Source organism: Phoenix dactylifera, chromosome 11, assembly GCF_009389715.1.
Source record: "Phoenix dactylifera cultivar Barhee BC4 chromosome 11, palm_55x_up_171113_PBpolish2nd_filt_p, whole genome shotgun sequence".
In the NCBI taxonomy this organism is placed as follows: Eukaryota; Viridiplantae; Streptophyta; class Magnoliopsida; order Arecales; family Arecaceae; genus Phoenix; species Phoenix dactylifera.
In genome coordinates this window covers 24,610,289-24,667,384 of record NC_052402.1, presented here as the reverse complement: position 1 = coordinate 24,667,384, position 57,096 = coordinate 24,610,289, and the positions used below count along the sequence as shown (strand labels likewise).

At 41.2% G+C, this 57,096-nt stretch overlaps 2 protein-coding genes across 4 annotated transcripts; both read left to right on the top strand.

Annotated features, from left to right (window-relative positions):
- The first annotated feature begins 2,758 nt into the window (after window positions 1-2,758).
- LOC103710497 (CCR4-NOT transcription complex subunit 9-like) lies at window positions 2,759-22,140 on the top strand. Of its 3 annotated transcripts, none has more exons than XM_008796223.4 (9): window positions 2,761-3,066; window positions 3,631-3,702; window positions 5,546-5,635; window positions 6,870-6,912; window positions 7,776-7,882; window positions 8,761-8,856; window positions 20,673-20,863; window positions 20,967-21,036; window positions 21,755-22,140. In XM_008796223.4, the coding sequence occupies exons 1-9, from the start codon at window positions 2,872-2,874 to the stop codon at window positions 21,863-21,865; spliced, it is 975 nt and encodes a 324-aa protein (XP_008794445.1). In that variant the 5' UTR covers window positions 2,761-2,871; the 3' UTR covers window positions 21,866-22,140. The 3 variants fall into 3 exon arrangements, with proteins under 3 accessions (XP_008794446.1, XP_008794445.1, XP_008794447.1); XM_008796225.4 differs by having other exon boundaries at window positions 2,898-3,066; window positions 3,606-3,702; XM_008796224.4 differs by lacking the exon at window positions 3,631-3,702 and having other exon boundaries at window positions 2,759-3,066.
- A 17,841-nt stretch (window positions 22,141-39,981) lies between these two features.
- On the top strand, window positions 39,982-40,962 carry LOC103710530 (caffeoylshikimate esterase-like). Its single transcript, XM_008796286.3, has one exon. It carries the CDS (start codon window positions 39,982-39,984, stop codon window positions 40,960-40,962), a length of 981 nt encoding a protein of 326 aa, XP_008794508.1.
- Window positions 40,963-57,096: the final 16,134 nt, after the last annotated feature.

The window sequence follows — 57,096 nt, the reverse complement described above, 5'->3', positions numbered from 1 at the left end:
TGGTTACTGCAAAATTGTGGAGGGTAATACCAATGTTATTTGAGTAACTGATTCCTTTAATATCAAATCAACACTTAGATAACTTTTTTTCCTTCTTGATAGTGTCATCATTGCTCGGGGATCTTTCAGGCAAATGATATTTTGAGGCACCATGGAAGTCTAAATGATTGTTGTAGATGCTACTTTCTCTACATAAAAATTCGAGAATCTTTTCATCTAATTCTCCTTTGATCCCAAAACCTATTTATCGGTGTAAATATATCATAATAGGAAAAGCATGATTTAACAAATCAAAAGACTACAAACAAAAAATCAAGTCTACGCATTCAATTAAGATGTAAATTTGAGATAGTCCAAAAGATACTTTATAATGTCAAAAAAGTTTGATAAGTCATATAAGAATTTAGTAGACCAATTGATTAAAACTCTATCTATAAATAGAATCTTATAATTCTAAAGTAGGATGGGGCGTAAGCCATCGTGTGGCCTTTGACAGTAATGCTAAATAGCCGAAGGGGACAGCTACTGGCGCACTTGATGATTTTTCCCCATTAGTAAGTAGGGTTACAGAATAAGACAGAGTTTGGCTTGTACTCTCTGTTCTCCTCGTCTGAGAGGGCTATGGTGAAGGTTCTGATTTTTGCACCTTTCCCTCTCAGCTCTTTTTTTTTTTTTGTTGGCGAGTTCATCATACAATGCCTGTACGAATACATCTAATAAAATCAGAAAACACAAGTTTATGGAGTGCCCAAGGCAACTTTCCCTCTTTTGATCATAAGGTATGCCCTGGGTAGTTAGCTGCATAGGCAGCTACCCAGTTGGCAGCTCCGTTGGCCTCTCTAAATGCATGCTTAGCTTGAAAGACCACTTCATCTCTCGTCATCATCCGGATTTTTTGGAGCAAATGGTGATCCGTGCTCACATCCCTCGGATCCTCCCTAGTCCAATTGATCAATGTGGCTAAATTGAATTTTAATTGTTTCTTTCTTTTTCATTTTTAACCTTTGTCAACCGAGTTTATTTTTTGCTCCTCTCATCAAATCCTTTCTCAACCAAATGCAAAGAAGGATGGCACCATAATGGCAACACCTCACACATCCAGGAGAAGGACACGCATCACATCCTCGCGACCGCCAAACTTCCCTTTAATATAGAAGAATAAATTATGGTGGGAAAGAGGCGCGATATGGAAGTGAATGATTAAATTTTGAAAAGAATCTAATTAATTTGGAACAAATTTAAGTTTTCATTATTTTTTGTTCTAGTTAAAATTGAATCAAAATCTAAGTTTTGGCGGGGATTTGGGAATGAAGATAGGGCTCGTTTGGTTCGCGGAAGCATTTTCCTTCCTAGGAATATGATTCCTGGGAAACAAATTCCTAGGAAGAGAATGCCTAGGAAAGTAATTTTGGCAGTTTGGTTGACCATGGGAAAGTGACAAATTTCCAAGGTACTTATGTTTGGTTGGCCATCCACTTTCCTAGGAAAGTTATATATAATTCCTATTCTGCCCTTAATAAAAATTAGGTTTTTAATGCCTCTTTAATGCTTCTTTAATGCTGAAAGGACTTTTTGGGAAAAAGTAAAAATGGAGTGATTCCCACCTCATGGGAAAGTAACTTTCCCATGTTTCTCATGGGAAAGACTTTCCCATGAAATGTGGGAATCACATTCTCATGGGAATATAACTTTCCCTTCTCTCTCCTTTGAAAACTCCAACCAAACAAGAGGCATCTCATTACTTTTCCGTTGACCACACTTTCCCCCCTTCTTTTCCCGCGAACCAAACGAGCCCATAGTATGAGAAAGAATTATAGAGAGCATGGAGAAAAATTACAAATCCAAACATAGAGAAAAGGAAATAATGTAAGCTATCTAGCCAACCTTGCTATATTCCTATAGTTTTAAATACTGCATGGATAGTACGTGTGCATATGGGGTTTTCAGATCTGAATAATAATGCATGAGTTCAATTCAATAAGAATTAGATTCTAAATATAGAATCTGGCTTCGATTCAATAAGATTATCGAAAATTTACATCAGAGTTATCGAGTTTTTGAATAGTATTTACACCTCTAGAGCTAAGTGGTTTGGCATCCAATTTTGAAAACTAAGCACTTCTGCTACTTGTCGAGAGGAGATTGGCAGTTTATGCTAATGCTTATTGTATATTGCATGATCAAGCTAATCACTTAATGCCCCATGGCAAAGAGTTTTTTTTTTTTTTTCCTGATTACATTGTCGGGCATTGAAGCATTACTTTAAAGTTATTAACTCACAAATAAAATTAATTTCTCTGACATTTCAAATTGTAATTTTACACAATAAAAAAAAATAAAGATAATGATATGAGTCATACGTATTTTTCCATTGTTCTAGAGATGGACCCGGTCACTGTCATCAGTTGGATTCGGGGCCCTAGGGGCAACAGTTGCGTTCACCCTTTGCTGCGAGACACCTGGGCAATAATAAAGGATGGTGGGGCTTTTCAGACCAATCACGTGTGCCGTAAAGCTAATGGGATTGCGGATTGGATGGCTACTTATGTAGCCAGCCACTTCGGTAGCATCCTATGGGCTGGTGATGGAGAGTTATCTTGGGCACTTCGAGATATTTTGTTTTTTGATTTTATTGGATATATCCTACTCGTCAGGTATGATTTGCCGTCTTAATTATAAAAAATAAAATAAAAAAAACAGCCTCCCCATTTCCTTTTTCTTTTTATTTTTTTTAAAAGCTTTTGCGTCACGACAGGTTTCCATATCAGAACAAGAACGGGAATGAAGTGAAAGGCTCAGATGGCTTCAGATAGAAGGATGCCGGAGTAGCTCCCTCGGCCTCGCTCTCCGGTGTGATCGGTTCCATCACGTATGGCGAACCTGCCCCCTTCCCTCTCTATAAGCTCTTCCTTCGGGGGATCTGCCCCTTCCTCTCCGGCGGCCGCCGGCAGCGGCAGTGCCACCACCCAAGTCACCAAGGATCGGAAAATGGCCTCTGCGGAGCAGTTGGTTCTGGATCTCTGTGATCCCGAGCTAAGAGAGAATGCCCTCCTCGATCTCTCCAAGGTTAGCCTCGTTCCTCCCTCTCTCCTGTCGTCTTTTATATATTTAGTTTTTTTAGAAAAAATGGACTGTTTTTTTCTTTGTTGTGATCAGTAATCTATGACAAGGTCATTTCATTTCTTCTCCCTTCTCTGATTCTGTTACCTCTTATGCATCAAAGGATTTTGTAGAAAAAGTCGGTTTTTTTTTGTGATAGCTCACCTAATTAGGTTCCGGAACCCTTCTCTTCTCTTTTTGCATTTATTTCTTTTGTGCTTATGAATTTTGGGAAAAAAATGTTTCCTTTGGTGTTCACTTACAAAAAGCTGTTTCCTTTTGTGATCAGTAACTCTCCGTGCTTCTCCCTTTCTATCTCTTATAGAGTTAGGATTTTGAGAAAAATTTCTTCTTGTGGTCACTAGTAACGATTTTTCATGGAAATGATGGTAAGAGTAGTTGCTTTCTGATAGAATAATATATCTATTTCGAGAAGTTTTTTTTTAATGATTTGTCTCTTATTTTGATAAGTATATACACCACATTCTGATCTTTATTGAGAGCAGACAACTTGGTTTACTTGTATGGCAGAAGAGAGAGATATTTCAAGATCTAGCACCGCTATTGTGGAATTCCTATGGCACAATAGCGGCACTGCTTCAGGTATGTGCCCAATGGGAGTTGTGTAGTGTTGTTAATATGGATAATTATGGTGTGTATAATTTACCATTTTAGTTTTTTTACGTCCTCTTTCATCGTCTCTCTTTTCCTACTGTGATATGAATTACTGGAGATTTTTTCAATATGTTTATTGGGTTATGAGCTGCGCCTATGGTATTAGATAAATCTCGATAAAACTGGATCATATTTTGCCTGTGGGCTTATGATTGACGATCAACACTGAATAGAATCTTGTAGCCTATTTTTCTGGTTACCTTGGGTGATAAATCTTGTAGCCTATTTTTCTGGTTACCTAGGGTGATAAATTGTTTTGTTTGGTGGCTTCACTCTGGGGTTTCATCCATATCCTTCAGTAATGAGACGACTTTTTCTCTAGTACTAAAGGAAGCATTTTTTTTATTCATTCCAGTGGAAGTTAATTGTCAAATTATGATGAGGTTTACTTGACAAGTCATCATCTTGTTTGAAGAATGCATTAGCGAGTCCCAGAATGACATCAAAGCATGTATTATTCAATTAATCTCATGTGAATGAGCTGATTTTGTGGTTCACAAATTTCATTTCTTTTGGTAACTCCTTTGGAAATATAGATGTTGTCAGAATAGATTGAACAAGGTAATATGTGAAGCTAGTGCTGAATATCAGGGCGACTTCTTTACTTGTATTAGATGTTAGAGTGGAGATATCTGTTTTTTCCAAACATAAAGTCCAAAGCAAGAAATTATTTTATGTTCTTTTGGTCGAAGATAATTTGCTTTTATTTTTAGAAAGTACTAGAAAATAATGATTTTCGAACACTACGATGCAACACTTAAAGGAAGAGAGAGAGAAGGATAAAATGAGGTAGGTTAAAACAATGATGTCCTTGTAATAGCATCTGACCACCTTTATCGTAGATAATTGAAAATCATCACCTATATAAATCCTTAATTTTTCCTTTTTAACATTGGTAAGACATCACTTTATCCTTTAATGCTATAGCAATCCGCAATTCTGCTAATTCTTGCTTTCTTTTGTCCTACTCTTAGAAACAGGGATCATTGAATTGCACCATTCAACTCATTTTATAAGAAGCTCATGCTCGAGCTCCCTGTACATGACCACAAGCTAGTTATACGAGTCATCTTTTATGTCTAACCACATTGATTGTTAATTGTGGAAAATCTCTAGTTTGTAGGATGGCCTTCATTAAGCAAATTCTGTTGGAGTTTAACATAATAACTTAGGAGACTTGGATACAATTTGAAATCCCGAATGGAGCATATTTTATTATGAGTATGCTGCTTTGGACTAATAAGACTTTGCTATTCTTCTTAGCCCCTGTCAGAGATCAGGAAGGAGGAGGAGTCTTCCTCCTCCTTGGACTCGACCTATTTGGATTTGTGAAAGAGCCTTTGGTTCTTGCTTCTAGTAGTAGGCCAGACCAATGGCTTAGGCCAAACCACATACTAACTAGGCTGGTCGATGAACTAGGCCAAGTTGGATTAGGCGGCCAATGGGCCGGGCCTCACAGTGGACTTTGGCGCAAAAGTAAAGTTGGTTAATTATGACTTGGGTGTTATGAGTTCTAAATATAGGAACATCCTCTCCACACGTGGTGTTAAGCTGCATACATATGACCGTTCTCAGACTCTGTAGGGGTTAGATGCAGAGAAGATTTGTCTAAAACATCAATAATAATTGAAGATTTGCTGCTACAGTACAACACCATGCATCCACACACGTGCATGCATGCATGTATATATTTTTCAATATTTTCATTCTGTTACTACATCTCAATGCAAATGAGTTACTCATTCTTACATTTTGCCTTCATTATTTGCAGGAGATAGTTTCAATATACCCTGCTCTTTCGCCCCCAACCCTGTCACCGGCAGCATCTAACCGAGTTTGCAACGCGCTTGCTCTTCTTCAGGTCAAATGTTCAGTTAATCTATGTATACAACTACAGTAGATTTTCTAATCTCTGTTAAAGAAGCCAAAGTTCCACATCAATGCCTGTTTGTTTTGATCATAACTCCATATTCAGTTAGTCTGAGGTTAATGATGATATAAATATCAGGGACATCAATAATGCTAAATCTTGAAAGTCACAATGAGAATTATCAGAAGTAGCCTTTCCTGCTATCTCAAGAAGCTTTCTGGTGAAGTTCTAGTGCTACTCGAAGATGATAAGTTAATTTTAAAGAAACCGTAACTGCAATTTTTACTACCAGCCATTTTTCCTTCCGCTGGAGTCAGATCTATGGGTGAAAGCCTGATCATCAAAATTCGGAAACATTCCATGACTGATTGTCAAGCTGAGTCCAACTCGTATGATTGGTGCTGAACAGCTGGTCAATGGTACTTTATGCAAGAGAGAGGCCTTCCATGAAACTTAAGAACTATAATGTGTGTGATGAGAAGGATATGTTACTAATTACGTGGATTTTCCTAAACTTGGAAAATGTCTAGACAAAAGGAGGCAAGGTTTGACATACTGAGATGCATTCAAATCTCAAACAGATATACAGCTGCACATCATATTCATCATTTCTCTCTAGTACAGGAAAATGTACTGTGAAAAATCTATTTGAGGTCACATTTTTCCCTAGGTCTTTCCTTATGTTTCTTCTGCCTGTAAAGTTTACTTGTACATTATCCTATTGGTCGAAGTTCACGTATAGAACACTGATACTGAAAATGATTAGCAGTGATAAAAAGAATCAGTCACCTAAATTGACATTCAGAAAAAAAAATATTCCCACCTTTGTTAAAGTGCGTCAGCTAGGTATTGTAACATATTTTCCCTGATTATTCTTTGTGTTGCTATAATGATCATTCAAATTGCAAGATGGCCACTTTTGCCTTTGTCATCCTTGTGTTAGGCTTGGTAAACTTTTTGTTCTATTCTGCAGTGAGATATGCAATGCATATGCAGCACGCACTAAAAAAAGTCATGTGGTTTCCATGAGCATTTGTCTGCTTGCTTCTTGTTGAGTTAACTTCATAATTAATTCAGCTCTTTTTTTTTAAATACAATGGCTCATACATTATTCTGTTTTTTATTGCTGCGAAATTGCTTCTTGGAATTTTATATAATAACAAATTGACATTGCCAGTTTATGTATTTGGATATCTGAAACTATTTCTTTTTGGTTTCCATGCAGTGCGTTGCATCACATCCAGATACTAGGATTCTTTTCTTAAATGGTAATCTATACTTTTCTTAGTTCGTGTATGATGCACTCCTGTAGGAGCTCAATGTGGTTAAGTCTATCTCATATTTTGTTTATTATCAGAGCTTAAGTGTTTTTTAAAGCTTCATGCATTCTTATGCATAATAATGCATTCTTTGATTTTAGGAGGGAATCTCTGTGGCTCAAATGACTATTGATTTTACTTACGATAAAAGATCCCCTTAGATTTACAAGAATGCCTTATTATTGAGTAAATGTTGGTCCTAGAATTTTCGCCATATTTGAGATTAATAGCGTCATGATATTTTGCCATGCTCATTCTATATCTTTGTTTTTTATTTGATTATTATTGAATTCCAAAATAAAGGCATTCATGCAGGTATATGATTGAGTCTGCCATCATGATCATCATCTACTTCACTTATTTTAGATGTATGCAAGGTCCACATTTTTTTGTTAAAGATGCTTGATTAAGAACTGCCCTTAGTTTCAGCTTTGAATAGTGGTGGAGCATGTGATCTTATCTTTTTAGTGACTGCATGCTATCATTTGCCTCCTAACCTCTTGTCAAAGGGTTGTGCGAACATCCAACAGCTGGCCTCCCTCCCTTATTAGTGCAGCTATTGGATATCTTGCACTGTGAGCTTTAGCTCCTCTTTCATTTGCACTATTTAACTTCTTGGACCTATTTTTTGGTCAAATCCTGCTTGTTCTTCCAACATGTGTCTGCATTTAAATCTTCAAAAGTTTATTAAAGTCCACCAGAAAAAGAAAATAAAATTGTTCATTAATCTCTGTTTTAATATGATAGTTGTTACCATCAATGTTAAGATTATATTAATGATAATTTTTGTAGTTTCTTCTTTTTTTTTGCAGCTCACATACCTTTGTATCTGTACCCTTTTTTAAATACCACTAGCAAAACAAGGCCATTCGAGTATTTGAGACTTACCAGCTTGGGAGTTATTGGTGCTCTTGTGAAGGTACTTCTGCTCCTACACTTTATCAGTATACATGTTATAATAAGCAAAAAGATCGCTGTATTTCTGTCATCCACATGCAGAGTCAATTCCTGACATGTTGCTTTGTTATTTGTGTGTCTCACTTTCATATCCATATTTGGTTATAGCTCTTTTCCTCTCCAAAGTTTATGGCACACGCTGAAAATTTTTATTGGTCTAATCAGCATTGCTAATTAAAAGATGGCCCTTGTTCTTGCTTGAGCTGGCAAAGAATAGTTAGCCACCAGACAAACTCATGCCAATTTAGACAGTTTGTAGATCGAAAATTTGTATCCAACCCTGATAGTATTGGTCAATCTATTAGTGATTTTTCCTTTGTGGACGTTTTTATAGGTGAAATTGGTGAATGAATATAAGTTGGAAATGAAAGCAACAAAAAGAAGCAAGGATCTACAGAATTATGGGAAGCCTATTGGGCAAAAAATGTTTGGAATGTGAACAATGCAATAAAATCTTGCAAAAGTTTAGGCATATGAATAACAGAGGAAATGAGGAAATATGCTTTACTTTTATACCCATTTAGCAATAATCTCCTCATGCTTACGCCCATTTCCTAATATTTGCCCTCCTATGTCATGATGTGAAGAAAGGAAATTACGTTTTCATGCCATCTTTCCCTTCTTGACTTTTCTTTTAATGGCGCATTAACATGCTCAGGTAACTTTTAGCTTATGGTGACATGTCATCTGTTTATTTCTTCATATACTCTGATACTAACTAAATTTCTGGTAGCGTTAACCTTACTATTGTTGCTTGGCTCTGATTATCTCATATACTGCTATGTGTTTGACATATAAAGAACAAATCACAAGCATATATATGGCTTTTACTTTTTGTAGGTTGATGATACCGAGGTTATCAGTTTTCTTCTTCAGACAGAAATAATTCCCCTGTGTCTTCGTACCATGGAGATGGGCAGCGAACTATCAAAAACCGTGAGGGATTGAACTTGGATCTTTTTCACATATATGATTGCTTGCTATTGTGTGTTTTTCATTCAGTCCTGGCAGGTTTTTGTCATAGTCACAATAATATCTAACCTGTTTTATGTACTATCATATTACTTGTCTGCAGGAGATGCTTAATATATTGACTGTATTTTATGCTTATTTTTCTTATCTAAATGAATATGACACTTTGCCTCCATGATCCATATATTGCCCTGTCTTGTGGTTATCTACTCCTCTTGTCCTCTATAACTTTGGCATGCCAATTTCCATTTAATATACTATTTAGAATAGACTAGTTGCGTTTTGAGATCATGAAAAGGTGTGCATTAGGACTCTGTCTTTATCATTCATTTTTTATGTTCATCTTGTTTAATTGCTTGAAGACAGTAGTGGTTTAGGATTTAAAAAGTTTCAGATGTCTATCTACATGTTTTTTAGTCAATGAAGATCATCCTAGAATTAGTTAATCAAAACTTATCTGTCTCTTTCTAAACAAAAGTGTCTGTCAGTTTCCTACTTTCCATGTTCCCTTCAAGAATGGAGTTCTTGGTAATCCCAAATTCCAATTATGTTGCTCTCGAAGTTTGTTTCTTGGTTTGTGAATGCAAACTATAAAGAACAAGGACATGACTGGCCAAGCAAAATGACAAGCTTACTTTAGCTGTCTACAGAAATCAGATGAGGTTAGTGCTTTCCTGGATTCTTGATGCAGTTGCATGCCTAAGGACATTGCGACTGACCACCACTAGTCTAGGTGATCCATGCTTGGAAGCATTTGAGGTGGAAAACCTTGAAGCTTTGGGAGCTGTTGACAATGACCGATCGGAGAAAAAATGTCACTACTTAATTGTTGTGATGATGTTGTTGGTGAGAAATGAGAATTGCACACCATCCAAGATTTTAGAATGTAAAGATATGAATTAGGGCAAATTTTGTCATGAGAAGTCTAAATGGCCAACAAATTTAATGGGATTCTTTGTGCACCTAGATGAAAGACCTAAAGGTTAAGTCAGTCTTTGAAATTGTGTATTTGTTCAAGACGACAACCTGTAATTTTACAAGCTTGTCTTTGGCAGTTAGGTGGCTACTCTTGGAAATTCAGATCGGTCTAGGGTAGTCATTGGATTCTTCAGGGGTCAAGCTGCTATATTGTGACTCCTTGAGCTTGATGTATTGGAGAAGCATCTTCAAGCTTTGCAAAACCTTAAGCAAATGAAGCCAAGATAGCATGAACTTGTGAGAGGTGCATTATGGACCATTGAGTCAAATTTGATACCAACCCAAGTATGTTCATTTGTCGTGCATGATTACTCTAATAGCACCCCCAAGATCATCTCCCATAATGGCGATTATGCATGAGAGTTTGACCTTCATGAGCTAAAACTGTAGGCATACAAACAGAACATTACGTGCAATAGCATGATCACGAGAGACAATAGAATATGAATAGAGACAAAAAGTAGAGAAAACAAATTTAATGTTGTCTAACAATTATTGCAGATACCTCTTTTAGAAAAAAAGCCTTTCAAGTTGCCACTAAATCTCTGAGTTGTGCTTATGGAGGGATCCATTAATGCATGCTTGACAAATCAAGATTTGCCTCCACTTGGTGGACAAGAACCAACTCTTCCGGGTTGCTTGGAGCTCCCTTTTGTCTGCTTAATCTCCTACATGATCTGTTATGGGTGCAAATGGGTCGGGTCGGGTCGGGTCCTGAGTGACCCCAATCCGATCCGGTTTTTTGTTCGGGTCCTAATTTTGGACCCAGACCTGACCCGGTTGAAGATCGGGTCGGGTCGGGTCGGGTCCGAGTCGGGTTCGGGTCCGAATCGGATCCAATTTTTTTGTCCTTTTGGGAAAGAATTTGGGCAGATCTAATTTGGTCATATCATAATTATGAGGTGCTGGGTGACCCATGACTTGAAAGACTTGCAATTGACCTCCACTCAGAACAGAGGACCCATGACGTACTAACTAAGCCGGTCTGCAAGCCAAATTTCATATCACACTATTTTTTATCTGTATGACTGATTGGACGGAACTTGGTGTCTCCCAGCTCCCCTCTCACGACTCACGAGGGCAAAAAAAATCCCAGACCTTCTTCCAAAATCCAATTTCATTGCAGAAAACTGGCACATGACCCATATTCAGTTCAACGTTCCCTCACTTTCTCCCTTCAAAAGTTAAAAGAAACAAAAACCAAAAAACAGAAGGAAAAAAAAAACCAGCTACCGAGACACCAGAGGTATCAACAGTGTAATAGATCGAGAGAGAATCCTGACGGGCCAAGGTTCCTTTGGATTCTGTGAACCTATGCCTGTTGCTATCCTTCCAGGCTTCAACCCGGCTCCCCTTAGGCTTTTCCACTTCTTTTTTTCCTCTCTCTCTCTCTCTCTCTTCGGGTCCATTCGGGTCGGGTTGGGTCCGTTCGGTAAACCCAGACCCGACCCAGAAAATGATTCGGGTCCAATTTTTGGACCCGACTCGGACCCGCGGGTCCTAAAATTCGGGTTGGGTCGGGTCTACATGGGTCGGGTCGGGTCGGGTCACGGGTCGATCCGACCCATTTGCAGCCTTATGATCTGTTAGTGCTTGTGCATCGTGGACCTAGTGCTTGAAATCCTTTATCATGACCACATTTCGAGCATGTGTGTAAATGACTGCCTATAGACTAAGTGATTGCTCATTCATGCAATGAGAGAACTCATTCATTAGCACAAGCTATTGCTTCTCCTTGCTGGCTTTCTAAATCCATGATTTGGAGATTTGCCTCCTATTTATATGTCTGCATATGTATGAGTTCATCATCTCTATCAAGTTTCCGATGCAAGTTGATGAACAAGATCAGCTATTGGTGTCAAAGAGGAAGAGGTGGCACTCTTATTGTCCAAGTCACTAAGAAATGTAGTTGTTTCCTCTCACTAGACTTGAGCAATATGGGCCCAATGTCATTTTTGGCGGGCTTGGGCAGAGATATTTGGCCTGATGTACTGGACCAGGCTAGGCTGAAAATTTCAGCCCTGAATAAAAAATTGGGCTGTGCTTGGGCTTGCTAGATTTTATCTTGGTCCTGCCTGAAATTTATATAATATTTTTTTTGGTAGACTATAATATCTCTCTCTATATATATACCTATATAAAAAAACCAATAAATTTGTCTAGAGTTGATCTCAACCATTGAATCCAATCAAGGAAATCCTAACCGTGTAAACTGTTTGGAAAAAAAAGAGAGCAGGATAGCTTTCTATTTGCAGGCCATTTGATGGTGGATCTCATTCAAGAAGAGTTTAACCTTTTAACAAACTCTCAATTGAGAGAGTTCTATTGGAGTTATATTTGGATGAGAAAGCCATTCTTACACAACTTTTCTTCTCGTCCGAACTCCAAGGATAGCATGACCATAAGCAAGCTGTGATTCCTCTTGTATTTAGCACATAATCTTTCTTGAAAGTTAGTGTTTTATTTATACTTTTAGATAGAGTTTGGCTTCTATGTTAGATAGGTCCGAAGGCTATGAAAATAATGTTAGATTAATTTAGCTTTTACTCTTTTATTTTTTCTTCTATAAAAGACTGCTTGTGGAATGTCAGGGGGAGGTGTTATGATATTTTATGATTTTTTTCTTGAGTTAAGAAGGGAGTTTTCCATTATTTTCTCTTATCATGCTTGTGAATTCTATACCAAGCTCGTCATTAGGCTTTTTTGATTTAAAACTACTACTGGGTGCTCCTAATCATGAACCTCCTATTCACAAGTCATCTATGTATACACCTTTATGAATCAACATTATCTATATATTAAAAGTAAAGTATAAAACTTCGTGTTAGAAGATTGGTGATCTTAATATGAAATTGCTTGATCCAATGGTCACAACTCCTTTTGTTCAGAGGATCTTATATAAAAGTTTGAGATGTACCTCTCCAATATTTGGATATGGGAAATTTGCTTTACGTGGGTTGCCCCTCCCTCTCAGAAAAGGATGTCTTCAACCAATGAGCCAATACACATCTATGTTTCGATGCTTCATGACTTGTTTGTGAGTTTTAATGTAGAACTGAAGAAAAAAGCATCTGTCACTTGGTCCAAGCAAACTTTTCATAGAATATTCGTATTTTTCTATCATATTATCAAAGTAAAAATTGAAACTCGGACATGCTGCCTTTATGTTTGTATGATGATTCTATATTAACAAAATTTGGGTTATAGGATTGAATTGAAGATAATAACCTATTGTCCGCCAAGAAAAATTGTAAGCAAACTGTTGGTTACAAAGGCAAAGATCATGCATGGATTCATCATGTAATTCTATCGCAACACCACATGCGTTTTTTACTTTCCATGTGCATTTGCACATGCACTTATTCTAGGAAGGGAAAAATGAAAAGGGGAAAGGGGAACCTTAAATTCTAAATCTCTCCCGTTCTCTATCTAAAGAGGGAGTCCCACCCTCCCCACCTTGATTACTTGGCGGTTGGTTCTCCTCCCTCCTTTCCCTCCCTTTTCCCTCTACCCTTCCTTCTTGCCACCCCCTTATCTCCATTACTAGGTGTATGGCAGCTTTATCCACTCTAACTCTGGCCCCCCATGTGTAATCCTCTCTCTCTCCCTCTCTCCTCCCCCCTAGGCTTGGCTTTGAGGAGCCAAGATGGGCTTCGATCGGATATTTGAGGCTTGAAGCTCGGCTCGTCCTGGGCATAGGCTCTTGATCCCATGCTTAGGCCCAGCTTGGTCAATGCTTAGGTCTACCTAGTATGCTATTTTTTAGGTGCTCAACTGAGTACCAATGAGCAAAAAATGTATATATATGGTGGTTATAATGATATATTGATAATTGGATTAGGAAATATATTTTTGCCTACCATATAATTATAGTAAAAAGGTAGGGAAACTACACTCCTTGATTGACTATCCTCAATAGTCAGAAGTAGGTGTGGTGCAAGAATGCGCCAAGGTTTGAAAACTTTGAGAGTGGAAATGCTTAGAAAGTGTCTGCATAAATTTATATATTGAAAGTTATTAAATATTTACGATTATAATTTTAGCCTTTTCTTTTGTGTTTAGAATGATTAGCCTGTAGAGATTTCTAAAATACATTAGAAATTGATTCATCACATCTATCCTTTTTTTCTCAACTTGTGTCTAGTCCATAATTAAAGGTGATATGTACCACTCTATCTCTTCCCATGTAAACCCAATGATGGGGCTTACCCCTTTGAGAGAACATGGCCCGATAGCGAAGTCCCTCCTCCCCCACTTCTCTCTATCTCCTTTCTTAACCTCACTCACCCTTTCGCTTGGCCGAAGAGCTAAAATCATTCTCTTCCCCTGCCTGAACCACACACTGCTTGAGATAACTTGGCTCGAGCGCCAAACACCTCCGTGCCTCCTTCCTCTTCTTTCGCCGCTTCCCCCTTATATCTACCACCCCCACCTCCGCTAGTGCCTATGCTGCTTGGAACTAAACTCTAGAGATCCAAGCTGAGATCTGTCTCCCTTTCATTTTTTTCACTGTATCCTCCCCCTTCTTCCTCAACTTCTTTCTCCTCATCTTCACCACCTTGCTACCTCCTTCACTAGCGTCGAACCGCTGGCACCTCTTAGGAATCGGACTCCAGAAACCAAGCATAGATCTAGGCTCTAATCATTGTCCACCCCGGCCACCATGATCTTTTAGATGCGCTCACCATGTGGGACCTCTAGTTCATCGAGCTCCACCACCTCCATCTTTGCTAACTCCATCTCAGATCAGTGGACTCTCTTGCTCTTGTCCTACTCCCTTTTTTCTCATGATTCCACCCTTCTACTTGTGATTTGGGATAATTTGTTTGGACTCGCAATTTCTCAACAAATATGATCCAAAGTGTGATCTTGCAGTTTCGAGTTAGGTGCCATAGGTATGTGAGGAGTTTCCGGCTTCTAAGAACAAAAACCATTCAACTTGAAGCTTAATGATAAAGTAAGAGGTGGTGTCATTGTCCTAGCCATGTAGCATCTGAACAGTCACCTAAAACACTAATCCGAAGGTGCCTAGTTTAGGATCTACAAAGTAAAAATGTATTCATATGTCAGTTGCAAAGCTATAATGATAATTCGATCAAGTAAGATTTTTGGCATACTTTGCAATAATAGAAAGAGAGGAGCTACACTCTTTAGTGAGGAAGGGTACATCACCATCTATCAAGGACAATCATCCATCCAAAAGCTTAATCAAAGAGTAAACTGGGAAGAGTGACACTTAGTGAACAATGTTACATCAACACCTATCAACAACAACCACCAAAACTAAAAGAGTCAACCAACATTGGACAAACCATGACATGAAGAGTTATAATTAAATACAAGGCCTATTGATCTAGAGCTAGGATGTATCAATTGAAGGAGGGAACATCGTAGAAGTAAAAAAAGCTTTACAAAAGCTTTACAAGAGAATGTTATAGCAAGTCTCCAACAAGAAATGCTATGAATGGTCTAGGGTTGGAAATGGGCCTGGGTAGGCCCAAGGCCCATGGGCCATGCCTATTTTGGTTCGAGTCATGGGCTAGGTGCGAGATAGCTTCGGCTGGATTTGGGCCTAAAAATATAACCCGAAGAAATTTTGTGTTTGGGCTCTGGTCAATGTTCAGCCTAGCTTGGACTCGACCTAAAGCCCAAGTTCAGTGTAGGCTTGAAGACCAAGCCTAGAATCAAGTCTGAAGCTAACACAAAGCTAGGCCTAAACATAGCCCAATTCCTGTTAATTGATAAATCTTGCTTTATTTACTCAATTAATTAATAATTTACTTATTGCTCCTCTTGTCCTCCCTCCAATCATTAGAAAATGATGGCCTCCATCAAAGTCCCGAGCATTGCTGCCTCTCGTAAGCACTACATTGGCCACTAGTGCGACTGAGCTGTCACCCTCTCCCTCTCCACTGCTGCCATCAATCTCTTCTGCCCCCACTGCCACGACGTCAGTCCTAACCCTAGCATCCCTTTCACCTTCTCCCCCTTTGATTGAGCCCCTCTTCTGCTATGGCCCCCCATCCCCCACCTCCTCTTCGCCAACTTCGCCTTCTTCCCCTCCAACCCTCCCTCACCTCCTCTTCGCTACCTCCTTTTGGTCACCTTTGTCACCTTCAACTTCTGCAATGCTGGCGACCTCACCGGCTTCCTCGGCCTAGAGCATTTCTTCTTCACCCCCTCTATCGCTAGCCCTTAACCCTTCGACACCTTCTGCTTTCTCTTAGAGTACTTTGAGTCCCTCATGGACAGTGGTGCCAAGATCAAGGTCATCCTTGATGCTGTTGGTAGCAGTGGCAGCCCTGTCACCAAAAGCCTCGGCAAGTACTTCATAATCCTGGCTGGTATGGGTCAGGACTTGGGTCAGGCTCAGGTTGGGATTTTGAAAAAATTTCATGCCAAGCTTGGACTGAAGCCACAAAAAAAAATCCAAGTTGGGTTTTGGCAAGGGTGTGGCCCGGCCTGATTCCAAGAGTGGAACCAAGGTTTAAATTCTTGGTATTGATACTTGTACTGGTTAGATGTTGGTACTGTAGTTAGTGTCAACATAGCCAAGGTGTCACCAAATATCATGTGTTAGTACAGTAGGGTACCAAGGGGTGTACCAAATACTTGATCCGTCATAGGTATGATATGCTATCACCGATACCGACTGGTACATCCGACATGGACTAGTGTGGTAGGGTATTTAAATCCTTCAAGGGAACCATATGTTAATAGCATCACTACATTATCAGAAGGTGTGGTAATTAAATTATTTTGAGGACTTGGTTGCGCTAGATTATATTAGGGGAGGATCATCAACTTGTACTGCATCTGGAATTTTTGGCCCAACATCATCAACTATGAACATGTTTCGGAGGCTAGCGTTTGTAGAAATAGCCTTGCACAATGGGATGGCACTTTCATTGCCTTGTTCAAAAGGGAAGGACAAGTCCATTAAACTAATCAATCTTGCCATTCATGAGAATACTAGCTACTTCATCTTCAGAGCAGCCTCCTTGGTAGGATTGATCAAGAGTCTAAATTGACTATGACTTGCTTGTAGATAGGCTAGTCTCTTTCTTTAGGGATAAGTTAGGTCTATTATATCTTTTATCTTCCTCATCACTGGTTTCTTCTCTTTGTGGTTCTTTCTCAAAGAGGATCACTTGGAGGATCCATTAGGCCTATGATAGGATTGATTGGCAGATGAGTTTAAGCATCTATAAATAGATTCAATCTTGCATCTATCAATAGATCAATCTCCCTTGCCTAGGAGAAAGCATTGAAGATTGAAGGTGGCATCTTCCTTCTTGATTCCTTCATTATCCTTCATGATTTTCTTGTAAGGAAGATTAGATAGAGAACTTGGGTTTGGAGTTGCATATGAATTTGGAGCTTTTCTTCTCTGCTTGAATTCATTCATCTGCTTGGCTGACATTTGCAAGGGTGCACATACATGTGTATACATGTATATCATATCTTTTCAATAAAAATAACTGATATGCATGACTTTGCATAATCGTGATGCTGATTATTCCAGATCTCCCTTGAATTTCGTTAGCCAACTCCCCACCTATATAGGGGTTTAGATCACCTCATTTTATAAAGTCTAATCATTTGCTTAACAGTCTTCATCTTTGGCTGCTTGCTTTCTTGACTATCAACTGGGTGAACAATGGCAACGTCATCATATCCAATGCATCATATTCTGCCTTTCTTTTTATGATTACGCATTTGTGCTTAAGGAGTACCACTATGGTGAACTTCAGACTTTAAAATGACATTTGAACTCAAGGGGGAGCAATGAGTTGCGTTGGACACCTTCCTTGGCCATTTGGCTTTGTCTTTCTTAGCTTTGTGCATGAGTTATTGTATTAGCATTTCCTATCATGGTGGTGTTTGCGTTTCTTCTCCCGTTCGAATGTGCTAAGGAACTTGTTGGTTGATGACAAGGGTGACAAGTTAAATGGCAACAGGTAGATAGGTGCATGGGCATGCCACTAGCGTTAGAGCAGCTAGAAAGATGATGATCGAAGAAATGATACGAGAGTGCATAGATCCAGATACCTTGATCTTCAAAGACTTTTGCTACCGTCACACTATTGTTTGAATGAGATGGATCTGGATAAGGATAGGGGTGTAGCTTGGGCTACGGTAGTAGAAATCTAAGTTAACACTAAAGGTAAGCTAAGATAATGTAAAATTCATTGATAAGTTAGATTGTCAAAGGATCATTTACAGAGTACAAATTTTACTAATTTATACTAAAATATCATAACTGCCCGTTCTTATGGTTGCTACCCATGTCTAGCCTCCGCTCTTGGCTATCCTGGTAACTAATGCTAGTTGTCCCTCCACTATGCACATTTATTAGCATGGTTGCTCTGCACCAATTGCTAGACCGATATATCTTATTGGCAATAGTTTATCCCACCATGGCTTATATTGGTTGTCTCTCTTTACTTCGGCCTATAATACAATCTTCTGCACTTAGGAATATCTTTGAGATTGATTTGGTCACATCAGTCTATGTCTACCAGCCATCCAGCTTCATACGCCTTGTATTGTGATTGATCACAACCAAGTCTTGATCTGTTGACTTACTTATTAGTATCATAGCCGAATTCTATCTCTTCACTTTGTACTATCACAGGTAGGATTTGTCGTGGCCGAACCCTATCTAGCTTAACAATGGTTGCATGATCTCCATCTGCTTTTACTTCATCTAACCTTGTCCGTATAGTGCTTACTCACAGCCTCTATTTGTTGAGATGGGTTGTAAATAGGTGGAATGGGTTATATAGAAGATGTTTTGTTTGTTTTTTAGAGAATGTGGAGGTTCTTTGCCCCCCTTAACACCTCATGCATTATACTGAAAAATGTGGCTGGTCTATAGTGATCCTTTAGGTGCAGGCAAAACAATCTCTAGGCCCACCATTATCTAGTACTGTTGATGGACTGCTACATCTCAGGCCTCTTTTAGTGGTGTTGTTGATGCATTTTTGAATCTTTCCTATCTCATTTATGATGTGACATGCCTTTAATAGAGGGGACAATGTTTCATTGACCATGTGATTTCATAGCTTCCACAGGCAACATGTATGATTTGGTTTGCTCTTGGAATTGCTGCTGAGGGGCTGGCAGCCAGGCAGTAAATGGTTTAATTCAGAGTGGTAATGGAGATTCCTCGAATCTATTCATCAAGGAATGTTTATGTTCTCTGATGACTCTCTAAATTCTAATAGTGTCCAATATGGCTGGCTCAGCGAAACCTGTCTAGGAATTTGGCTCATTATTTAGCAGGGATTGATTTTTCATTTCTTTATTCAACATTGGGAGCACCTGTTGTATTTAGTCACTTCTATCTTTCAGAAGACCAGCAACAGTGAAGGTGGATTTCTATTGGGAGATGGGTCTGACCGTCTGATCATACATCTTCTCATTGTGGACTTCCTATAGGATGCTCTCTAAAGCCTTCCACGTCCATGATTCTGCCTCCTTTAATTTATGCAGCTCTGGATGGATGAACCTTGTATTTTTGTTTTTGCTCTGTGTTTCATCATTCCTTTTTCATGCGGTTCTTTCATTTTGCTTTGTTTCTGATGGTTATTGTTGATGTGCACCAATCCTTGTTCACTGGCTGCAACTTTTTCCCAATAGGTGACAAATTCAAGTTCTTAATTTCATAAAAAAGAATCTTCGGTTTCATAAACCATTTAGGAAATCTGCTACAAATCTTTCATGTGTTGGCTCCCACTAATCAACAAGATTCATCACCTTATTATCATTTTCCAAACCCTTTGTCATCTTTATGTGGTCAGCTGTGGAGCAGAATCTACGTTGGGAACTTAAGGGAAAGATTTAGCAGACTTTGTAGTAACCAGTCAACCTGACACCAAATTGTAACTAGATTAAAGCACATTTAAGAAACCTGATTTATTTTTTATGTTTGAAAAGTACTGATACAGTTTAGTTTTCCTTTACACGGGGCACATATGGACCTGTCATTCTGAACCAGTAATATGTTTCTCTTGTGGGATACCCCGTCATGGCTTATAATTTAAAATTTCATAGGTTTTACATGATTCATCCTTGGTCTACTATTATATTTTTGTAAAAAGAAAAATTAACTTCTAACATTCGTTGAAGAGCAATATGATCTTTACATATGCATGTACTTGCATACATTTGCATCCAAATGTATTTGGAACATCAACAAGTCCATATTTTTTTTTAAAGTTGAGAGAATTTGTTACCCCATTCTCGATTTGATGCCACTAATACTGTCCAAGCTAGATCTTTTGAGTCATTTTAATTTACAGCCACCTCCATAGGCATTTAAGGTGTCTGAGATGATGAGGCATCTGTGAGCTTAAAAACCTTGGATGCATTCTCAATGAACCAAGAATCCTATTTCTTTAGACTGATTTTTAAATTATTTTATTAGCTCACAGCTTGTACTTTGGTTTTGGTTGGTGGGTGGAGATATTGTAGGTACAATAAGTTGTGGCAAGGAGGATGCTGGAATAGCTCTAAAGTAATAACCTTTATTGGATATGACCTGTTAGTCTTACACACGTGTACTTAAGTGAATGGACAGGATTCATGTCCTACTTATTATGTTAATTTCTTCTTTATGATTTCCATGGATTGCTGTATCTTTCTTGATTCTGTCTAATGTGGCAAGATTTTGGACTGTAGGTTTATTGTTTCTAGCTCAAGATCTCGTGAACTGCATCACATATTATTCACTCCTGTTTTTCAAATATTGAGGTTTTCAAATGGTTACTGTTACTAATCAGATCTTGAACTTTCAGGTGGCAACCTTTATTGTTCAAAAAATTCTATTGGATGATATTGGACTTCAGTATATTTGTGCTACTGCAGAGCGGTTCTTTGCTGTAGGTAGTGTTCTGGCAAATATGGTTGTATCACTTGCCGAGCAACCCTCTACAAGGTTGCTGAAACATATAATAAGATGTTACCTTAGGCTATCAGACAATCCAAGGTTTGTTCATAACATCATTGTGGCATTTGTTTGTTGATACATGATGTTCTTTGTATGTTTTAGGCTAGTATAATTACCCTAACTTCGCAACTCTTTAATGCAGAGCATGTGGAGCTTTGCGGACTTGCCTCCCTGAGATGTTAAGAGATGGAACCTTCAACAATTGCCTTCGGGTGAGTGTTACTTCATAATTATATTCATTATCAAACTAGCTTTATCCCAGTTCGGGGCCAGCTCTAACGGTTTTCTACTTTGCCCTTCGTTACCTACTGGGATGCTACCTGGCAATATATTTCTTCCATGTTTTTGCTTCCAAATGTCACCATAAAATTTTAGCCTCGAGCATACATTTTGAACACTATCATAGTCTTTTATGTACACTCATCTTGCTCATTCATCATCCTGTCAGAAGTTTAGTCTTGTTATTTAATATATTTGGTGGGCTAATTTATTTTCTTTTGCCAGCTGCTCCTGATGCTCTAAAACCAATTGAAGCTCACTCCAAAGTTTTTTATTCTTGGATCTCATCAGACATTATTGTTAGATAATCTGAATTCTTATAGAGGATAGAAAACACATGCCAATATCAACGGTAGAAAGAATCTGTCTTCGCACCTACATCATCATTTGGAGTACAGAGACTTTAATTAGTTTTTCCCTTTCCTACATCATGTCTTCTCTTGCCTTGCCGACATTAATTAGTTTTGCCCTTCAAAATAAGTTTGTGTGAATTCATTATTTTCACCTGGTCTTCTATTATTTAGATTAAGGCCAACTCATTTGTCCCTCTCCAAATTTGCCACTTTGTTTTTGGATAAAAAGTGACCACCTACTTAAAAAGCTTTGGGCTATGCTGTTGTCCATGTCTCTGATTATAATCCATAATTCCAGGATGACGCTGCTACCCGCAGATGGCTTCAACAGCTACTACACAATGTGAGTGGAGGAAACTTGGTGGCATCTATTCAGGCAGGAGGACTTGATCACATGATGGCAAACTAGGATGACGATCGAGCCTTTGGTTTTATAATCAGGCTTGCGGAATGTCAATTATAAACTTGTCATGTTCTAGACATCTTGTTTCATGTGTTTCAGGCTTATCTAAAGCTGTTAACTTATAGAGCAAGTATTGTAACTTATGTAAGCTAATTAAAAGACTCAGTAACCAACTAGTAATCTTTATAGTGGGTACTGCCAGTGGACTTGTCTTTGTATTATGTGCATATGTAATGGATGTTATGATTAAAGTTCTAACTTACAGTTTTCCATTTTGTAAATCTCTTGATCATTTTGTCAGGGTAAGGAATACGCAGCCTTTAACCCTGTTTTGGTTAATGGATATTTTAATTCATAGGAACTCATTGGAAAATATAATTGAGGACTTGATCTGAACCAGCCAATTGGCATGCAAGTGTACCAGTCCAATGGAAAGTGCGGTCAGGGACAGATTTCTCCACTAATTCAAGGACAATTTTGTAGATACAATAATACTTGAATCTATTTATTTATACATTTATTTAATTTTTTAGATATAATTATTAAAGATTTTACGTGGGCCAACAAATTTAATGTTTCTATCAACATTGGCAGACTGTAAAGAGGTTTATTTTAGAGTTTTTTTTTTTTTTTTTTTTTTTTTTGCATATGCCCTCCTAAATATTAAAATTTACGTAAATATTTTTTATGTTTATATCCTTATAAAATACCTATTTTGTGTGCATAGGCACTCAAAACTAACGTTTTAAAATTGAAATGGTTAAAATATTCTTAAAGGTAGAGGTACAAAAAAAAAATTATAAGAATAGATATGTAAATAGTAACTTTGTGGGGATATTTATGCAATTTTGTTTATTTAGGAGGGTGTATATGTAATTTTATTTTGAATTTTTTGTGTGAATATTTTTCTATATAATGAAATTTGCGTAAATATTCTTCCAAAATTGATATTTGCATGTATATCCTCGCAATACTAGTTTTGCATAAATACCTCTAACATAATAGCTCAATTGACGCCATTAGTCAAAATTATATTTATTTAAATAAAAAATTAATTGGAATTATGAAATAACGTTTTTATCTCTAAAGTGCCTAATAGGGTCTTGCTCGGAACTTATCCGATCCGTTGAACTTCTCCTAATTGCATGCGATCGCTCTCTTCCACTCAAGATCGCCCTCATCCTTTTGCCTCTAACAAATTTTCTGATCTTTCTTGATCTTTTTCACTTCTTCATCCGAAATCAAATTCATTCCTCCGACTTTCTTCTCCATTGTAGGTAGCCCTTCTTCCTCTTCTCTTCATTGGGGGTCTTTGCCGCTAGAATCAGATTCTCTCTCACATTGTTCCCTTCCCTTTGCTGCGACAAGGATGATCCGATTGCTCTCATTCATCAATGGTGCCCTGCCTTCAACAATGTCGAGTGCTTTCCATAGACTCCCTTTACTATTGACAACCCTTCTCCCTCTCTTCTCTTTGTTAGAGTTCTCATCCTAGAAATTCATCACCGCTCTCCCTTCCCTCACTACAATAAGGACAACCATATAGGCCCTCCTTGCCATCATATAAGACGAGCACTTCGCTGGAGTTCTCCTTGCCTTGCACTTCGGGGATGATCAATATTGTTCTTTCACCTATAAGCCCATTAACAGATCATTACAATCTATTGTGTCTTTAAGAAATTTTAATTCTTTTCTATATTCTGATCCATGCTCTTTCATATGCATTTATAATAATAAACATTATAAGCAAGTTTTCATTTAAATAAGATATAACAATTGTTGCTGGAAATTAGACCCGGGGGCGGCCGTCGGCTGAGGAGGAGGAGCTCCGGGAGGGGTTGGCGAACGACGGCGATCCAACGATGTGCGGCGTCCTCCGGGGGACCTACAAGAGGCCGGTGGCCGGGTTTTTCCGGCGCCGGCCCTCTGATGCTTAAGTCAGAGAGGGCAAGTGTATGAACGGAGGTAGAAGTAAATAGTCAGAATTTCAATCTCCCCCCCCCTAAAATGGAGAAGTTCCCCTTTTATAGAGGGGGCTGGGTTACCTGTGATGTGACGGGGCAAACGGTCTGTCGTACAATTGGGCATGCAGTAGAAATTAATGCTCGATCGTGTGAATCAATACTAGAGTTGGGCACTGGGCCGGGCCGCCCACGGCCCGGCCCGGCCCGGCACGAAGCGGGCCGTGCCTGGCACCGCCCGTTAGCTACAGTGCCGGGCCGTGCCTGGCACGGCCCATTTAAGGGGGCCGTGCTGGGTCACAGGTTACTGGCCCGCGGGCCGAGCCCGGCACGGCCCGCTTCGGGCCTGGGCCGGCACGGCCCGCTCTAGGCCCGCGGGCCAAGCACGGCACGGCCCGCGGGCCAGCCCGGCACGGCCCATAAGGGCCTGGGCCGGGCTGGCCCGCAGGCCTGGCACGGTCCGGGCTTGGGCCCGGCCCGACCCGATAAAAATTAATGCTTCGTAAATTTTTTAATAAATTAATAAATATTGAAAACTAAGGATTTATGAATATAAAGCCACCTTAATGGTGGGGGGTTTGGCATAGACCCCTACCAGTTTATTAATTTAAATCAAAATGGTACATGAAGGGAGGTTTGGACCTTGGTCTGACCTCCAGAATACAATAAGAAAGGGCCGAGGTTTGGACCTTGGTCTGACCTCCAGAATACAATAAAAATGTACAATTATAAAAAATTAAGAAATCTTACTAATCATCAGTGATTCAGTGAATCAGTATTCACTCTTCAGTCTTCAGTAGTGTTTGTATCATCATCATCAGAGGATGTTGTATTATGTCCACCTTTATCTTGAAGTCTTGCCTCAGCATCCAACCAATCTTTGAAGCAGAGAAGCATCTCCACCGTTTCGCCCGTCATCCTACTTCTCTTTTCGTCAAGAACACGCCGACCTGCACTAAAAGCGGATTCCGATGCTACCGTGGACATCGGCACAGCTAAAATATCGCGTGCAGTTGCAGACATAACAGGATATTGTTTCTAACACTCTTCCACCAAGATAATACATCTAGATTCTCTATTTGATTTTCATCATATGCAGACTGAAGATCATTTCGTAAATAAAATTCTAGTTCACTACTTAAAGATGAAGAAGATGAAGATAAACTTGAAGCATGTGTGTGTCTTCTCTGTGCAATGAATGAAAAAATAGATGACGAACGAGAACTACTAGAAGAAGAAATAGAGGTTTGTATTTGTGTTCTAGATCCACGAATTTTTTCATCATATATAGCATAAATATCATAAAGAAGTTGTTTTACCTCATTTTTAGCAGATTCAGAATCTTGATTCATATTTTCACAGTATGCATCAAGTAAAATTAGCACGCCATTTAATTTAACTCTAGGATCAAATACAGCAGCTAAGTTATGCATAGGACATATCTTGTCCCAATACTCATTCCATTTAGATTCCATTATGTCAATAATAGGCATTAAAACATCATCATATCTATGTTCTGCAAATTTTTGACTAATTATATATGCTTGTTGTAAAAATGAACATGAAGTTGGATAATAAATACCAGAAAGAACATTGGTAGCATTATAAAAACTAAGCAAAAAATCTTCCAAAATTTTTCCTTTATTCCAATCAGTTTCAGTCAATGTAAAGCCTAATCCACGATCATTAATATATGCACTTAATAAGTTTTTATATGGGTATGCATCATGTATCATGCTATATGTTGAGTTCCAATGAGTAATTACATCAAGTTTAAATTTTTTAAAACGTTTACCATGATTTATACATAGTTCCTTAAATTCTTGAAGTCTTGATCTTGAAGCATGAATAAAAGAAACTGCATTTCTAATTTTACCAATCACATCTTGAATCATGCCCATGCCAGCTTGAACAGAAAGATTTAAGATATGACATGCACATCTAATATGCAATAAATTTCCATCTAACATGGGATGCAATGAGTCTTTTAATAATGCAACAGCAGAATTATTATTAGATGCATTATCAAAAGTAATAGACATAATTTTATTATTAATATTATATGAACATGCAGTTTGATAAATGACATTTGAAATTTGTTGCCCAGAATGTGGAAAATCAAAAGCACGAAAAGCAAGAATACGTTTATTTAATTGCCAATCATTATCAATATAATGAGCAGTAATGGCAATAAAACAATTACTACCTACAGATGCTGACCAAATATCAGAAGTTAATAAAATTTTTACATTTAAAGTAGAAAGTGTTTCAATTAAACTTTGTTTCATTGCTAAAAAGTTAGTCATAGCTACTCTTCTAAATGTACGCCTACTAGTTTTTTTGTAAGCAGGTTGTAGGTTTAATTGAACATATTCTTCAAAATTAAAAGATTCACATAAACTAAAAGGTAATTCATCCCCCTTGTAGGTTTAATTGAACATATTTTACAAGTGCTTTTCTTTGATTTTCATGATTATATGCAAAATTACCTACAAGTAATCCCCCTTGTATATTAAGGGTACTTTGAGTTTGAGCATGAGAATCATGCATCCTATGACTCTCTTGATGTCTTTTTAAATGCTCTGTTCCCCCACTACTACTACAACTATAAAGTTTGGCACATTTTTTACATTTAGCTTTCCAGACTCCATCAACCATAACTCTATCAAATTCATTCCATACAGCACTAGTCCTCTTACGAGAAGAGGTTTGATCTTCACTCGGTTCACTAGTTCTAGAGGAACTAGGAACATGGGGTTGGGGATTAGTTTCTTCTCCCTCAGAAACAGGAGGAATGCCAAACTGACTTTCCTCAAAAGATGACATATCTAAATTGATGAATTCAAAAAATAAAAACTAACCACAAGGAGGAATTGAGTAGAGGGTCGGAGGGCAGAGGCAGAGCCGAGATTCTGAGCTTCCTCTTGTGCTCTCAACAGGAGTGACCTTCTCTTCTCAACAGGAACCTCCTCTTGTGTAGCACTTGAACACTTGCTAAATGCAAACTAAAAATTAAATTGCTAGAAGAGCACTTTAGAAGAGAGAAATAATAGCAGTAGAGAAGGAGAGAATAGTTGGTTTGGTGTGGTGAGAATGAGGGAGGAAAGGGCTATTTATAGAAGCCCAAAAATTTTTTTTCCCAAAATACCCCTCAATTTAGCCGTTTTTGGACTGTTGGGAGGGGCAAAATTGGAAATTTCCCAAAATAGCCGTTGGAAACGGCTATTTTTCTCCCCCCCTCTCCAGACGGGCCGTGCCTGGCACGGCCCGTTTGGAACCGTTGCGGGCCGTGCCTGGCACGGCCCGTTTCGTGCCGTGCCTGGCACGGCCCGTTTCGTGCCGTGCCCGGCCCGGCCCGCCAATAGACGGGCCTGGGGCCGGGCCGGGCTTCCTTTTGCGCCCGGACGGGCCGTGCCGGCACGGCCCGCTTCATAAGCGGGCCGGGCCAGGCACGGCCCGTTTAGACCTTGGGCCCGGTCCGGCACGGCCCGATGCCCAACTCTAATCAATGCTGTTACTATTGGAGATTAGGCCAAAGCTCTTGAGTCGTCGCGGAGTCGTGCTATCATTCATAACCAAGCAGGTTTGCCGTAAGAGGCTTGATGTCCGTAGGCAACGGGAGCCATACGCTTTAATTGTTGAGTAGGCTGAAGGCCTGCAAGTGCCATGCGCTTTGATGGTTGAGTGAACAGGATGCCTGCAGGACCCATACACATTAATTGTTGACAAAGGCAACACGTAGTCTTTCGGTCGCGCTGCGGGGAGATGTGACCTCAGCGCGCAGGTCGGGTGTCTTTGGGTTGGTAGAGCTGTTCAGGTGCTTCTAGGTCGAAGAGGGTCTGCTCGACCGTCTACAGGTCGGAGAGGATCTGCTCGGTCGGCCCCTGCTCGGAGGGGACCTGCTCGACCGGCCCCCGCTCGGAAGGGTCTGCTTGGTCGGCCCCTGCTCGAAGGGGTCTGCTTGGTCGGCCCCTGCTCGGAGGGGACCTGCTCGATCGGCCCCCGCTCGGAAGGGTCTGCTTAGTCGGCCTCTGCTCGGAGGGGACCTGCTCGACCGGCCCCCGCTCGGAAGGGTCTGCTTGGTCGGCCCCTGCTCGGCGGGTCTGCTCGGGCAAGCGTGGCGACATGTTTTCCCCCCAACAACAATACTTATCAATAAAGAAGAATAAAGTAAAACAATCTCATGGTTAGTAAAAGAACTTCCATAACTCTATTTATAATCTAATAGTCAATTTTTTTTTTCGAGCTATGTTTTTGTAGAAAACATTGAGAAGTAAGCACTATACTAATTTGAGTGTTAAAATAAGATAAAATAGATAAAAATAAAATATTTTTTTTGCATGTAAATCCTCTTTGATATGCAAACTTGCATAAATATTCTTGCAAAATTACTATTTACATATATACCCTTATAAATATTTTTTTGCATATTTATTATTTAAGGGTATTTCAATCATTTTATTTTTAAAACAATAATTTTTTAACGGCATTAAATTATATGGGTACATATGAAAAAAAGGAATGGTATACACTCAAAACAAATGTCTTATAAGGGTATTAATGCAAATATCAATTTCAGAAGAATATTTATGCAAAGTCCAATGCTTAGAAGGGTATATATGCAATATATATATATATATATATTATTATGAGTTTTATACAATACTCATGGCCAACAAGAATTAATTTGTTTCTGCAGGTTAGCATAGGTAACCAAGTGCTATATAATCACTAGTTTTAATTACTAATCAATTCTTCTATCACTATTTATAATTACCAATCGGTTATTTTATGATATTTCATCGAATATAGACCAAAATTTCCTAAAAACTATACTTGGGCTTATCTTGAAATTTCAGTTATGATTTAGAGAACATATGACAAATACCAAATGTTCAAGCCTCTAATGGATAACAAATTTGAGTGATAGAGAATAAAAAATCTCACAACATTAGAGTATATTTGTCTAATCAGGTATTATTGGACTTAACAAACTAACTCATTAACAAAAGGGTTGATTCAAAAAAAAAAGAAGACAGATGTTTTCTTACCAAACCAAAAAAATAATAAAGGCTAAATTAAACATATCCAATTTAATGTGTTAAATAAATGAGGGTCACACTTGGAATTAAAAGTATTCAATTTAATTTCTACATAAACTAGCGGAAGTTTCTCTGTGTTATAATTTTTTTGACACTATGTGACTGTCTCATACACATAATAAATCCATTGCATTTCATATTTTTTTTAATATATTATTATCGGCAATTAACCTACTGTCAACTCTCCACTTTGCTCATCCAGGATTAAGTTCAACCATGGTAGTATTTATTCCAGGAGTGCATTGCCAACTGAATTAGCTCCAGTTCCACAAAAACTTCTCATTCTCCAAATTGTTATGCTATACTTACTGCTGTCTTGCCTTCTCCTGTTCAGAAATAAGGCCCATGTCAGATGGCTTCGCTGGAACTATGGTAGAAATAAGGATGTGCCTTTTAATTAACTGTTAACCGGTATAGTTATGAATGCAATGCAGCACAGTAACCATGCAAATTTTTCAATCCTTCCCCCCTGGTTTACTCTCTTGAATTTTGACTTATGATTTGTCATCTGTCTTAACATTTTTACGTGCCACATCTTAACTGTTAATATTTAGCAAAATAATAGATGTCATATATATTGTTTTAATTTTTTAACAATATTTAGTGTCCAAATAGGTTATATATTTTCATGATCATTCTCGTAGAATGCCAAACTTCTTTTTTTGTCCTTCTGTTTCTGAAAAAAAAAAAAAAAACCCATGGTTCGCAGGGAATGGCATGCAGGCCTAATACTTATCGACCAAGCTTAATTTCATGTAAACATGGTCGGTTTGGATAGAAGCCAGGGTGCAGATTGTTGTTCATGGGGGTTGGACGCTGAGACGATTGTGGGGGATGATGAATTTTAGCTATAACTTCAGCAGGCCTTGGCATCTGGTGTCTGTTCTGAGACTCCCAAACGTAGAAAGAGTTGGAGACCATTTAAGATACATCAGAATGGTTTGAAACAATGGCGGAGATCTCCAATGAATGCAAATTAAGACTAAAAGCAGGGTCATATCTTCATCAGAGATCATCTTATTTATCGAAACTTAAAAGAACAGAAGAAAAACACTCTTTCTACGTTTATATGGTAGCAGTATAGCATCTCTGAGGTCATGAGGTTATATTCAGAAGGAGCTAGTTTATGCCTTTATCGTGAATAGTGGAGTAGCAACGACTGGTGCATTAATGTTTCCATTCCTAGAAAATTTTATGTTTAGCACTGCTTTATGGTGTGAGCTTCAGTTGTTCTAATCTATGATGTCTTCCTTGAGGCCTTGAAACGTGGAAATGGCCTTGTATCTGATGCGTCAGAAGAAAGGCATGGAACTGTGATACCTAGTATCAGCGCCTGATCCATTTGACTGGCCCCATTAAATTTGCACCCCCCCCCCCCCCCCCCCCCCCCCCCAACCAAAATAAAATAAAATAAAATAAAATTCTCACATGCCGTGCACATGCTTGGAGAGAAGAAGACTCTCATTGGCAGTTTTTTTCCTCCGCCAAATCACTGGATGGAATCCAACACTCAGTCGGATTTTGGTCACCCCAGGCCTATTTAGAGGCCCTCTCCGACTCCTCTCTCACCCTCATCAGAGAACCAGCCTCGATCGAAGTTCACCACCAGCTTTTTCCTCGATTTTTCTCTTCAAACACCGATCGCCTTCGCACCGTCATTGCGGCCAATCGCCGCCGAGAAATCGGTATGAACCCTGTCACCTTTGAGCTACTCCTCTCCTCTTCTCTCCGGACATTTTCAAACCTTGATTTCGGCCAGTGATCACCAGAATTTAGCCTAGAAGGGCAATGCCCCATTTTCCTCTATTTTTGGAAACCGACCTGTTTTGTTCCAATTTCGGCTGCCTCCATCATCGACGTTTGTTGCCGGAGGCTTTCCTTAATCCTTCATAGTGGTGGAAAGTCGTGGCCAGAGATTTGGCATCGGGATGCGTTGGATCTATGGTTTAAGGGTTGGAACCCCTATTTTGATGTATTCTGACGTTGCCAGCCGTGGGTCCTCTCACCCCAAGCACCACTGTAGCCACCCTTCTTTCCTCTTTCCCTCTTCTTTGGCTAAAGAGAGAGACTCTACAAATTTCAGGTTTGTTAGGTGAAGGGCCTCCTGCAAGCTTGTAAAGAAATGCCAGTGATTGAAGTTTTAAGTGGTTCTCTTCACCATTTCATGCTTCCTTAGCATTTATTTGCATTATGACATCCTTTTATTCTAAACAATGATCTATGTATGTTTCACATTAAGAGAAAAAAAGAAGAAGAATAATGACGTGTTTTCCTTTTATTTTCTATATGAGACCAAGCTCCTTTCTATTCCCATGTGATAATCCATGTTTGTGATGAACAGGCACAAGACCGCTTTGACCGGCAGAACTTGTATTCTGATAGCCTCTAGTTTATTTTTCAAGGAAAAGAGCCTCCAGTTTGTCATGAAGGGGCACAAGACCTCTTTAACAAGGTTTCTAAGGTCATTTCTATGCTATTTTGGTTGGTGATGGGTACTGCTGCCGTAGAATCCAAACTGAGGTCGAAGCATAGCTCGGACGATTCTAAGGGCAGCTGGCACCGATCTAAATTGGTTGGCCAACGTGTCAGGGGTTAAGCTCATCCAGAGGTGGCCTGCAAGAAGTCTGCTTGCCGGAGAGTGTCGGGCAGGAGACCCTCCGATGTTTGAGTCAGAATAGAGAGACAACAATATGGAAGGAAGAAAACTTCATCAGTGTCGTTCTCTGTGAGTGGTATTGCATGATATCTCAAAATGTGTATCTGAAGTCCCTCCTGTCCCTTTATATAGGAGAGTCGGATTTGTCGTTACTTGGGTCGGTGTGATATGCACCAGTCGCCAGGCTGTAGCCAGTTGTACGGCTACGACGTGGGTGTTAGTCTGCATGGGCAGCGTACGACACTGGTGCCGCATAATTTAGATCGAGGTCAGATTGCAGCTCGGAATGACTTTGAGGTCGGCTGGAACCGAGTTAGACGAAGTGGCTGAGGTATGCTGTAGCTGGTCTCCCCCGAATTAGCCTGCAAGAAAGTTTGCTTTTCGAAGAGTTTCCAGTGGGGAATTTTCTGATGCCTAAGTCAGAATAGAGAGGCAATAGTATGGAAAAAAGAAAACTTCAGTAAAGTATTGTTCTCTGTGAGTTGTGTACCTTAGGTCCTCAGATTGTTCCTTTATATAGGAGAGTCGAATTTGTCATTACTTAGGTTGGCATGATGTGCACCAATTGCTAGATAGCAGCCAATCGTACGGCTAAGATGTGGGCATCAATCCACATGGACGGTGTACGGCACTGACCACACGCCAAATGCAAAACTTCCACAACGGCTCGTTGCTATCACAATGGCCGATTGCCAAAACTATCAGTCCTTGTCGGAATGTATTGATAAACTCCTCGATTGGAGCCGAGTTTGCTCACCTCAGTTGGTCGGCTCCTCGGGAGGAGCCAAAGTTGTCTAAGGTTGGTTTATGTCGAGGTCACAGAGAGGTCGGTCTTGTCCATGGTCGAGGTGTCCAATATTTCTGTATACACTTGTTGCGGGATCGGTAATTTTTGCTACAAGACCTTGTAGGCCAGGGATCTTCCCTATAAGTGGTTGCCACAAATGCTCTCATACACCTTCTAGAGTGCATAATCTACTTCGGTTGGATGGAGAAACCTGAGGAGCGGCAACGAAAATGACCTCCGATGTAACTTGTCGTCGAGGAGGATGTAGCGGGAGGTTTGTCGCTTTCCTCTTTCAAGAAGTCGACAAGGGGGTCTATCCAGTTTGGCTCGATGGCCGCATTCATCACGACCTTGAGCCCTTCAATACTCAGCTTCTCCTTGACTTTGAGGTATGTTGGCTTGGTCAGGTTGGCAATCTCCAAAGTGGCCAATTTTGACAATAGGTCGGCCCTTGCATTCTTCGTCCGGAGGATTTATTGTATGTTAAAGATATGAAAGGCCAAGGTCATGCCCTTTACCTTCTATAGGTATTTGATCATCGATGGCCCCTGAGCCTCGAATTCTCTCCGAACTTGGCCAACAACCAATTGAGAGTTGTTGAAGACCTTCAGTTGTAGAACTTCGAGTTCTTTAGAAAGCTTGAGTCCGGTGATGAGTATACTCAACCTCATTATTTGAGGTCGAAAATTTGAACTGCAGAGCATACTTTATGATTACTCTATCCGGGCTAGTGAGTATGAGTCCAGCCCTGCTGGCCCCCCAAGCCTGACGACTTGTCTATGTGTAGGATCTACGACCACTCTGGTGGTCTTCTTTTTGGGGAGCTTGGCAGGATCTTCATTAGTAATAGCGCATTCCACCAGAAAATTTGTTAACACCTGGGCCTTGATAGATGTCCGGGTCAGTACTCCAGGTCGAACTCTTTGAGCTCCACTGCCCACTTTGCTAGCCCACCTACATTTTTGGGCTTTTGCAAGATATATCTAACCGGTTGGTAGGTTAGGATTGTGATAGACTGGGCCTGAAAATATGACCGAAGTTTTCGAGTTGAGATGATGATGGCATAGACCATTTTCTCCGGCTTAGAGTATCCGGTCTCGACATCTCACAGGATCTAACTTGTGTAGTAGATCGGTTTCTGGCACTTTTTTTTTCTTTCCGTACCGGAGCCGAACTCAAAGTAGAAGGAGAAACAGCTAAGTACAAGTAAAATATTTCTCCAACCTGTAGTTTTGTGAGGAAAGGCAACAAGCTAAGGTACTTCTTTAGCCGATCGAAGGCCTCTTGATACTCCTCGGTCCATTGGAAGTCCTTTGGCGCTTTAGGGCCTTGAAGAAGGGGGACTTTGAAGAAGGGAAGTCCTTCGGTGCTTTTCCATACCGATTGATCTAGGTCACGATCTCCAGCATTGCCATATTGAAGAGGCTAACATAGTCCCCGATGAACTCTTTCTCTTTCTGCTTGATGTCAAATAATGCGTTCGAACCATGGCGTCATCTTTAGCTGGAGACGAAGTGTGTTACAAAAAGGCGAGCAAGCTGCTCGAAAGAATGTATTGAGTCAGGTCGAAGCCCAAAGAAATAGAACCGAGCCGCCTTGCGAAGGGTCGTAGGGAATGTCTTGCAAAGCACGACGTCAGTGGCTCCATGCAGTATTATAAGAGTCTTGAAGCTCTCCAAGTGATCCAGTGGATCTAAGGTGTCGTCGTATGACTCTACTTGGGGCATCTTAAGCTGAGGTCGGATCGATTCCTTCATGATCTACTAAAAGAAGGGGGGGGGGGGCTAAAGAGAAGCTGAGATCGTTGTTTGCCTTTGGAGCCTGTCCCCCGAGGGCCTAGATCTGTCGACGTATCTCCTCGATTCTCCTATCATGGTCGACATTCCGCCGGGGCGGGGGTCCACATGGCGAGGAGGTGAGAGAATCTAAACGAAATCCTTATCGGAATGGAGGCTTGGAGTACGCCGTTTCCATCCCGATCGGGATTGCTCTGCTGAGTATGCCAACTCTTGCGAGACCACTTTGAATTTTGGAACTTGGGGTTGAGAGTGGTGACTGACTAGGTGCATGTGGCGTGCCAACGACTGAGCGTGATGGCTAGATTGATTGAATTTTGGATGGACTGGCTTCGGCCACGCCGATGCCTGCTGCAGGCCCTGCATTGCTGCGATCAACGCCTGTACCTATTGAATGAGCAGGTTGAACTACTCGTTGTCTATAGGCATGATGGGTTGCTCCAACGAAGTAGGTTCCAAGCTTTGCAGCAATTTTCATGAGGCTGAAGGACAACATTGCGAGTCATGAGACGCAATGCGTGACTCTCGCAACCTAATGTGGCGATTCCTCCCTTCGCTTGATACCAATGTAGTTGGGGCTGGGACCCTCCTTCTAGCGCAAATCTTTTGCTGCAGAATCTAGACCAAAGTCGAAGTGCAGCTTGGACGACCCTGAGGGTAGCTGGAACCAAGCTGAATTGGTTGGCTGAGGTGTCAGGGATTGTGCTCCTTCGAAGGTGACCTGCAAAAGGTTCACTTGTCGGAGAGTGTCTAGCGGAGGACCCTTCGATGCCTAAGTCAGAATAGATAGGCAACAGTATGGAAAGGAGAAAATTTTAGCTGAGTGTCGCTCTCTGTGAGTGGTATTGCATGATATCTAACAGTGTGTACCTAAGGTCCCTTGGACTGGCCCTTTATATAGGAGAGTCAGATTTGTCGTTACCTAGGTTGACGTGATGTGCACTAGTCGCTAGGCAGCGGCTAGTCTTACGGCTACGGCGTGGCGTCAGTCCGTATAGGCAGTGTACGACACCGACCGCAGGTTAAATGCAGAGCTGCCGCAATGGCCAGTCGCTGTTACAACGGCCGATTGCTAGCGTTGTCAGTCCTTGTTGGCACGTGTCGATAGGCCCCTCGGTCAGAGGCGAGTTTGCTCACCTTGGTTGGTTGGTTCTTCGGCTGGAGCCGTAGTTATCCAAGGTTGGTTTATGCTAAGGTCACAGAGAGGTCGATCTTGTTTGAGGTCGAGGTGTTCAACATTTCCCCTAACAGGTACCGTTGTGAAAAAAGATTGATTTATCTTATTTGATATAGCAAGGAAAAGATTAACTACATTCCAAAATAAAAAAATATCAGATAAAAATTCTTGAAAGATAGTTGTATGACTCAAGATCCTTGAGGTTTGCACTTCTCCATTTCGAAAATTCGTAGAGCTAGTCCAAGCTAATTTACCTCCAAATTCCAAGATCCTTGAGGTTTGCACTTCTCTTCTCACATGGCACTCTTCTCAAGTCAAATTTCAGAGACAAGCTTGAGCAAACTTGATACCAGGTTTCTCCAAGCTCTCAAACCTGGGTCCCAATCCAAGGCACCTTTTCCAACTTTGTCAGTTCTAATTAGGCCACAAACGTAAGCCATTAGCCAACCGAGTCGAGTGGAAGCTGACACCCAACCCACTGCCCCTATTAATTGATGTATTAATCCATTAGTATCATACAACCGAGTAAAGTCGTGGAAGACAGCTCATTGTGAAAGAAACTAATCACCTTACCTATAAAAGAACAAAGAAACAGGATACCCTCATATGCTAAAAATTAGTGAGTTTAGGTTGCAGCTTTTAGTTGGCTTTCATTTACTCCAGGTTGCAACTTTTAGTTGGCCTTCATTTACTGATGGCCCCAGCTCAGACCATTGAGAGCCAATATTTTTCTTGGCAAATATTTCAGCTCCTTCTCTGATTGGGTTGGCGAGGGTGGTTTCCTTGATCGAGATGGGAGGTAGGATGTGTACTTTTAAGTAACATACGCATCCCAATTTTCAGCTAATAATGATAATTGACATTTTAAATATCATTCCATAGAGCAATAACAAGATTAGGTATGTAGGTAGAATGTTAATGTTGAAGCATAGTAATTAAAAAAACAAAAAATTAAGGACCTATTAGGTATTGCTTTTGTTATCTATTTTTCTTTCAAAAATCATGAAAAATAAACAAGCCTCAAAACAATGTAATACGAACCATGTTTTTTTTCAAATTGTTCGTAAAAACTTTAGAGATTTGGGTAGCAAAAATTTATTGCTTATATGAAGAGTAAAAATGAAAAGAATGAATGGTAAAAATTTTGTGCATGTGTTATTTTCAACGTCAACCTCCATACGATATTTTACTAATTGGTAAAGAAATAAAAACATCAATGGTACAAGCGAGTGTGATTTCCTTGATTGAGATGGAAGGTAAGATGTACTTTTTAAGTAACACATCATTTAATAGAGTGATAACAAGATTAGGTAGAATGTTAATGTCGAAGCACTGTTTGGATTGCTTTCATTATCTATTCTTTTTTGAAAAACCACGAAAAATAAACAAGGATAAAAAACATGTATTACAAACATTTTTTTTTTTTTTAATTTCAAATTGTTAGTGAAATCTTTAAAGATTTGGGTAGCAAAAATTTGTTGCTTATATGGAGAGTGAGAATGAAAAGAATGAATAATAGAAATTTTGTGCATGTGCTATTGCCAACATCAACCTCCATAGGATATTTTACTAATATGTAAAGAAATAAAAACAACAACAGTATCGGTGTCGTCACTGAGCTGCATGAAATGTGGCTCACAAAGAGCAAAGTGGACATGGTGTCCTCGACATACTGCAGAGCCCTTTAAATCAGGTCTCACTCTAGCTTGTAACGTCTTGGGTCATTGATGGGATGGCATGCAATGTAACCAAGATCAGGCCAATTAACTTTGCTCAACTACTTGGATTCAGATTTATGAATTCCCTTTCATCAAATGTCCTTTTTTGAAAGCTTGTCTCTGATATTTTTTTTTCACACTTTTCTATTGCAAGAAATCAGTTGCTATCACTCATGACTTTTGAGTTTAAATTTTTTTTATGGGTTGATCAATTTCTTTTTATGATTGGCTTGCCTCATATTACCTCTCTACCATTTTCATCCCGACTCAAAATCGTCATTAGCACTCTAGATTTATATTAACTAAAGCTTGATACAAAGTTATACCTCCGTATTACTTCTTTTTTTTTTGCTAAAATACCTCTGTATTACTTCTTCGTTCATGTTGACAGCACATTGAGGACGCATTTGATTTGTGACCTGAGATGGAATTGAAATTAAAATGAATTAGAATCGAAATGGTCATATCTCCTGATGTGTTTGGTTCGTGACCAGAGTAGGAATCGAAGTAGAATTTGAATACTAGAAAAAAAGTACGGATTGGATTTTAGAGAATCGAGGCATTCTTATTTCTTTCTAACAATCAAATAATTGAAATAGAAGTATTTCGAAATCCAACCTTTTCCAACCAAACGTATCTTGAATGCCTTAAAGCTGTGCCGTAGTGTCTAACAAAAAGATCCAATTGAATGAAGCTTCCTGGCCTAGGAGAGAGGAGAAACTGAAAGGCTGAACATAAAAAGGCTTTGCATACCAGGGGCCAAATCAACCTTAAAGAGATTTGGGCAGCCCTTGTGCTAATAACACTAGTTTCCTTTTCATATTGTACGTAAAGAGCATACAAAAGTTTGAAATGCAAGTTCTACAGGCAAAAGCTGATCAATGTCCCTTGTCTGCTTGGGATTATTGCTTGTCGCACAAGCTGGTGGCTGGTTACAGGTGCAAGCAACTGGCGACACCACTTAAAGATTAGTAACTTTTTTTTTGCTTGGCCAGCTATAGATCAATGGGAATTAACAACTCAGAAAAATCCATACTTGCAATAAATGGTGAATTAAGTAATTCCAAAACTGAAGTGCGGTCAGGCATAGCTGTTGGAGAGGATGGCTGTTGAAAGGATTTGTCCAATAGAAATAATTAGTGGGAGAGAAAAGGATTGATTTAGATACTTGAACCTAAAACCTAAAGAATTGAATTTTTAGGTTGTAGGTACTAATATGTATATGAAGACGATCGACCTCCTAGTTGGACATGGATTCCTCATATCTCCTCAACAAGTGGTATCAAAACTAATGATGATCTTTAGCAAACTCTGCAAAATGGCAAAGACATTAATGGACTTAGTTAAGCATGGTTCTTTTTTTATTTTTTTCCTTTTTTGCTAGGAAAAAAGGAAAAGGGGGGGAGAAAGGGACGAGCCCACCTCCACGTAGCGTCCTCCACTGGGCCTCCATCCCACCAGGAGAATGTTCGATGCGGACAGAAATAACCGTGTGTTGAGCACCCCGGCCGGTTTTACTCATACCCTTCCCACCTCTGGGCCCGACTTGTTACCCTTCTGCACTCCGGCACGGTTACTTTCCATGTGAATACGTTACACCTGGCACCTCCGAGGCTACCAGCAGATCAATAAGCCCTTCCAGACCCCGTGTCCGAGCAGGAAGCATCCGATCTCCACAATTTAATCGACGTCTGCATGTTTCGAACATGAAACCACTTGGTTGGAAGTAAGGCTCAGTTCCACTGAGCTACCATCTCAGTGGCTTAAGCATGGTTCTTAGAAGAGAGAACTCTTGTAAGGTATAATGAAACATGGCTTTTGGAGAGTGGATAACTCTTGGACTGAAGCAGTGATATGCTATGATGAAGCTTGGCACTTGAAAAGTAGATCTTGGACCGGAATGGTGATATACGTGCACTGCACTGAAAAGAGCAATTGTGCTCAGGACCTGATTGCAGAATAGTTGATTGGACTTGAGAGGGAGCTAGATATCGGCCCACACGTGTGTGAAGAGGGAGAATGCATGCAGAATAATTATTGAGAGGTAGAATGATTGATATAGATGATTTGGCCCAAATCTGATGGCTTAAACTTTTAAGTCGAGTTGGCTTTCAACCTGTTCATAATATTTGATTTTCTGAATTCTTTCTGAACTTGTGAGTATGCATGCAACACGTTATGTACGTATGGGGGTTGCAATAGAATCTTCTGGGTATTTCCGTTGGGAGTTCACCAGAACTACACAATTAGAGAGGTCATTTGTGTGTTATTTCGTTCGCAGACCATGCTGTCTATTGTATGACTTTAACTTTCATAGCTATTTCCAATATATCCATTTGAAAGCATTATTTCCTCATAGTGGGCATGGTTGATACAGACACGTAGAAAGACTACCACTCTTACTTGAAGAATGACAAAATGGGACAATGATAACTTAAGAAATCCTATATAATCTTATCAAGCAACATCTTCTTATAGGCCAATACTCATTTCCTTCGATGGGATAACTCCTTTTGCTTTTTCATCCACGAGTTTTCTCTAGAATACGCATATATTACTTTCAATGCCAATAAACAAATATAAATGTTAAATCAACAAGATGGCCTACAAGAATGTAAAATATTGATACAAGATACTAATTTCTTTGATGCTATCAAAGTAAGCAACCCAAGTGGTATTCTTCCTCAAAATGCCTGTCTTAGAACAGAGGAACCAATAGCTCTCAAAAGTCTTCTAGCTTTTGGTGCATGTCTTTTTCTCAAGCCGTTCACATTGATTAGGCCTAGAGATTATTAGGCCTTGGGTACTCAACGCCCCCCCAACACTATTGAATGCCAATGTTGAAGTCCCAAACACTCAAACAAGCACAAAAGGCGCCTGGCTTCATCCCTTGAGCTCAATAGCAACACTCCCTCCTTTAGCTGCATGAATCATCCCATACTCCAAGCCAACAAGAACTGCCCCTATGGGGGCCTCACCAGGGAAGAGTTCTACCAGAAGCACCAACTCCTCCATCAAGAGGCCTTCATGCTCAACGGGCACAACGGGAAGATCTTCACCCAGACTTGGCGTCCGGCCTCGCCATCGTCGGAGCTCAAGGGCGTCGTCGCAATGGTCCACGGCTACAATTCCGAGAGCAGCTGGATCTTCCAGCTCACCGCCGTGGCCATCGCCAAGCTGGGGTTCCTGGCATGCGCTCTCGACCTCCCTGGCCATGGTTACTCCGAAGGCCAGAGAGGCCACATTCCGACCATCAGTCTAGTGATCGATGACTGCATCCAGTTCTTCGACTCGGTCCGGTTAGCCTACGGCCGCCTCCCGGCCTTCTTATATGGCGAGTCTCTGGGAGGAGCCATCGCCATGCTCGTGTACCTCCGACAAAAGGCTAAGTGGGACGGGCTGATCCTAAACGGCGCCATGTGCGGCGTCTCAGCCAAGTTCAAGCCGGTGTGGCCGCTCGAGAAGCTCCTGCCATTGGCGGCCCTCATCGCGCCGAATTGGAGGGTGACCGTGACGAAGCCTCTGGTGGACATGTCGTACAAGGAGAAGTGGAAGAGGGAGCTCGTGAGGAGGAGCCCAAGAGCTCAGAACTACGAGCACCCGCCGGCATCCACGGCGTTGGAGTTTCTAAGGATTTGTGAGGAGATTGGGAGGAGGTGCGGCGAGTTGGAGCTTCCCATGCTGGTGCTGCATGGCGGAGAGGACTCGGTCTGTGACTCGGGCTCGGCCGAGCTGGTGTACGAGTTGGCGGGAAGCAAGGACAAGACGCTGAAGATTTTGCCGGGAATGTGGCATCAGTTGATTGGAGAGCCGCAGGAGACCGTTGAGCTGGGATTTGGGATCATCTTTTCTTGGCTTAAGGACAGGGCCAAAAGAGCTTCTTTGGCTTCCTTTAATAATTATTGATCAGTCCATGGATTCTTATGATGGAAATTATATATCTTGAATTAAAGCAATGTTGTGTTGTATGAGTTAATTATTATATTATAGTTTGCATGAATATTTGTGCTAAAAAAATTATATATATGAAACTATTTAATATTAATGATTTTTTGACCTTCTGCTTATGTTTTTGTTAAGAAATAACGACCGAGGTGTTTTAACTTTTTCAATCGTTTGATTGGGTTGTTTGAAGGTGGCATAAAATTGGTGAATTATTTAATTATTTGATTATAGTTTGCCAGAATTTTTGTTCTCAACATGAATTTATTTAATATTAGTAAGTTGTTTACTTTTGGCTTATGTTTTTGTTACAAAATGAAAAACGAAGTGTTTTAACTCTTTTGTTCATGTGATTGGGTTTCTAGCTAGTTTGAAGGTGCCGGTGATAAAACTGGTGAATTATTTGTTTACTTAAATAAAACTTGCATGAATTTTTGTTCTCAAAAAAGTTATATAAATTTATTTAATATTAGTAAATTGTTTTTGCTTGTTGCTTATTGTTTTGTTAAAGAAATAATTACTGAGCTGTTTAACTCTTCTGTTTCATTTGATTGGGTTTCTAGTTTGAAGGTGCCAATGATAAAATTGGCAGTCGCTAAAGATTAGATACTAATGCCATCATTCAGCGACATGCCTTCATCCTAATAATCAATGGAGGAGTTCTGCATCTGCCCCACTAAGGCATTAAGTGAAAAAGAAAGAAAGAAAAAGAAATCAACTCCAACCTCATATAACTTTCCTAGGGCCAAGAAAGAATAAAGGAAATTAAGTCTTGGTAATCTCACCTTTGTTAGTGACCATCTGCTTTCTCCAGCAACGACAACATCTGTGGCTAAGTTAGGAGTTATCAGAGGTTTGTTCATTGTCTCAAAATAGAAGAGCTATATCTATCAATAATTTTGCTGGCGCTGCTTCGTAGGATGATTTATTTTTATCTTCGGCTGTGGAGACGAGCATGTTATAATGTCATGTTCACAAGCTCGTTCTCAAAAAAGTTGTTTTTATTTTATACCAAAAAAAAGAGGATTTTATTTATACTTCAAAAGTTGTTAAGGAATAGATATATCATGCCACCAAGGTGGTAGCCTAGTGGTACTGGGCAGCAATTCTAACCACAAGGTCTCAAGTTCGAATCGCTGCGGCGACGATTAAATTGTGGACCGGAGCTCACTACTTTGGCCACTGCTTGGACTTGTGGTGTAGGACCGCTCTTGAACCGCTAGTAGCCGGGGTGGTGCCGGGTGTGACGTACTCACACGTGAGACTCGAGCCAGAGCTCAGAGGAGTAGCTGAGCCGGGCCCACGGGTGGGGAGGGTATGAGTAAAATCGGTCGGGGTGCCCAACACACGGCCATTTCTGCCCGCATCGAACATTCTCCTGGCGGGGCGGGGGCCCAGTGGGGGCTGCTACGCGGGGGTGGGCTTGTCCCTTCCTCCCCCCTACCCCTTTTTTTCATCAAAAAAAAAAAAAAAAAAAAAGATATATCATAGGACTCATCGAAAGGTCATGAATTACATCATAAGTGCGAGTACCAAATGAGAAATTAAATTGCACAACCCTCCATCACCTTATACTAATTACATAGTTCTCAGATGCTAGTTGTCTGATGATTGAAGTGTCATTCTCTCTCATCATAGCTTTCCCAAAGCCTAAGGAGGCTTAATCGACTCCTCGAAGGTGCTTATTCACGTGCAAGCATGGAATAGACTCAATTCTGCTCGTGCAGCTAACTACTGCAAGTGACGGAGGACGACACCCTCAAAGATCTCAAGTAATTTGATAAGACATATGTTCATTCTGGTTTTGCCGTATGAAGCATGGCAACAATTATTGTATGGTATAGGATAGTAGTTGTTAAACTTAATCCTTATGGAAATCATAACTTATCCAATTCTAGCATGCTTTGCTTCCATTCAATCCTTGAAATGATCATACAGTAACCAGTTACTTTCAGCTGTCATACTTGGGTTCAGGGTTTACCATCAAATGCAAACATGTATGTTGTGAGAAAGCTCATTAACCAGGCTCCTGCTTTGGCCTTCAGGAACAAGTAAGGATATGAAGGTCTAGAGATCTATGCACACCTCAAGCCTTTTTTTTTCAAAAAAAATAAAATAAATGTTATTCCTCTTGTTTTGTGTTTTGTGCGGGCTTGTTAGAATTAACGTTGTTTCTTGGATGCATTTAACCCACTACAAGAGCATGTAGGCTTGAACCATATACAAAGGTCTCGTGACCTAGCAACTTTGACCGGCCTAATATTAGATTTGGCCAAGAAGTAGGACTAAAATCAGATCGAATACAGTTCGAATACTAGTATATCCATATTCATTTTTGTTTTATTTGATGAATACATATACAGATACATATGTTAGTCGAATGTAAAAATTTATTTTTATATTTATTTTAAATGAATATGGATACAAATCGGATACCAAAAATATGGATATAAATACGGATATAAATCGGATAATTAAACTTTATGAGCACGGAATCAAAGATATTACTAAGTGGATGATAAATCAAATTAATAGCACGTTAATATGATCATTTATTTTAAAAAAAAACTTTACGAATGCTATATAAAATTAAATAGGATTACAAATGGAATCGGATATTCGGATACGAATAGGATGGTTGCCGATCCATATCTATTTTTCTTTAACGAATATGGATACAGATATTAATCGGATGCTCAAATTTTTATCCATATTTAGATAGATTTGGATATGAAAACGGATCAAGATGGATATTATCTGATCCACTTTCATCTCTACCAAGAAGTATCAACCCACCATTCTTCCTTACATAGCTCTTTTTGATGAACATGGGAGCCTTTTTTTCTTGCTGACATGCAAGAAATCTGATATAACCATTGTGGCCAAATGTGTCAGGAATTGTTACTGTCATATGATAGACTTACACCCAATAATCTTCATTCTTGTTGCTTGCGAACAATTTAATCTGGAATTAAAATCCATGATGGCCATGAGAAATGCAAGGCGGACATGTTCATGGTCTTAAGAACATGTAACATCAATTCTTGCTGGCATAGTTTCTAAGGTCTATTTCCATCTCTCCTAAGTTGTTGAGCTCGTGATGATATAACATCAATTGGCAAGCTTCTTGGCTTTCCACGTGATATGCAACGAAAACCTTTATTTCTAACTACGGAAGTTTAATATGGACCAGGCATGTACAAGAGCGAGCAGGAAGGGTCATGTGTAAAAGTCTCCTTCCTTTGGGTAATTTGTAATGTTGAGAGGAGTTTTTGTCCCACATTTTTTGTGTAGAGTTTTTTAGATAGCTTTATAAGCATTAATATCCTACACATGTGCAAGTAAGATTTTAGTGAAAAATTTGTGGAGGAAAAGTCAATAAAATATTAATCAAAGATTGACACTTGGACACGTGCCACGTGTAAAATTCAGATTGGCTATGAATTTATTTATTTATTTATTTTTATTACACTAATACAGTTTTTTTTTTTACAACATAAACTGCCAAGGCAGATTTTATCAGTTTTGTACAAAAATAACTCCATGAGTAGTTATGTTTTAAACAGATACTGTTCCAATAGTTATGTTGGTTCAGAATTTAGTTCAGGTTATAAATAGCTAATGTCCTTTACAGATTTCCGAGAACTTCTTCTTTTAAACTTTTTATTCAGTTATTCTGAAAAATTCTAGTTTTGCTGGCCAGGATTTTATTTCGGTTTTGTTATATTCTGGAGCGAATTTGCTAGAACACCAACAGCAACATAGTGGGGGTAAAATTTGCTTAAGGACAATATTATTTCACGCTTTAAGGCCGGTTTCAAATGCTATAGATTCAACATAACATTATAGTTTGGACAAAGACGATCATTCCGGCTGAAGTTGACAAAAAGCATGCCTCTTTTCACGCTGGGATCTTGAGCGAAGAGTCCTCTTCACATGTATTTAGTGCCTTGTTCATATTTAACTAAAGTCTAGCTTATTCTTCCGTTTCAATTACTCATAGATACTAGGGTACTGGGTCTATGTTGGTTTTTGGGCCTGGTTGGGCCGTCCATGATGGGCTAGCCCGATCAAAATCATCCAATATGCAAATGAGAGAGGGAATAGCTGAAGGAAAAAGAAAGAAACTCCCAAATAGTTTCTCCCTCTCTTTCCCTCTCTTGTCTGTGTTTCTTAACACCATTCATTTCCAGACTCTCCACCTGAGAAAGTTTCAGTATTCTAAAGAGAGAAACATGAAGGAGCAACTTTATTTCGTCATTTTCTTGCACGATAAGCATTTGAATTGTGATCTCTTGTGTTCTTTCTATTGTGATTGAATGCTCAACCTTGGGTGCGTTTTAGCAGTGGATAAATGCGTGGTTCAACCCCTCATAGTCTTGAAATTTTCACTTTTGTACTCTTTCAAGATAACTCACGATACTTAAAATTCTATTTAATATTTTTTGGTTCACGATCAAAATCAAATTCGGAATGAAAATCGAAATGGCCATATTCTCCGATATGTTTGGTTCCTGATAGGAATCAGAATTAGAACAGAATTTGAATACTGGAGAGAGTAAGCATTGGGTTTTGAAGAATTGGAACATTCTTATTCCTTCTTGAAATTGGAATGAGAATGGGAAGATTGTATGATGGTTAATTTACAACATTAATTTATAATCCAAGATTGTTTTGCTTCAAATCGAACTCTAGAATAACCATTCGAGCTACCAATAACTTTTTTTTTAGAAAAACAAGCTATTTATAACTTTCATTCTTTTAATTTTGCTGAAGCAGACGTATCATACACGGTGGGTATGAATATACCCAAAAAGATCAAAAGATAACAAGATCCGGAGCGCATCAGATAATTCCCTTTTCTCCAGCCAAAGGGTCTCCCTAGAATGGTTAGCCACAAAGGAGGCTATCCAATCTGCTGCTCCGTTGGCCCACAGTATACATGCTTTGCCTGAAAGGCCATCCCCCCACTCACCATCGCCCGAACAATCCATGAGCAGTAGGCAGCTGTCGCCCACCCCAACCCACACTCTACTGGATCCAGCCAATAATTGTTGCTGAGTCGCCCTCCAGCATTATAGCACATGCTCGCAATAAGCGTCGAGCATAACTCAAGCTGGACAAAGCTGCCCTCAACTTCGCCCCTCTGACCGAGATGTCAAAGATCTGGCATCCATCAACCACAAGCACCCTGGAGTCCAGACCTCTGATGATGAAGCCCGCCCCTCCCCTACTCCCATCATCCAGTACACAACCATCAAAATTTATTTTGAGGAAACTCAGGGGTGGGGGCTCTCAGGTGAAGAACACCGTGTGAAATGCTCTATGAGCAAGAGCGGAGCCCCAAGTGTCCCGAGCTATCAAGGGTTCATCCGACAGATGCGACTGAATAACCTCAATTGCCTAGCTCCGAGTCCGCTCAATCATGAATCGCGGAGGGGGACAACTTTCACCAAACGTCCAGGCATTCTTGGATAACCAGATATGATATGCCATATAGGTCACCACTATAGTTGCCTGTCTGGAGCGTGGTGAGGCTATCCACCATCTGGTCATCACAGAAAGGATGTCGAGTCACGCCGGCCTCCTAAAGGGACTTTGGCAAGCTCCCAGATCCTCCTCGCACACTGGTGCTGGAACAATGCATGGTCCACGGACTCAACCATCTAGTGCAAGGGACACTGGGAATGGATCTCCAAGCCCCTACCACTTAGGACGAGCCTCATCGGCAGCCTGCCCTAGAACACCTTCCAGAGAAACAAGGCCATCCTCGGATGTAGACCAAAGCGCTAGACCTAGGCGCAGTCAACCCCTGTGTGCTGCATACTCTGGAGAAGGCTGAAGACATCACCAATCCTGACTCTAGATCTGCATGTCGAGCTCCATACCCGCACATTAAGGCAGGGACAAACTGGAACTGGTACTGACCGGATCCTCTCAGCAAATTGGTCACCAACAACTGGGCTAAGTGGGTAGTATCCCATCCTGCCCCATCGGGCCGAAAGAGGTCACAAATCTGCAACCCTCTTGGGGTGTTGAAGCTGACCATGGTCGGCCACCACCCTACCGAAAGCGAATCGACCTAGGAGTCTCCCACTGTGTCCACGCTCTGTCCATCACCGATTAGCCACCTACAATTAGATAAAATCAAGGGCACATACCTGTCCATCTCCCTCCACAAGGGGGAGCATCGCCAACTCATAGTCGGTGTCTCGCCAACCCGAGCCGGACCATACCGTGATGCCATCACCTGACTCCAAAAACACTGGGGCTCCAGGATGAATCCGACAGCATGTCGGGCGATCAAAGCCTCTCTTCTCGATAAGAGAGACTACAGCCTCAGACCGCCAGCCCGGGTCGAAAGACAGATCGATTCCCAAGCTACAAGGTGCACCCTGGTGGCCCCCGCTGAGGGACCCCCATAGGAATCCCCGAAGAAGTCGTTCGATCCTCTCCAGTACCGTTTTTGGGACAACGATGTAGGACATGAGGTATACTGGCATGAAGCATAGGACCGATCTGACCAGGGTCACTCTACCCATTCGTTCTCCAACCCTCCAGCCGCTCCTAGACATATTGCACCACGTCGAGGCACTTGGACACACGTAATCTTCTTCCAAAGATGGGGACACTTAAGTAACACCAAGGCCCCTCCTGCTCTCTCATCGCAAAGAGTGCATGGATCTCCTGCCTAACTCGCAACTCCATACTCGGGCCGAAGCAAATTGTGAACTTGTGAAAGTTCACTCGTTGACCAGACACCTCGCAATAATCCTCCACTACCTACTTCAACGCCCGTGCATCCCGCATCCACGCCCTAGACAAAAGAAGACAATCGTCAGCAAATAAAAAGTGGGACATCGGGCAGGCCACGGAGGCTGGGACATAAACCTCCAGCTCCCGCACCCGACAGGCGGCTTGCAAAGAGTGGAAAAGAACATCAGCAAAAATAAAAAATAAGTATGGAGATAGGGGACATCTCTGGCATAGCCCGATGGTCGAGTGGAAGAATGGCGACGACATGCCGTTAATCAAGATTGAGAAGGATGGCCTCGGAACGCAGCCAAGTACCCAATCAATCCTCGTCTCAAGAAATCAGAAGCTCTCCATCGCCTGCTTGAGAAAGGGCCACCGAACTCTGTCATAGGCTCGCTTCATGTCAAGCTTGATGGCCATAATGCATTGACACCTTGGAGCTCGATGCAAATCATAGTATTATTAGTGATGCTTCTCCCTCCAATGAAGCCCCCTATTCATGACAAATGAGGTGAGGCAGCAAGGGCTTCATCCTACCTACTAGGATTTTCACAACCACCTTGTAAAGGGTAGTACATAGACTACTAGGCCTGTAGTGGCTCGGTTCAGCTGCATCATGCCGCTTCGAGATCCTGGTGACTAAAGTGGCCTTCCAATCTTCAGCCATGACTGCTGAGCTGAAAAATAACTGGATGGCCTCCACCACCGCCCGCCCAACAATACCCCAGTATCTCTGAAAGAAGAAGGGAGAAAACCATCGGGCCTCGGGGCTTTATCCTCCCCGAGTGCCCAAACCTTCCTCCTAATTTCCACCTCAGAGACTGCCCTAATTAGGATAGCGTTCTCGGCCACCCCCACCATGGTATCCGGTCGGGGGAGCGGGGTATTGCCTTGGTGATGGGGACATCAGAGCCCTTCATCCAGATGATCCTGAGCCCCCGGATTGAATCAGACCCTTTTATTTGCATATTTATTTTATTTTATTTCTGGGTTTATTTGCATTTAGGGATTTATTTGTGGTTTATTTTATTTCTGGGTTTATTTGCATTTTAGGGCTTATTTGTGGTTTACTTGTGTTATTTGTGGGCTTATTAGGATTTATTGTTGTGTAAGGGGGTTTATGCAAATTGTGTATTTGGGTCCTATATAAAAGGGACTATTCTCATGATTAGGGTTAATGAAGGTTTAAGAAATTTTCTCCCCCGTCTTCCCCTCCTCTCTTCTTCTCTTCTCTTTCTTCTCCTCCTCTTCCTCCTTCTCTTCTCCCTCTTCTTCTGTTTCTGTTCTCAAATTCCACTGAAGTCTTCCTTCCAGAATTGGTTCGGCATCAACTTGGTATCAGAGCATTGGCAGGTTTTGCCCCTGCTGCCAAAGCCCCGATCCATCTCCCGGCTACTTCTTCCAAACCGAAAAAAAAGAAGAATCTCTCTCTCTCTCTCGGTTCAAACTAGAGGAAAAGGAAAATCCCTTTCCACCGCCCTAGCCATCCGCATCCGACCCTCCCTCTCTCTCGGTTTGTGTTTTCACCAGAAAAAAAAAAACCCTTTGCAGCTACCCTGTTCCCGTGGCCACCCGTCACCACGTTCGCGGCCACCGCTTCTATCCCTCGCCGCCGACAACACCAGCGCCGCCGCTTTGATTCGCTGCCGGAGGTCATCGTGACCCCACGGAAACCCGCCGTCCTGGTGTCAACCGTGCGGCAACCGTCCTGACGGAGGAAGTTTTCGGCCGCGACCCCTGTGGCCACCGTCCGTGGTCAGATTCAGGAGTGGGACACCGCTCTCCCTCTCCGTCGCCGCCCTAACGCCTCCCTCCGCCGCTACAACCCGAGCCGCCCGCGTCTGCCGCCAACCGCCTGCATCGGGCCCACAGAGGAGACCGCCGCCGGGAAACCCGAGATCGGCTGCCACCGTCGCCGCGGCCGCGACCTCCGCCCCGTCCACAGCCGCCGCTGCGAAGATTGACGCCCTCCCGAATTCGTCGGGAGGTTGAAGAAAGAATCAGGGTAACGGGTAAGTTCTCAACCCGTTAACCCACAACCCGGTAACCCGGGTCCAAAAAAAAAAAAAAACCGTGCACATGAATTGCACGTGCTGTCGTTAACGGGTATCGGAGCTGGTTGCGTTCTAAAAACCCGAATCCGATAATCCGAACCCGAAAGGGTTCACCAAAAAAAAAAAAAAAGAAAAAAAAAAGAAAGGGTACCTGTTCATCTTCCCCGATCGTCTGCCCGCCGCTGTTGTCGTCGCCCCGCCGCCGCTGCCGTCGTCGTGGCTCCTCCACCGCCGTCTTCGCCGAACCACCGAGGTGCTGCCACTCCCTCACGGTGCTTCCCCGTCGCCGAGCGCTGTCGCCTCCGAGCCCCTCCTTCTCCTCCATCGTCCACCGCCCGAGCCGCCGGTGCCCGAGCCGACGCCACCATCCCGCCGGGGCCCGAGCCGACGCCACCATCCCGCCGGGGCCCGAGCTGACGCCGACGGCCTCATCGTACATCCCCTCCCATTTTCCTCACCACCGGCCGACTCCACAGGCCGCACGCCGCCCTCCTTCCACCGCCCTCTCCTCCTCACGGTCCGACTGCCCCGCCGTGTTCCTCTCCCCATCTTTTGCACCGCTGCCGCACCCCTCCACCGCTCACCACCGCCTCCTCACCCACAGCTCGCCGCCCTCCCTTTCCCCTCATCCCTTTCTTCTTCGCCCATTGCAACTCACCCGAGCACCTCTCCATCGACCCCAGACAGGCCCCTTTTGGGCCGGGCCACCCACTGCCTCCTCACAGGCCCAAGCCAGCAGGCCCTCACTACTGAGGCCTGATCCCATCTCACGAACTCAGCAGGTCCACTCTCCTCCATTTTACAAGCCCAGCAGACTAGCCAAGGTGCTGTGATCAGATCCAAATAGAAGCCAATTGAAAAGGTCCATCAGCTACAACCGCGCACCGATCGTCGCCCAGCCCACAAGCACACATCCTGGTCGCCTACGTCACGACAGGTAATAAAGTTTCCACTTTTCTTGGGCTTGTTCATTTAATTATGTTCTAGTTCTCTTGCATGATAGCCACATTTTGAAAACTTCTATTGCTGTTATAATTCAGAACATTGAACCTTTCACTTCCGAACCCGTTCTATTACCCTTTAAATCTTGACATTAAATTAGCACACCCTAGTAACAGGACGTTTCTCAACATTATTCGATCAGATGGATTTAGGTTCAGAACAACTGTACTACTTGATTGCAATCTAATTTCTTAAATTGAATAATCTTAATCCTTAATTCTGAATAACCGATGTAAAAATCAGCAACATTTAAATTTTAAGTTATTATTGTGAAGACTTGTTGATTTCTGAAATCATAATAGATTGCATTAGTAGGTTGTCCTGCATCAAATTTGGTCCTACATCATAGTTATTAGGGTTTCATTAGTGACACTGCATTTCACATCATCACCTAGTGTCATCATTGCATGTCAACCTGTAGTGATATGGAGTACTATTTCAGTCAACCTAAAACCCCTGTAACTACCATGAATTCCGACATTTTGAGGTCTATCAAGGAACAGATCGTTGCCATGCGGGCTGGATACAAGGAATTCACACAAGAGATCCGTGAGCTCATGCAAAATTCTAGGACCCCTACACCGCCAATCCCTGTTGCAGCCCAACCTAAAATCGGTTTGGTTGCACCACCTGTAATCCTTCCCCGTGTTCTTGGGCACCAAACCCAATGCTCAAGATGTCAACAATTCGACCACATAGCATCCCAATGTTCCATTAGGACCTACCTGAGTACTGAACCAGAAACTAGGAGCCAAGAGGTCGAATGTGTCGAAGAAGTCTTTGAACCAAATATAGAAGACTATGAAGAAGACTTTGAAGACGAACCTATAGAATTAAATTTTGTCCAAAATGATTTCCAAAGGGAGACTATTGATCTAAGTACAACCAAGTCATTTCACATCACTATTGTGGAAGAGATAGTGACAGATATTGAGAGTCAGTCACCTGAATTGGCACTTGTAGCTAAAGATACCCATGTGGAGTCCAATCTTGAACATTCCCCTATAGTAGTTTTCCTTCTAGAGGAGTTTAATGATATAGTCCATGATGATCTTCTGGATGCACTTTCTCCGATGTGTGATATCCAACACGCAATTGATCTAGTTTTCGGAGTATTTCTGCCCAACCTTCAACATTATAGGCTCAACCCAAATGCATATGCTAGGACCTGGGATTTAATATTACCGACAGTTGAGTTTGCATATAATAGTTCGGTTCATAAGTCCATAGGCATAAATCCGTTTGAAGTGGTGCATGATTACAAATCTAGGCAACCCATAGACCTATTTTTCATGTCTCATCAGTATAGAGTATTTGAGTCTGCACAATCAATTGTATCTCATCCACATTCATTGCATCAAGAAATCAGCAATTGCAGTCACTTTAATAACTTAAAATATAAATCCCTTGCTGATTTAACCGGACGTTATAATGAGTTAAGTGAAAGAGATTACGTCATGATAAGAATTAGGTTTGAACGACTTTCTTCGGAAACGTTTAAGAAATTGCAAACTTGTAGTGCAGAACTGTTCAAAATCTTAAAGAAAATCAGTTCGAATGCATATTTTGTGGATCTTCCTGATGATTATGGGATTAGTGCGACATTTAATATTGAAGATTTAGTCCCATACAAAAAGATAATATTCCTGCCTTCTGACCCCTTTATTGATATACCTACCCATGTTGGATACCCTGACCTATTATCTGCTGTTGAGCTACCACCTTCCAAATTTCATGCACGCAGAGAACAAATAGAACATATATTGGATGAGCAGGTTATTTCAAGCAGGAACGGTGGTGACCAATGTTACCTTGTTCGGTAGAAAGGTCGACCAAAGTCTGATGTGACGTGGATTTCCAGAGCACAGTTGCAGCGCCTCGACCCCGATCTTTTGGAGCAGTACGACAGTCGGCCAGACCTGTACTCGACGGGGTCGAGTTTTTCTCACTCGGGAGGAGTTGATGGGGACATCAGAGCCCTTCATCCAGATGATCCTGAGCCCCCGGATTGAATCAGACCTTTTTATTTGCATATTTATTTTATTTTATTTCTGGGTTTATTTGCATTTAGGGATTTATTTGTGGTTTATTTTATTTCTGGGTTTATTTGCATTTTAGGGCTTATTTGTGGTTTACTTGTGTTATTTGTGGGCTTATTAGGATTTATTGTTGTGTAAGGGGGTTTATGCAAATTGTGTATTTGGGTCCTATATAAAAGGGACTATTCTCATGATTAGGGTTAATGAAGGTTTAAGAAATTTTCTCCCCCGTCTTCCCCTCCTCTCTTCTTCTCTTCTCTTTCTTCTCCTCCTCTTCCTCCTTCTCTTCTCCCTCTTCTTCTGTTTCTGTTCTCAAATTCCACTAAAGTCTTCCTTCCAGAATTGGTTCGGCATCACTTGGACTCCACCATCCTCCTTCCATCTGACACTGAAGAAGTCCACCAATGTATGATGGATTGTGCTCTCCTCCTCCACCCGCTGCCCAGTCCCATCCCCCATGGAGCGAATGTTCCTCTACCTTCTAAAAATGATTGACCGGTGGAAAAAGCGGGTGTTCCTGTCACCCTTCTTTATCCACTGGACTCGAGACTTTTGTTTTCAGAACACCTCCTACTGCCGCAACAGAGAGTGGTGTGTAGCAAGCTTCCACGACTTTCATCCTTCATTAGTTGGGTACACAGTATTTTGATCAAATGCATACACATATCAAGAAAAAAAACTGGACACATAAGGTTTTGGAAGAACCCAGTAACTAAGCCTCTAGAATTTTTACTTTGTTCTTTCCTCTTTGAATGCGTGCATGTGTACTTGTGTATTTTGAGACATTCAAACCACTAGAGTATATGGCACATGAACTTATGTTATGAAGGTCCATTAGCCGAGCTAGGCTGGGAAATATCAAAACCCTGGCTCTACCTCGAGCCCCTTCATATTCCGTATCCTACTGCTTTTTTGCTTGCTTTTTTCGATCAAGCATTCCTCTGCCTAGATTAAGAATTCATAACTTGCCTACATACAAATGTCTGGCTATAAATTAAGAATTCGCAACTTATATTTATACATTGCACAATGAAATGATAAATTAATATATATGGCTATCTGCAGCCTAATTCTTTAACTCTTCTGGCATGTAAGTAGTAAAAAATAAACACATTAAGTCATCCCCCCTGCTTCAATATAATTTGTAAATTGCCATTTAACCCATTATTTCAAGGTTGTGAGGACCATGGAAGAGTCTCCATGAAGGAGAAGATGGACTTCATTAAGTCATTCCACCTGCTTCCATATAATTTGTAAACCTCATGCACTAGATTAAATTTAGTATAATCCAGTTGGCTAGGAGGCACTGTTCTTCAACTGTAAATGCCTAGTTACATTAAGAACTTTGGACTGATTTTTGATGGGCTCATGAGGCTCAAACTCGTTGAAATTAGCAGTTGTTTCACTACTTTACATGATATGTTTAGTGATCCAGGTCAAGATATGATATGAGATTCTGAAGGAAAAGTAATTTGTATTTGATATCTACAAACTTGAATTAAATGCAGCTATATATCCGGTGAAAGTGGGAGTTCATGAATTTTCTTAGAGTTGTTAAACATCTCTAATAGAGGAAAAAATGGATCATCCAGCTCACAACTAAAAGGCCGTCCAATTTTGGCCCAGTAAACATCAATGATGGACGACTGAATCTTCACTCCGGCCCAGGGCCAGCTCGTCCTCGGAATCCCGCCGAAAGCTCCACCAACTCCAGATATTCGCCGACTCCCCTGACCAAGCTCTGGGTACCTCCATACAATCACCAACCGTCTCGACCAAGCTCGGGACACCAACCCCAGCGATACGCTCCGACCCTTGGGCTCGAAGCGCTCCTCCGAGCACATCTCAAAATCCGAAAAGCCGAGCTACTCCCAACATCTGCTAAGCCGACCTAGTCAAATGTATGACGTGACTACTTAATAAGCTCGGCCTCGCCAACGACCACACCCATGTGCGGGTCTACGCCCACCTACGTGGCTGTACTTCGCTGTACTACCGTGTCATGTCTCCACGATCGCCAACAACAGTCAAACGGTACCTTGACTACTCCGGCCATACCCTACTGTGACTGTCAACACCCTACCGTTCTCAAGAACGGGCTGTACCATACGTCACCGGCCAGTGTGAACTGCGCGCCATCCGGCTCAGAGCCACGTCCCCTCATGATGAGGACTGACAGTACCTCCACCACCTCAGCCTCTCCACCGAGGCTATAAGTAGCTCGGTCAGGTAATTTCTAAGGGACCTTTGGCTAGACCAAATTTACCCACTCTAACTTGATCGTCGGAGGGTCCTCACCGGGAACACCGGTGAGGCTTTGTGCAGGTCTGCGGCCGTCGCGCAGGAGGTGGCTCCTGTCTTCCCCTTTCCAGCACCGGCGGCTCCCTCAGCTCCACCGGTGTGATCACCCTCGATCCAGATTTGAACCACAACAATCTCTATATGAACTTCTTGAGGTAAAATGATGCTATCACTATCAGGGTTCAAACCCTAGCGAGGGGTGCCAACCAGTTAAGTTAATATTTGTTGACCATTTCAATATCAAATTGAGCAAGGCTTTACTAAGTTACTAGCTCAAAACAATGTTTCCCTGTTGCCAAAATTTTTGAAATCTGATCGGAGATTGATGCCATCCACCTAAGATATGTCTCATGTCTGCATTAGCGAACATTTTCATTAATTTAAAGTTTGAAACCATCTATTATAAGTGACAGCTTAGCACCAAATATTTTTTTTAAAAAAAGAAAAGCTGATTTTTTAAGGCACGATTTTTTGGGGTTGTAATTGAGGTGAGCTTGATAGAGCTCGGGTCAGATGAATCTAAGTTTGAAATTAGTTTTGAGCATTATTTTATTTAAAAAAAAGATTTCTTACGGGGGATACGAGTAAAACTCTCAGAAAAACACCATGTCTCCGAATTGCCGATTCCATGGAATCGCAACATCGCGGCTTCTCTTTGTTCGCCGACTTCAAATCAAAGACAAGGTGCGCGCATAATTCCAAAGAAACAATTTGATTCCACCGGGTCCACTTTTCTGCCCCTCCTCGTCATGAGAAACATGGGATCCCCCAAACAACCAAACATCAAAGCTTGCTTTCCACCTAAAAAGCTACTTTTTTTTAGCAAAAAAAAAAAAAGAAGCTACTTTTAACTTTTAAGTGGGTCCTACTTACCTTTGCGTTTGCCATGCCTATATTATCCTGTGGCTATGATTTTTTTTCTTTTTCTTTTTGGTGGGGTAGAAACCAAATGGTTATTGTCGTTGCTTTTGCTTACGCCCTCTCTTGTTCTAAAGCTATGAAAATCCATCGAGGATGGACCAATTGCATCAAGACATTTATCAAACAACAAAGGAAGTTCTAATTTGATTAAAGATTCCTTTGGTACACTAGTAGCAGCTGGCGGTCGCCGTATGTCAGGATTTACCATTATTGGGGTAGAGCTCCGGGCAACGTGGGGGGGCTTATCTTATGCAAGGCAGGTACTTGGTGTCAAGCAGGTGCATCGGGAGAGGGATTCATCAGTGGTGATCGATTGGATCTGGAAAGCGAACAAGTATGGCGATGGTCATCCTCTCATCTGCGAGACCTGCAGACTAGCTCAGGAGATAGACGATTTTCAGGTGGCACATGTGTTCAGAGAGGCGAACCGGCTTGCAAACTGGATCGCCTCTTTTGTTGCTCGGCATGCCGGAGAGGTTCTTTGGACTTCAGCAATGGACGCTCGCTCCCTCCTCTCTATGTTCTTTACTTTTTCGTGATTTAGCAAGATGTACTCACCAGGGGCGGCCCAATACATCTGGGGGCCCAAGGCGAATTCAGTAAATGGGGCCTCTTTTTTTTAAATAATAATTTTTTTAATAAATATAAAATGCTTAAAAAAATGTTATGGAAATAGATTGCTGTCAAGTACACTATTTCAACAAAAATGCATGAATCTAATAAAGGTCGACAAAAAGCCTCTTCAGTTTAATATAATTCTTGAATGAAAATATTAAAAAAAAAATACTTAAAAAAAAAAAAGGGCCATGGAACTGTTCTTGGCAATACTGTTTACCATGTGAAGCGAGAGCAGAATAGGAAAAAGGCCATCCCATGGCGCTTCACGGTCGAAAAATTTATCCAAGAGAAAGTAGGGTCATTATGGAAAATTCACTCCATCTAATTAATAAAAGTCCCATCCCACCATCTTCCCTTCAAGTGAGTACCCAAGCAGCCCCTGCAACATCACGGAACAGCAGCCATTC

Coding starts and splice junctions, on each gene's coding strand:
- LOC103710497 (XM_008796223.4), top strand. CDS start 2,872: ATGGCGAACCTGCCCCCTTCCCTCTCTATAAGCTCTTCCTTCGGGGGA. Junction 3,703..5,545: donor CAATAGCGGCACTGCTTCAG/GTATGTGCCCAA, acceptor CATTATTTGCAG/GAGATAGTTTCAATATACCC. Junction 5,636..6,869: donor ACGCGCTTGCTCTTCTTCAG/GTCAAATGTTCA, acceptor GTTTCCATGCAG/TGCGTTGCATCACATCCAGA.
- LOC103710530 (XM_008796286.3), top strand. CDS start 39,982: ATGAATCATCCCATACTCCAAGCCAACAAGAACTGCCCCTATGGGGGC.